General features: G+C 31.2%; 6 protein-coding genes across 6 annotated transcripts in view; 2 read left to right on the top strand and 4 right to left on the bottom strand.

Moving 5' to 3' along the window:
• Positions 1 to 17,826: 17,826 nt before the first annotated feature.
• On the bottom strand, positions 17,827 to 40,015 carry LOTGIDRAFT_58310 (hypothetical protein; the record flags this gene model as incomplete). The annotated part of the gene is made up of 2 exons (XM_009050888.1): positions 17,827 to 17,938; positions 39,963 to 40,015. Coding segments are annotated over 2 exons (165 nt in total), but the record flags the coding sequence as incomplete, so codon positions are not given.
• Positions 39,959 to 42,286, bottom strand: LOTGIDRAFT_141265 (hypothetical protein; the record flags this gene model as incomplete). Its single annotated transcript, XM_009050887.1, has 7 exons — positions 39,959 to 40,051; positions 40,199 to 40,241; positions 40,615 to 40,706; positions 41,057 to 41,129; positions 41,378 to 41,550; positions 41,776 to 41,866; positions 42,165 to 42,286. 7 exons carry the CDS (start codon positions 42,284 to 42,286, stop codon positions 39,959 to 39,961), a joined length of 687 nt encoding a protein of 228 aa, XP_009049135.1.
• A 1,185-nt stretch (positions 42,287 to 43,471) lies between these two features.
• Positions 43,472 to 47,728, top strand: LOTGIDRAFT_173406 (hypothetical protein; the record flags this gene model as incomplete). The annotated part of the gene is made up of 15 exons (XM_009050886.1): positions 43,472 to 43,582; positions 43,902 to 44,026; positions 44,227 to 44,282; positions 44,400 to 44,491; positions 44,673 to 44,674; positions 44,852 to 45,010; positions 45,343 to 45,426; positions 45,597 to 45,717; positions 45,993 to 46,117; positions 46,291 to 46,351; positions 46,479 to 46,672; positions 46,873 to 46,940; positions 47,046 to 47,112; positions 47,314 to 47,398; positions 47,603 to 47,728. The coding sequence occupies 15 exons, from the start codon at positions 43,472 to 43,474 to the stop codon at positions 47,726 to 47,728; spliced, it is 1,476 nt and encodes a 491-aa protein (XP_009049134.1).
• Positions 47,729 to 51,590: 3,862 nt separating this feature from the next.
• On the bottom strand, positions 51,591 to 53,373 carry LOTGIDRAFT_141267 (hypothetical protein; the record flags this gene model as incomplete). The annotated part of the gene is made up of 6 exons (XM_009050885.1): positions 51,591 to 51,771; positions 51,895 to 51,983; positions 52,227 to 52,288; positions 52,517 to 52,704; positions 52,919 to 53,121; positions 53,242 to 53,373. Coding segments are annotated over 6 exons (855 nt in total), but the record flags the coding sequence as incomplete, so codon positions are not given.
• A 1,533-nt stretch (positions 53,374 to 54,906) lies between these two features.
• Positions 54,907 to 60,342, bottom strand: LOTGIDRAFT_226039 (hypothetical protein). Its single transcript, XM_009050884.1, has 13 exons — positions 60,311 to 60,342; positions 59,572 to 59,695; positions 59,324 to 59,398; positions 59,016 to 59,138; positions 58,607 to 58,738; positions 58,233 to 58,374; positions 57,934 to 58,104; positions 57,072 to 57,161; positions 56,810 to 56,910; positions 56,466 to 56,604; positions 56,009 to 56,089; positions 55,648 to 55,741; positions 54,907 to 55,349 (listed from the first exon to the last, which is right to left on the bottom strand). Exons 2-13 carry the CDS (start codon positions 59,593 to 59,595, stop codon positions 55,238 to 55,240), a joined length of 1,284 nt encoding a protein of 427 aa, XP_009049132.1. The 5' UTR covers positions 59,596 to 59,695; positions 60,311 to 60,342; the 3' UTR covers positions 54,907 to 55,237.
• A 9,811-nt stretch (positions 60,343 to 70,153) lies between these two features.
• Positions 70,154 to 72,089, top strand: part of LOTGIDRAFT_55729 (hypothetical protein) — a gene marked incomplete at both ends in the record, with an annotated part of 5,502 nt that continues 3,566 nt past the window's right edge. Inside the window, 4 exons of the mRNA XM_009050883.1 lie at positions 70,154 to 70,209; positions 70,837 to 70,946; positions 71,175 to 71,381; positions 71,959 to 72,040. Of these exons, the coding sequence (XP_009049131.1) occupies positions 70,154 to 70,209; positions 70,837 to 70,946; positions 71,175 to 71,381; positions 71,959 to 72,040 (455 nt within the window). The remainder of the gene's footprint in view (positions 70,210 to 70,836; positions 70,947 to 71,174; positions 71,382 to 71,958; positions 72,041 to 72,089) is intronic.

Here is a 72,089-nt window from a genome sequence, read left to right as displayed (position 1 = left end):
GATAGACAAATTCGAATTTGTCCAAGATCTCATTATCATAAATATCAATGCCAAATTTCATTTAAATTGGATGAAAACTGTAGTCTTTATTGTGTCCACAACCCAATTTTTGACGCTTTTTCAAGGGCAAGGGCAATAACTCAGAAACCGTTTATCGAAAGTTCGTCAAATTCGAACTTTTCCAAGATATCGTGAATATAATTGATCACACCAAGTTTCATTCAAATCAGATAAAAACTGTTGTCTCTATTGCGTTCACAAGCATATTGTGGACAGACAGAACGACGGAAGGACAGGGGCGATAACAATATACGACCACATTATAATATGGGCGTATAAAAACTGTTGTCTCTATTGCATTTACAAGCAAACTATGGACAGACGGACAGGGCAACGACAATAATCATACAACCACATTATTATGTGGGCGTATAATAACTGTCTTTACATATCTTAGTACTACAAGCTACAATTTACTCTGTAGATGAAGTTAAGATATTAATATCAATCACAATACCTTTCAACATAACAGATGCCTTCTTAATGATAACAATTCAAATCTGTTTGAAGCCCAAGTACAGAGAAACCTCATCACCATTATTATTACACAGTGTCCCATAAGAAAGGAGAAGCCATACAATCTTACAAAAGTGTTGCCCTCTGGTCACCAATTATAAACTAAAGTTTGAACAGCTTAAAACAATTGTTGAACATAAGGCAGAAATCATAGCTAAAAATACAGAGAAAATCTCCAAAAGGGGAATGTATTCTCTAGTAATTGACAAATTGGTAGTGCCTCAAATGCCATTCAGACTATTTGTTTGGAGCAGAAAAGAGCATGACTTTTAGACCTAACACTCCTTTGTTATTTCTTCATAGGAATAACCTTTGCCAATGTTGATCGCATACAAACAAAAGTTAACAGCATAACCTTTCTTTGTAGGTTTCAATTCAACAACAAAAATTGTATGGATTCTGTTGGTTAATTTGGTCACCTATAGTAGACATTAATAATTCTTCTTCCAGAAGTTCTAGATCTCTGGTTTTACATCCTTCCAAAGCAAAGTGATCCAATATGTATTAATATGGCAAGAACAAGTCAAGAAAATTCTTTAAGAAACTTCTCCCTCTCAATACCTCAGTTCAGTATGTATTAGTCAATAAATATTACAATAATGGAACCAAAAGTCCACATAGTACTTTTAATCTTATCACATGTCGGTCATCTCCTGTCTATGATAGAATCAGTTGTACTCTAAATTTTCATCTTGATAATTTCTGGCCTTTCATACAATAAGTCTTATCATTTTGAAAAAATTGGAGGGCGAAGTCTACTTTTAAGTCTTAACACTATCTTTCGTAAAAGAATCAACAAGAAACTTTTCACTTTATTTCATGAATTGCTTAATACAATGGTATTATGGATCACTGTTTCTTGTAATTGGGAACCATGATGGCTCAGGATAGTTGCGGATGATCTGTGTGTATTTACACACTGACAGTTGAAACTTCGAACCAAGATGAAAATATTGTTTTGTTTATTCATTATTAGTACCGGTACTACCCCTAAATGTCACTAAAGGAATATATAGCCTGTGTGTTGAGAAAGATAATGGATATAATATCTAACAAACACCGTGTGAAATTGAGAAGAGATTGTGATTAAGGGAGGATGATAAGAGTATTATTATAGTTCAGCTATCTAGATCAACTATAGGTTGTTTTAATATATCTGTCATACGTGTCATTGACACTCTATCAAACAACTGTCATCCTCCACATTCTTACAGAATCACACCATCATTAACAAACAGTTCATTTAACCACTAGAAACTGACAGGGGACTTCCTGGACATTCTACTTTATCTTTACTCCGATTGTATATATAGTATTAATGCTTAATTTTGCAAAATCAGCTATCCTTACATTAAAATTAGACCAAATTTTTGTTCCGGTTTTTATTAGCTACAGTCTTATTCCACATTCCGAGAAGCAGAATGCAATTTGTTTGTGTCACAAAAAGTGGCTAAATTGCATTCTGCTTCTCGGAATGTGAAATAAGAGTGTAGCTCATAGAAAGTACCCACTAGGTACCTTGTGTTAGAGTCAAAAAATCCCAGCATTGGAGAAATTTGATAAACTGAAGTATAACTACAGAACGAAAGTCTGGTCTTATTTTAAATAGACTGCGTTACATGAATTTCATCCAAAATTTCTGTTCAGAGACGAAATGAACATAGACAATTAATGAAATTAGTAAGGTCAAGATATACATACAAAAAAATAAACATTTTCAAACTGTTTTCTGGCAGCTTTCATCTTTTCAAATATTATTTCCCATCCATTCAAATTTAACACTATACGATCTAGTGTGTATTTGATTCTATATATGCATTTTTCAGTAGTCTCAATTTTGAATTACCTCCCTTTATGCTAATATCATTTTGGTCTAAATTTTTGCCCCACCCCTTCATGAACTTACTTGACCTCAAGTGAGTTATCTCCCTCTTATTTTGGCATTTTCAAAATTCTTGGCCAGTACCATCGGACCAGGATGAGTTGAGGAGCTTTCTCGGATTTGTCGGTTACTACAGGAGATTCATGAAGCAATTTCCATCATTGCTAAACCTTTTAATGATTTATTAATTGGTGGACCAATTTCCAAAAGGAGGAGGAAGGGGATAAAGGTAAAGTCAACAACAGACAAGAATTGGCATTGGGGAGATGAACAGCAGGCAATTTTACCAAGTTGAAAGAGCCAAGTTTACCAAACCCATCATTATTCACACTGATGCAAGTGATTGTGGAATAGATGCGGTATTGTATTAGGAACTTGAGGTCAAAGAAAGAGTCACTGTCTATGCTAGTAGATCCATCAGCATGTCGCATCAGTCAGCCCCAGATTTCCTTGGAAGTGGATCTTCAACATGTTCAATATTTAGCTTGTAAACACCCTAGAACGGCCAATTCTTGATGGATTTTGACAAAACTTGGCATGAGTGTTTGTTATCACCCAAGGAAATAACCCATTGAAAATCAGAAAAATCATAAAACATCTAGTATGAGTTATTGCCCTTGCTCTTGAAAACCTGTTCAATTTTTAGCTCGTAATCACTCTAGAAGGCACAATTCTTGATGGATTTTGACGAAACTTGGTGTGATCACCCAAGGATGAACCCTATTGAAAATAAGAAGAATTGAAAAAGTTATTGCCCTTGTTCTTGAATCGCTTTCAAAATTAGCTCTCAAACACTAAAAGACATGATTCTTGCTGGATTTTGACAAAACATGGTTTTATGATTCATTTCCGTGCTGAAGATTGAATATTTGCCTTCTAGAGTTAACACGAGCTAAAAATTGAACACATTTTCAAGAACAAGGGTAATAACTCATACTCAATATTATTCAGTATTGCCCTAAAGAGTTCAAAAGAAGTGTATGACTGAATGTTAAATATTTCATACTGGTGATTGTTACTGTACTGCTAAATATTTTTATTCAAAATCAAAGCTGCCAGTGGGCGTATATTACCTAGCCTGGCAAGCTATCTTATTATCTAAGTTCATCAAGGATATGGAAAATGGGACAGCAAGTAACCCTTCATCACCAGAGGAGTCAGCACTTTACAGGGATAGAGATCACTTCGCTCTGGGCTCTTGGGTGCTTTACAGAAAGCTGCTGGTGAATGAAGAAGAGCAATTTAGGATAGTTTTACCATCTTCGTTTAGAGAAATTGCTTTGAAAGGAGTACACGAGCTTGGACATCAAGGTAGAGATAGGACAGTCAGCCTAGCTCATGAACGGTTTTATTGGTCAAAGATGACCCAGCATATTGACGAGTACATCAAGAACTGTCCTAGATGTTTACGAAGAAAGACAGTACCATCCACTTGTCCCTTGGTCAATATAACAACTACCACTCCCTTGGAACTAGTCTGTATGGACTATATTTGTGTAGAAAAATGTAGGCGGGTGTGATAGCATACTGGTAATAACTGACCATTTTACCAGTTACACTCAGGCTATTCCAGTATGGAACACTACAGGTAAGACTACCACCAAAGCATTCTACGACAGTTTCATTGTGCATTATGGTATACCTCAGCGTATCCACAGTGATCAGGGTCAGCAATTTGAAGGCAAACTGATCAAGGAGTTGTGTAGGCTGACAGGAATGGAGAAATCAAGGACAACACCCTACCATCTGTAAGGTAACGGGCAATGCGAAAGGTTTAACAGGACATTGCTGAATATGTTAGGCACTCTACACCCCGACCAGAAGAAAGACTGGAAATCTTATGTACCTTCTATGGTCCATAATAGGAATATGCCTACCAAACAGCGGCAGATCAGATAGCCAAGAACCACCAAGGAAAGAAAAATAAGTTCAACCTAGGCGCTAGGACCGACATTTTAGAACCTGGTGATAGAGTTCTAGTGAGGAGACTCACATTTAAAGAAGAACACCACAAAATAGCAGAAAAATGGGAAGAGGAAGTTTGTAAATTCGTTCTCCAACCCAATGTTAGTTTATGATGTCACAACTGAGAATGGAGATGGGAGAGCTCGAACTCTACACAAGAACCATCTGTTTCCCATCAGCTCCATTCCAGTTGTCGATACAGCACCATCTAGACCACAGAAACCACCACAACCTAAACCAAGAAGAACTAGGGCAAAAGTTGCTGAACCAGTTGGGGTAGAGGAATGAGGAAAGTGATGAAGACCAGGTGATAATAGTGGACTGGACGGATTACCCAACCACAGCTAGCTCCACCGGAACACTGAGTCTGTGGTTGATCTGATTGCCGGTGACATCAGAACCAGAATCAGAGTCTACAGAAGAATCGCCATCAACGCCCATGAATAAAGAGACTGCTACAGTCCTGGAAATTGAGATTTCAGCAACAGATTTGTCTCCAGAACCACCACCAAGAAGATCTAAATTGAACCCTTAGTGTGGTCTTTTCAACTTGATCACCCCCCTCGACAACATTAAGATGAAAAAGTGTCCAACTGTTTAGAAATTAAGTCAAAAAAGAATGAAACTTCATTGTTAAATTTTAACTTATTGATTGTTAATTCACTAATTTGACAACTAGTAATAAAATATAAATGGCTGTTTGAGCAGAGATTAAGACTCAGAATAAAAAACTGTAGAAAAATGACAATATTTATCATAAGACCTACCTTAGATAGAGGAATGGATGTGAGTTTTTTGGTAAATAAGCTTGATAAACTGTTTCTATAGCCTTCCTTAATGAGGTAGAATCAACCAGACGATCTGAAACAGATAAATCACCAAATTATCATCAATTCAAACTAACAATTTGATTATAAAATTTTCTATATTTGATACACCCACTCTTGTATGATGTCACTGACTGATGTCAAGTCTGTAAAATAGTCAATGATGCATACAGAATGATATTGAATGTGCTCAGTTTAGAAGCAGAAAATTCAAACACATGAACATCATATAATGTTCAAAATAGTCGTTTCAGAGAATTAAAAATATGGATTGTACGTATGAGCTTCAACCTTGTTAAACTAGCTATTCTGATAATAATAGTTAAATCTAAGTTAAATGTATTGACCTATCATTCTTTAGTACCTTCTTTGTTAAATAGGTGTATCTTCTGTTTCAATCAGAACACAAAAAATTTTACTCTACGTAATTTGATTGATAACTATAATTCTTATTTCCTAGAGGAAAAATATCTCGTAAGACACTAAAGATTTTAGGAATTAAATACGTCAATTCCTGGTATTTGACATCTGAGTATAACATGTCTAATCTCACCAGATGTAAAAAGATCAGTCTCATAATTAAATCACTTATAGTCTTCATCTTTTCTACTAAACAACAATGAACAAACACAAGAGATAATATTACTACAGGATTTGCTTCTAGGATTGTGTCTGTTACCAGTTTTAAAAGCTGTTGCAATAAGGCTTTTAGCTTATTAAAAGTACAAGAAACTTAATAAGAATATGTTTTTTTTTAATTTCGAACTCCATCGTTAACAAATTGTCCCATGATTCATTGAGTACAAGAAAAAACAATTGTTATTAACTACCCTAACAGTTTGACAGAGAAAAACTGTGAAAATTGCATCTGAAATAATGGTCTTAACGGAATCATATATCTTCATGTTTCTTAAATTATGGAGGTTGACAATGTGGTCATTGACATGTCATAGACCCTAGAGTAATTAATCTAATGATATCCTCAAAAGGAAATATTTTGTTGCTCATATTCCACCTAATCTATATACATTAAATATCTAAAGTTGAGCAAGCTTTAAGTTTCAACCTCATTTCAATTTAACATGATAACTTTATTTAACAGGTATCACAATACTTGAAGGCACATTGTTTTCATCATGTCAATTGTAACTGCTAGTAGTACTACTATTCATTATTTTTCACTGACATTCTTTTTATCAATACTGTCTGCCTTGATTAAAAAATCTATTTCTCTTTCCATCCAATAATCAAAGCAAGTTCAACTATTGAAGAGGAACAATCTCCGTGATGTAAACAATTCACATTAAGATGTAATAATAATATTGATTTCTCGTTAAGAACCTCGTTAATTATACATCCGTTGATTCTATAGATTATCTTTCGATGAGATACCAAGTTGAGATAAAGAAAAACGTACTTGAGGTCACCAAAATAATATCAACTTAATAACTGACAATGGATGGAGTTGACAAGTAGAAGCACTTACAGGGATGAACTTGATTAATATAGTTATATACAGTAATTGTAACTTATGAAGACCTGAAAGGCAATAAAATGAATAGAACACATAGTGGTATCATTAACTGTGACACTACACGCTGACAATAATGAGAACGAACTCACCAAAAGCATGATTTAATAATGATTGTTACTAAGTATTATACTGTTTTCGTATGTCTAATCATGAACACACATGGCACTGATTGTCATGAAAAACAAGATTAGCTGGATAATAACTCATTCAAATGTTACAGTGTACAACAACTCTTGATCAAAATCTACTTCAGAAAGTTCCAGAAACATAATGTAATTGTAAAGTTATTGAATTACGAGAGAATTAGATCATGAAATATGTGTAATTAGTTAAATCAGTCTAGTCCGAGTTTTCATCTCTTTCTCCTTACTCTAATCATGCTTTCAACACAAATTTTTTATTTAAGTTGCTGCAGCAGTAAAGAAGATCAACATAAAAAATTTTTTGAACAAAAGAAAAAATAAATACCTGAAGTAATAAGATTGAAAAACAATAGGAAGTCTAGCCAATCACCACTATAACATCAATTTACTAGGGCTATTTAAAACCTTCCATAATATACTGAGCAATTGGTTAAAGTATACCACATTCAAAGGTCTTATTTAATTAAACTTACCCATTGTAGTTAGTAATTACATTTCTCTCAAATTGGAAGTGAGAATGTTTCAATTGGTAGATTGCTGTATAAATTGCTATACAATTTTGTATTTGTATCAGGGATACTGATAGAAGCGTATTGCACCATTTAAACTGTAATCTGTAGTTGTTACAATTCAACTATAACTAAGCGTTTTATGTCATTATCGTAACACTACTATATAACATTAGCAGCTTTTGCAATAGTGACATCATAGTTTTAATGAAATTGCAAGAACCACAGACAACCAGATGAAATTTGGAATGGTGCAAATTGATGCCATTTATGCCCCCCAAAATGTCTCTCTACAATCTCTTTAAATATGCCAGTATAATAATGGTCTGTAGGATATGTTATTATAATGATAGATAATATTCCCATTACATAAGATGATAGTTTGTAAGTTATAATTAATAATCAGCTATTATACAAGTCAGCTAATAATGTATATTATTTGAAGTAATATTGTAGATATTACAGAGATATATAATACTTAATATTCTTTCTATCATATCCTAATCAACAATGATATCTTAATTCACAAGTTCTTTTTGCTCAGACAATTTAAGATGATCTGGAGACAATGAAGTTAAAATATTAACAAATCTTGTGATAACAAATCCACTTGGAAAGGCAGGGATTTTACAATCCAGAAATTCATTCATTTTGATATGAGTTATTGAGTTATTATATTAAATTCATTTAAATATAAACTTTATAACTTATTAAAACAAATATTTATTATGACCACCTTTATGGTAACAAACACACATCTACATGAATACTTCAATGACCAAACTTACAACAATGTGATTTGGCCTTGAAATTGCCTTTCAAGTTTAGAAGAGAATGAACTGAGAAGATATAAGCACTGGTCAATAAGCAATAGAGATGTAATTAAGGAAAGATATATTAGTTATTAATGAGAACAATGTGTATCAGATTTAGTATTATAGTAACAATAGATGTAACAATATCATATTAATCATTTAACTTTCACAGGGTATAAATTCTGAATACAATAATTCTGTCTTAACACCTAATAACCTAGTTTTATAGGAAATTGTACTGTTAATAATTATTAAGAAATGAAAATGAAATGAAATGAATGGAGTTTTACGGCTAATGAAGACGGAATAAGGAACAGGATGGAGAAGATATTTATATCAATGAGGCAGAAAATTTGTAACTTTATGGGCCTTTACGAACACTTCTCACTTACAATATATGACAGGTGTGAAATTATTTTTTTGTCCTTGAGGTATTCTTGGTTTAACTGTGTAATTGCTTGATCTTGACCTAATCTACAAATGATCGGGTCCTAGATTTTAATTTGAACACAGACTGGAGCCTGAATTTTTTATGTATGTATATATGTCATACAGTGTTGAAACGGTTAATCAGTTAACTGATTTCGGGTAGTATTTCACGGGTAACCGGGTCAGATTTGAGATAATCAGTTCACCGTCAATTTTATAAGAAGTAAAAAGAGAGCAATTTTGACAGAATTCAACACTGTATGAGTCTTTAAGCTGTTTTCTTTAGTAAATAAACATCTTTTTATTGATTGAATAATTGAGATTAATAAATCAAGATGGGGTATCAATTATCAAAACACTAACGAGTTGCAAGAATTGTGGTCAAGATTATCAAGCCTCTTTTTTGATATAAGTTCAACTAATTACTCGTTCTGGATAATCGCGTCAAGATGGTCTAAGTTTGTCGACAGTTGCTGTGTGCACCGTTATGTTAATTAGGTTAATCAAATAAGCACTGTAATCATTATCAGACGTTCGGCACGTGTTTTTTAAGCATGTTCTCGTAATCTTACATTGAAGCATCTATGGGTTGTTTGGTATCTGTAGATTTGTACCGACAATTCGCGGGGACTAGCCAAAATTTTCCTGGGTACTCATTTCCACTTACTCTAGTTTAGTTAACGGTGAGTTTTACCGCAAATGCAGATTTTGACTCCTATTATAATCATTAGTAATTAACCGGGATTAACTGGGTAACAAACGGTTATTGCCGATGATTACCCAGTTCGTAAAATTCACTAACCGTTTCAACACTAATGTCATACCCAGTCTATTACAAGCCTGGAAGCAGTAGCACATTGAAAATATGAGTCATCTATAGTTTCATTGTAATTAAATATCAAAAACTAAGATAGCTTGCTAGGCAAGGTAAAATACGCCCACTGGCAGCTTTGTTTGAAAATGAACATTGAAGAACAAGGGCAATAACTCATATCAAATAATTTTCGATATTTTTGATTTTCAATAGGGTGCATCCTTGGGTGATATTACACAATTTCACAAAGTTTCATCAAAATCCATCAAGAATTGTGCCCTGCAGAGTGATTACTAAAAATTGAACGTGTTTTGAAGAACAAGGGCAATAACTCATATTAAATATTTTTCGATATTTTTTATTTTCAATAGGGTTTTCTTGGGTAATAATAGACAACTTCACCAAGTTTCTTCAAAATCTAGCGAGAATTGTAGCATGTAGAATGTTTACAAGTTAAAAATTTAACGTGGTTTGAAGAACAAGGGCAATAACTCTTATTAAATATTTTTCGATCTTTTTGATTTTCAATAGGGTTTATTCTTGGGTAATAATAAACAACTTCACAAAGTTTGGTCAAAATCCAGCAAGAATTGTGGCATGTAGAGTGTTTACAAGCTAAAAATTGAACACGCTTTGAAGAACAAGGGCAATAACTCGTATCAAATATTTTTCGATTTTTCTGATTTTCAATAGGGTTCATCCTTGGGTGATAATAAACAATTTCAGTAAGTTTCGTAAAAATCTGTCAAGAATTGTGCCTTCTAGAGTGTTTACAAGCAAATTGTGGACGGATGGACGGACATGGGTGACGACAATATACGCTCCACATTTTATGTGGTGTATAAAAATTGAGTTGAATCAATAGTATCAATAGTTTTGGTATTTTTTTGCTTTTTACTGAGTCTTAGTCATCTTTAAGATATAGAGGAGATACAGTAAGTGGTCATTCAATGCAATGGATGTCAATAACACAAAATAATTTACAGAGCTTCAGGTACTGACAGCCAAACACATTACAAAAGCAATAATTATCAAAGAATCCAGTAGAATTTTCAGTTTTATTCATGCATCTTACAAGTTAAACAGTGCTGTGTCTGATGCTGTGAGCAAGCGTCTTTGTTTGGAGTTCTGTTTCCATTTATTTTCCTAACTTTGAACATTTTATTTTATATTTAGCACAAATATGCCATATGTCCACAAAAAGCAAGCTTAGTGCCTATCCAGGCTATAAACCTGATTAAACTGAAATCAATCTAGTACAAGGAATCGAATATCACCAATACAATGGAAAAAATATATAACTTAGAACATGAAATATTACATCAGTGCAAAAAAAGAATGAGTGATATATTGATTTACATTTAAATACTTAAAACACTGCTTGCTAATCTCTTTAAAGGAAATCATAATATCAGAATATCTGCCTTCAGGGTCCCTTTATTTTAATAATATATGATCCAAGAGAAATAGGTATTAAAAAGAAATCATTATTAAAACAACAGAAAGATTAAGTAACCATATTATTTCAATATAAGCGTTCTGCTTCATCGTACATTGTTAAATAAATAAAATCTTCGTTTAAAAGAAAAGGTCTGTAATCAGAAATGTCGATAGATGATCAATTATTAATCATCATATTAATATATTTCATCATATAATCATTTCAATTAAAGATGAAAGTAGTTTTCACTGATGAAACTTGACACACATTTTCAACATGAAAATATCTTCCCTATGAGATTCAGGGACCTAAGGATAAACGAGAGACTCTGCTGTATTCCATTTGTGAGAAGTATAAAAAAAAATAAACGTATTTTTATGCAACAACATTATATAAAGTCTGTAAGTATACTTAAAATAAACTCAATATTCAGTAATAGTGTGTGATAATGTACCTAATAAGAGAAAGCTTATTAGTTCAATGTTCTAGATGTAACCTCTGATTTGTCTAGAGAAGTCTGTTATTGAGAGCAAAGACCTGTGATCTCAAGAGCAGTTGTGTGGTCAGTCAGTGTGAGTTTAATATGCATGCTTAACCTTCAGGTTTAGTTCAGACATAGTTCAAAAGAATTTATTCTGGTATCTGAATTAATTTTCAGGTAGTAATCATAATATAAAATATACCAATATCATTATCAAAAAGACTTCAGGCAAGTTAATAGTTAACAGTTCATAATGAATAAATATACAGCTTTGTAAGAAATATAGAAACTAGAGTTGAATGAATGTACCTGCAGAAAATACCACCCTAAGGATACTTAAAGAGCATCATTTTGATTCTTGAAAGGCAAATAAATCAGATGATAATTGACTATTGATACAGTATAATAATTAATGGAAAGTAACTTGGGAAATATTCATTATGATTAGATTATGTATACCATAATAAACTAGGGGGTCAATTCTTTGATATCTTGCCTCTTCAAAGGTTTGGTCTTGTCTTATTGACAAACACACCCAAATGAAGATTAAAAAATGTTATTATTTTAAGAATATTAATAAATGGATGTGTCTCTTATTTATAATTAATGATAGCTATCCTGCATTCCTTACTTATTGACACCTAACTCATATCCTGTGGGACTCTTATTGGAGACATTATTATAAATCAATTAGTATTTATTACAATACTAAGAGTGTGAACTTCTTGGATGAGCGTCTTTACCTTCACACTAGGTTGTTAGTAACATTGTTCCTGTTCATCACTTCTTTCCTTGATTAATATTCTGTGTGTCATTACAAAATTTATCCAAAACAAATGAAGAAAATAACATTATTTGATGATTTTACTGTGTATAATAGAGGGAAAATGAATTAACCCACAGAAAAAACATAAAAGAATTATCTAGACGTATTGTAATCAATTCCACACAATAGCCTAGACATTATTCACTCCTTGTTTTTGAGACACTGAAAGCAAGGTTATAACGCATATTACGTCATCCATTGAAAAGATGAAGGCATGGAGGAATTGCCACTGAAAATCTGATCAACAGTGAGAAAATGGGCTTAAACTGGTCTTTCTTAGAAATCTTCATCTGAAGAAATCATTTATACGATATGAAATTTGATAAAGTTTGAGCTAATGAGAATGGAGAAGGAGAACCTAATGAGAATGGAGAAGGAGAACCTAATGAGAATGGGGAAGGAGAACCTAATGAGAATGGAGAAGGAGAACCTAATGAGAATGGAGAAGGAGAAGTTACAACTAGGTGGCTATTTATGCAGTGACAAAACGTTACCTTTTTATGAGCCTCGTTCTGGATTCAATATGGTTGATGTGTGAATAAAGTCTATGGGTATATCAAAAGTTACAATATTTAGATCTGAAATGGACTTTAATTATTAAATTATGAATTACTTTTGACAGCTTTCTTTAATAGGTAATAAGATTTAAATCAATTCACTATCACGATTCAGATACTGACAGACAAATTGGCTGGTTATAAGAACAACTCATCTTTAAAAGGGTTAATCAAAAATCAATGGTCTGTCTGTTATTATAAATTACATCAAAGGAAGTTTCTAGAGTTTGAATCTGTAACAGTTGCTCTCTAATTAGATTTATCATGTTCTTATCAGATATTAGTAAAAAATAGTATTGAATAAAAGTGAAACATAATCTTTGATCAAGAATAGCAATCCATTATTGAGTTATTATCATTTTGCCTTTCCACTTAAAAAGGCATCTTGTTTCTCTGGTGTACACAATCTAATTGAGACATCAGAATATACTATGAACAGTTTATGACAATTACCAGATAATGCATCAATATTTGATCTGGTCTATTGAAGAAAAATTACTTGAAATCTCTACAGACAGATATCTAAGTGTATATTTATTTGATATCAATTATCCAGTGAAACACATTGTATATATTACATTATCTTAGTGCCATTCTCTCCAGACAATAGCACATTGACGGCATGTAATATCAAAGACTTGTATTAAAGTGAAATGCCAAGACAATGTTAATACCATTTAAAGTTAGAAATTATATTAAAGTGAAAAGCCAAGACAATGTTAAAACCATTTAAAGTTAAAAAAAATTATATTAAAGTGAAAAGCCAAGACAATGTTAAAACCATTTAAAGTTAGAAATTATATTAAAGTGAAAAGCCAAGACAATGTTAAAACCATTTAAAGTTAGAAATTATATTAAAGTGAAAAGCCAAGACAATGTTAATAACATTTAAAGTTAGAAATTATATTAAAGTGAAAAGCCAAGACAATGTTAAAACCATTTAAAGTTAGAAATTATATTAAAGTGAAAAGCCAAGACAATGTTAAAAACATTTAAAGTTAGAAATTATATTAAACTGAAAAGCCAAGACAATGTTAATACCATTTAAAGTTAGAAATTATATTAAAGTGAAAAGCCAAGACAATGTTAAAACCATTTAAAGTTAAAAAAAATTATATTAAAGTGAAAAGCCATGGCAACATTAATACCTTATTAATAAAAATAAGAAACTCATATTAAATAGGAATATCAAAGCAACTGAATATCATTTAAAAAATGTCAAGAACACTATTTAAAGACAGAAATTCCAATCAAAGAACTACAGCATAAAGAAACATTGTCAACCTTTAATATACTATAACTAATTTAATATGTAAAATGAGCACTTATATCATTATCTAGGGATAGATTCAACAAATTTTACAACCAGACAAAATAATCATTTATGAATGAACTGGGTTGACAAGTAGACTTATTTTAAGACAGAAAAGCTTTTAAAACTACCATTAATCATACCCACATATTGGTGTGTTTCTAACACACACCAGATTGTTTCAATTGATTCAAATAAATAAAATAACCATTATTATATCTTTCTATTGTGTTTCACTGTGATAGGCCATAGACACCTTTCCATTCAGTTTGTTTAAAATAAGAGTATTTTAATTAGTTTTTATTTAGTAAATTTTAACTTCTATCTATTGACAAAGGGGGCTAGTTTTTGAGAATTTAAACATCTGGAAGTAATTAACATGCTAGGTCATGTTTGGTTATGAATTTTTCTATCAAAGAGATATGGTCAACTGTGAACCAAATTTTTTGAGTAAAGCATCCCTTTAAAGTGACCAATTAGTGTATTAATGTCTGATGTTTAGTAATGACAGACACATACAATAGTTGGTGTAAAGTTCAGTAATGTTATCAAGATTCTACACTGGCTATCTTAAACCATCAGACTTTACTTCCGTTACTATACAATCATAAAACACACTGACATAGTTTTATCTTTTCACTTCTGTTTAAAGAAAGTAAAGAAATCTAATCCCCCTCTTTCATAGGAAATAAATTTAGAAATATGAACAAAAGATATGTAAATAATGGGGATGGAATGTCAAATAAAGCAACTGAAAGATCACATCCTTATAGTATTCATTCACAGATTCTAAAGCATATTAGATCTTGTGTAATACAAAAATGTCACCCCAGAAATACCTCTCTTGAAGTTTTCAAACTGAAAAAAAAAAGCAAAATTGTTATTTTGTCTTCAACTAAATAAAGATCTATTTTGACAGGTTTTTCAAAGTCCAGACAAGCAAGATGAAACTATTGAATTATTGAGAACAAGAAAGACATGGAAAGACTGGAATGTTTAATCATGGTTTAGAATGTAAATGATCTTTTTATGCATTAAATGTATCTGGGATGGCTAAATCAAACCATGTTTCACATTTAAAGTTTACACAAAAAAACTATATCACGTTTAGACTCTCAACATTTTAAACTCAACATGTTAATACTTTAAAAGATTTATAGAACAAATATCTTCAAATACATAAAGCATATTAAATGATCTTTTTTCAATATTTTGATTAAAATCTAATCAAGTGAGATGTATTTTTGTAATGAACATCAATATCGTATAGCAAGGTCTTTACGTGACAGGAAAATGTTGAATGAATGTCTTCTATATATGGATACAGAAAATATTGAATTTATAAGGATTAAAAATGGGGTTAAAAGCAAGCAGTCTGTAACAATTTTTAATATGAAAGGAAATGACATGTCTTAAGGAACATTATAACCAAATAACTAGCAGACTGTGACACCACAGCATTAGGCCATTGTTTTTTGTTGTTTCAAAATATCTTATGATATGTATTCATTCAAATATGACATATGTGTTGAAATATAGATCTTGAACCAGTGATGCTCTTACTCAATATTTACTCAATATATTCTGAAAGAAAAATCTTTACAATTTCTAGGGAGATAACCAAAAAATGATTGTCTACTTTCTTTTTCTCACAAAATTAGTCTGCTTCAACTTATTTGCCATCAACCAAGGAATTAATGATGATAGTGGTCTGTGGTGAGAATGATAGTGTTATGTGGCCAGAATGATAGTGTTCTGTGGTCAGAATAATAGTGTTATGTGGCCAGAATGATAGTGTTCTGTGGTCAGAATGATGGTGTCATGTGGTCAGAATGACAGTGTTCTGTGGGCAGAAGGATAGTGTTCTGTGGGCAGAATGATAGTGTTCTGTGGTCAGAATGATGGTGTTATGTGGTCAGAATGACAGTGTTCTGTGGTCAGAATGATAGTGTTCTGTGGTCAGAATGATGGTGTCATGTGGTCAGAATGACAGTGTTCTGTGGGCAGAAGGATAGTGTTCTGTGGGCAGAATGATAGTGTTCTGTGGTCAGAATGATGGTGTTATGTGGTCAGAATGATAGTGTTGAGTGGATGATTAAATGGTTGTGGTCTGTGGTCAGAATAATGAAATCAAAGTTTCTATGTTTTCATGTTATAGCCAGTATAACTTGTTTCAAGCTTTTCCAAAATGTCATCAAATAAATTGCAACAAACATATTGAAACGCTTGATGGTACTTCTATTTGAAGGAGGTCACTACTATATATACTACCTTTACTTTTAATTTTGCTATTCTTTGGACAAGATTTTTGATTGACGGAATTAATTGTTTGCTTGTACAGATTTCTCTTGTAAAAAGTGCTAAGAATTAGAGGTTATTTCATTTTACAAATGTTGTTTGTAAAACAAAGATTTCTTTAAACATTCATTCCAATATAAAACTGTAAAAGATCAGCAGCAGGTCACAGTACAGTATTATTTGAGCAGTGAAGTAAATAGTCTCTTAGGATTTGGCCTATCACTTGTAAATGTTCCTGACAAGTCCTTATAACATAAATTTACAATAATGGTAGGATATGGATATCTCAGATAGACTAGGTTGTCATAAATCACAAGATCTTTGTCAGTTTCATTATCCATGTCTGTAGTAATATTCTGTCAAAAAAGTGACTATCCTCTAATTATCCTCATCATCTCCCATAGCTCTAATTGCAAAAATGCATATTTATATGGTATCTTTGTCACATGGCATAGGTAATTAAATTTGATCTCAGTTTTCCCATGTGCTTACCATAGAAAAACTTTCATGTCAAACCTGACTTTGTCACTCATTTCTATCATAGATGGTCCAGGATGGTTATTGGACTGTTTACCTTGGACTAATATTTAATTCAATTGACCGTTGGATCCTCTTTATTTGAACTACTAAATGTGCAAGCACACAGACAGTCTTGGTCGGAGATTTTTGTCACCAACTAGAGTCACGTCAAGAGTTTCATCGACTGGCATGGGCACATGAGGATACAAAATCTCTGGTCGGTCGTATTCCACCTGGTGTGAAGCATGCAATTGAAAGGAAAATTAATCTGATAATGACGATCTGTCTTGCAGACGATAAAAACTATCAGAGACAAATATCAAACTTGTTTGATATTATAAATCCTGTAGGGGATGTGATAATCTTGTCATTGAAGCACGGACACACTTCAAATTTTACTTAAGACAAAAATCTACAAACCAAGACAGCTAGTGTGCCTCCACCTTAACAGATAATATTGAACGGAAATTAACTTTAAATAATTCAACATATTTCAACACTACCGGTGCTTTTCTGAAGACTGTATTCAAAGTAATTATTGTAATTTAAAGCTAATTTTGAACCATAGACAAAAGACTATAGGATATTGAAAACATTACATCTAGTCAGGAAATCAGACTTTTTATAATGATTCAAAAGGGATTGGAACTAAAAAATAATGTGATTATTTTCCAGTGCGATAAGAGACTACTAGACTAAACTTAAATTTCAAAAGACGGTAGTCTCATCAACTGATAAAGTCACACCAAGTTATCATTTCAATCTCATCTGTTTTTATTTAATTAATATTTAAAGGATATGACACAACTAACAATTTATAACAGAATAAATCGAAAGCAAAAAGAATTGAAGTAAAGTTAAATAACACTGACCAAAAAAAATATTGAAAACACTTACGATTAATAAAGAGTAAAAATACAGATTTCTTCATAGAATAGTTAGCATTGGTCACATGTCCCTGAACCTTATAACTTAATTTCTTATCTTCATGCTCGATTTCTAATAGTTCTCTACAAAATATACATAAATATTGTCAATAATTTATATCAAGAACTATTCATTATTTTATAAAGAAAGAGAATATCAAGATCCTGATGTTTTAAATCATTTTTGGTAATTTTAAATCATTTTTGGTAATTTTAAATCATTTTTGGTAATTTTAAATCATTTTTGGTAATTTTAAATCAGCTGAAATAAAAATAGATGTTTATGACAAACAAGTTTAAAAGCTTTTAATCATTCAAACTTTTCAAAATTCTAAAAAGTTTATAATGATTGAATATAAAAAGATTTAATACACCAGAATATTTTGTGAGTACAGTCAACATTGTATTACAGATTCACCATTTTCATGGGTCTTGAATATATCCAAATAATCTTTCACTTACTATTCCATATATATGATTTTTTTTCTATATACGAAAGAAACTAACTGAAAGATGTGTCTTCTTTTTGACTTTCAAACGTGAATGATTCTGGACACACATGGATCAGCTTAGCTAAAAATTCATGTTTCTGTACAATTGGTAAAAAAATGGTGCATCTGTCCCTTTAAACACACAGAATGCTTTAAATAGGCAGCTTACTGATGGTGGTTGTTTTTTGCAATTCTCCCCTCCCTCCACAAAAGTAAATATACAATATATGATGATTTTAAAAGATCTTAACAAGTAGAATGTTTGGTTTAATAAATAATAAGATAGCTTGCCAGGCAAAGTAACATTCGCCCACTATCAGCTGTCAGAAAAGATAAAGTCTGTAGTGGCTTCATAATGAATTTTCAAATAATCTTAAAAATATTTACAAGTCAAAGCAAAACCTGAAAAACAGTTTATTACATTATCATCAAATTAAAACATGAACAATGTCTCATCGAAGTACACACAACAGCACTGAAATGAAGCGATATGCTTTTACTAAATCAAGGGCAATAACTCTAAAACCATTCATCCGATTATCACCAATTTCAAACCTGACCAAGATCTCATCAATATGTACATGCATACTAATTTTCATCAAGATAGGATAAATAAACATTGTAGCTTTTATCGTGCATATAAGCCAAATTTAATGCATTTTTACTAAATAAACTCTGAAACCATTCATCCAATTATTACCAATTTTGAACTTGACCGAGATCTAATCAATATATACACGCATACTAAGTTTCAAAATTGTAGCCTTTATCATGCATACAAGCAAACAACGGCAATATACGTTCACATTTCAACGTCTTTAATTCAACTAAACATCAATTCAAAACAACATAGTGGACTAGGATTTGTTGTAAAAGAGGAAAAGAGAAATCTTATTGTGAGAACCACGCAATAATGTTCAAAAAATATTGTTGATTTTTTACTTTTTAAGATAAGCACTTACTGGTAATATAAGCAACTATGTCATTGTGTTTGCATTCCACTGACATTTACAACCTAAATATTTCTTATTTTCAAATTAAAACATGTCATAATAAAAACTAGCAACGATTACAAAATAACAGAGCAAAATATATTCCTTATCTTGAATTTATTTCAATTGCCTTTGGGATCAGTCTGTATTTTTTAATTTCAAACATATCAGATAAGATTTGTCCCTTGCTAGTTATATGTTGATAACTACGGTCAACAGCTTGTGCTGCTTTATTCAGGGTTGGTGCCAGATCATATAGACTAATATTGGAACAATGATACTGACAATATTATAAGAAACTATTGCAACCAACTGACTGCAGTGATCCTAAAATGTAGTAATGCCTAAATTCTCTTGAATAACACACTGAAAAAGATTTATTCTATCAATAACAAAAACTATCTAACTTCAATCAAATATATGTTGTATGTGATTAATCATAAGAATATAAATTCTTGGAAAACTTATCATACAATTCTCAAGTTGATTTTAAACTAAAACAACTGATGATATCACATTTTATTTACTGACTATATAGCTGAATATCAATAAATAATAAAGTGGTAGGGAAAAGCTAGGCAACTGCCACTTCATATCAAATTTTCACAACAGCAAACAGCAGTCAACTAAGGTATAGCCCCTACATCCAGCCAAACATTGGTATTCCAAATCTAGCCAAGATATCTTGACCCTTACATTGAGGATTTAGCTTTACATTGGGTGCCTGTTAGGCCAATTTTGGCACCTGCTTAAACCTTCTAGACTCAGACCAGAGTGGACTTGATTTGGTATTTTCACTTATATAAAGGTTTTGAAGTGGTAATAACACACATAAGAATCCAATAATTTGCTATATAAATTAACTCATAGACCTGTTAACACTATACATAAAAAGATAGTGGACCACAGCCATATAAGCCCACTGCGGCATGCGGATGGTAAATATTCAAGATTTTGGGGCAGGGGCAATAACTCTGCTTCTAACGGTCGAAAATAGCTCAAATTCGAACATGATCTTCGTTTTATGAATATGTCTACACATACCGAATTTCATTTGATTCCATCAAAAAATCTAGTTTTTAGAGCGTTTACAAGCAATGTTGACGGACGGACCGATAGTCCGATGGACCTTCGTTTCATGAATATGTATGCACATAACGAATTTCATTTGATTCCTTCAAAGACTCTAGTTTTTAGAGTGTTTACGAGCAATTGATGTTGATAGAAGCACTTACAGTATAGAGGTTAAAGGGCGATAACTCCTCAAAACTGACCTAAGAGGCCTAAATCTTGAAAAAGCCTTAAATTTAATCAGAAGTAAACTAAACTTTCTCAAAACTTTTGATTTAGGTCCAATAAAGCCCAATGCAGACAAGGAACATTTTAAGCAAACAATCGTAAAAATTTTGTTTTGATAAATTTTTTTCACCGTCTGCGGATTACAGAAACACGAACAAAAATGTTCGTGAGAATTATTTGTGAAATCAAACATGTTTGATTTTTTCAAATTGTTCGCCTCCCGAACAATTCTTTGTTCGCCGTCTGCGTTAACGATGAACATTAGCGCCGAACATTCATCGACGAAAGACCAATCAGCGATCGAAGCCAGACCACATGACACTCAAAATGGCAACGTACAGTGAATCCACCTACACAAAATGTTGGTCTGTGAATAAGGAGCGGATTTTAGTAGATATGTGGTCGCAATCTGCCTGTTTGTTTATGATTTCTTCGTCTGACTATTCAGATAGGAACAAGAAGTACGCTGCGATGCAAGAAATAGCACAAGCCCTGGAAACAACCGGTAAATTTACAAAATTGCCGAACACACCCTGCTCTTTACGACGTTGAATCCAGGTACGGACCCAAATGCTCCTATTGCCCCGTCTATGTTGGCGTCTTTTTTAAATTAATAAAATAGCTAACGCAATTTTACATTTTCTTCTGGATATCGCCATTTTGAGGTCATGTGATTTTCCGTGGCACTGGCGTATTGTTCGAGCTAAATGTTTGTCGTCTGCGGAATTATGTTTGTCGTCTGCGGATTACAGAAAACAAATATATTTGTTCGATGTTTTTGTTTGTCCTCAGAAATGTTCCTCGTCTGCGTGGGGCTCAACATCCATTTTAAGTTTCATCAAAATTGGTTGAAAACTAAGAGAGTAATAGCATATTCAAGATTTTGGGGCAAGGGCAATAACTCTGCTTCTAACGGTCGAAAATAGCTTAAATACGAACTTGATCTTTGTTTTATGAATATGTATACATATACTGAATTTCATTAGATTCCATCAAAAAATCTAGTTTTTAGAGCGTTTACAAGCAAATGTTGACGGATTACGGACCGACGGACGGAGTGTTTACGAACAATTGATGTTGATAGTTCTAAGCACTTACTGTATAGAGGTCAAAGGGCGATAACTCCTTAAAACTGACGTAAGAGGCCTAAATCTTGAAAAAGCCTTAAATTTATTCAGAAGTAAACTAAACTTTCTCAAACCTTTCCATTTAGGTCCAATAACATCCATTTTAAGTTTCATCAAAATCGGTTGAAAACTAAGAGAGCAATAGCATATTCAAGATTTTGGGGCAAGGGCAATAACTCTGCTCCTACTCTGATCTTCGTTTTATGAATATGTATACACATACCGAATTTCATTTGATTCCATCAAAAACTTTTTAGAGCGTTTACAAGCAAATGTTGTCAGACCAACGGACTGCTGGACGGACAGGGGTGCCGACAATATACGTCCACATAGAGAGATGTGGGCGTATAAAAATTATAATTTTCTGTAGTCAGAATAAGAAAAATTTCCAGTTTGAAACCAAAATATATCATCAGACTAAAAGGAAGTTTGCTGTGAGCTAACAGAAATTGATTTAATGTCAAAGCAAAATAAAGTTGCAAAATGACAATTTAATCAACCTAAGAAAGATGAAATCTGTATTAAAAAGTATTCACATTTCATATTTCTATATCTAACTCATATGTCTGACCAAAACTTGCTAGTTTATTTTATCATTTCATAAATGCAATAAAGTAATAATCTACATTGTAAGTGGTTTTAATGTATCCCGGTATAGGTGAATACAGTGAAAGATAATCAAAAATATATCAACTACACACAGGAAGCTTAATTTATTATTGAGATAATAATATGATTTACAAATATGACCTGCAGTGTTACAGGTATCTCAGAAAAGTAAATATAAATGCTTGCCCAAAACGGGTTTTAAAAGCTAATAAATATCAAGGCTTGAAAACAAACTTTATATGTTAGCTTTACGATCATATTGGAAATACTATTTCTTGTTCACCAACAGCTCAGTGCTTCAACAGATTATCACATAGAGCTGTATTCTTTCTAGTGCAATATATAACCTAAAAATACACTTAATTAACCCAGCTCAAAAGTGCCTTTTGGTTCCTTTCATATCTTTTAAAACATTCAAAGATTACATTCCTCATATCTTAATAGGCTTTAAATTTATGACAGAAATTCATATTAAACCATTTTTTTTAAATATCAAAAATTTAGAAAAATATCCAACAGGTGTAAGAAATGATCATATGATATGTATCAAAGATAGATTAAACAGAAACTGTGAACCAATGGTTAGCTATAGATAGTTATATCTAGACTATTGATTGAGAATCTCTACTAGACAAGAAAACCAGAAAGTTGAGAGACACAGCAGTCATTACAAAATCATTAAGTTAGCGATACAGAACATTTTATTACTAACTTGGATTAGGTGAGAAGGCTATCGGTAAGTAACAAACACTTTATATTCAATTAATAGATCACTGCCATAACATCTGGTATATTAATTACAATCTAACAAATTGAAAACTAAATACTGTCAAGTTACAGATAGGTAGAAAAATAAATAATAAATAAATTATTCAAGATTATATTAAATCGAAAATAGTAAATAATCAACAATATAAGATTCATAACTTGTTTATTCAAAGAAAATAATTCCAATCTTTATTCTAATAGAATTTCATGGTTTGTCTTAACTTTTTCTAATAGAATTTCATGGTTTGTCTTAACTTTATTCTAATAGAATTTCATGGTTTGTCTTAACTTTATTCAAACAGAATTTCATGGTTTGTCTTAACTTTATTCTAATATGAGAGCACAGCTCTCTATAATAGTAACACATACATATACATCAATTCATTTCATTATTGCATTACATACAGTTTTGCATTACATACAGATCCAGTTGAATTTCTTTTTATTGTTATTTTATCAATAACCTGCGCTCTCATTCAAGGTCATGCCTTCATTCATATTAGAATTTCATGGTTTGTGGCCTAATTCAAAGCAAAATTTTAAAAACAGTTCATCAAGTTATCATCAAATTCAAACATGGACAAGGTCTCATAACACAACAGCAATAACTCATCCGATTGTAAGCTGTAAAAACCATAGACTCTATCACCCTTACAAGCTGAATTTGACAAGATTTTAATGAGTCAACGTCAAAAACTCATCAAGATTTAATAAAAACTGTAGTCTCTATGGAGCCTACCAGCCAAATTAGACACATTTTTTACTAAGTCAAGGGATATAACTCTAAAACCATTCATCTGATCATTACCAGATTCGAACTTGACCCAGATCTCATCAATATATACATACATACCAAGTTTCATCAAGATCAGATAAACACTGCAGTCTATAATGTGTCTTCAAGAAGTGTGGACAGACAGACAGACAGACAGACCTTCAGACAGAGGCAACAGCACTTTATCAGAGTGGTGATCTATCTGTGTCAAATCTTACCAAAAATCTAACTTGTCCAAGATATTGTTGATTTAAACCAACACACAAAATTTCATAAAATTCTGACACAAGCAGTCACCCCCTTTGTGTTCACAATTAAGATAATTTGAGTGTATTAAATCAGACAAAAACTCAATTTTGACTATTACCACGTCAAGGGCAATAACTCAACTTGAAAAAGGTCTCATCATTATAAATGATAAAACCAAATTTAATCAAAATTGGATGAAAAAAGTCTATATTGTGTTCACAAACAAATTTGGATGCATTTTAACTAAGTCAAGGGCAATAGTTCATTGGAAGATAGCTTGCCAGGCAAGGTAATATACGCCCACTGGCAGCTTTGATTTTGAACATAAATATTTAGCAGTACAGTAACAATCACCAGTATGAAATATTAAACCATATTCAGTCATACACTTCTTTTGAACTCTTTAGGGTGATACTGAATAATATTGAGTATGAGTTATTGCCCTTGTTCTTGAAAACGTGTTCAATCTTTAGCTCGTGAAAGCTCTAGAAGACAAATATTCAATCTTCAGCCCGGTAATCATGCCTACTAGAGTTTTTATGAGCTACAAATTGAACGAGTTTTCAAGATCAAGGGCAACTCATACTAAACATTTTTTCTTCAATAGGCTTTATCCATGGGTGATAACAGACACTCAAGCCAAATTTCGTTAAAATCTGTCAAGAATTGTGCCTTCTAAAGTGTTTACAAGCTAAAAATTGAATGCGTTTTCAAGAATAAGGGCAATAACTCATACTCAATATTTTTAGATTCTTCTGATTTTCAATATGGTTCATCCTTGGGTGATAACCAACACTCAAGGCAAATTTCGTCAAAATCCGTCAAGAATTGTGCCTTCTAGAGTGTTTACCAACTAAAAATTTAACACATTTTCAAGAACAAGGGCAATAACTCATACTAAATATTTTTCAATTTTTCTGATTTTCGATAGGGTTTATCCTTGGGTGATTACAAATACTCACACCAAGTTACGTCAAAATCCATCAGGAATTGTGCCTTCAAGAGTGTTTACAAGCTAAAATTGAATGTGTTTTCAAGAGCAAGGGCAATAACTCATACTAATTATTTTTCAATTTTTATGATTTTCGATAGGGTTTATCCTTGGACGATAACGAACCCTAATACCAAGTTTCATCAAAATCCGTCATGAATTGCACCTTCTAGAGAGTGTTTCATGAACAAGGGCAATAACTCATAGTAAATATTTTTTGATTCGTCTGATTTTCAATAGGGTTTATCCTTGGGTGATTACAAACAACCATACCAAGTTTCGTTGAAATCAGTCAAGAATTGTGCCTTGTAGAGTGTTTACGAGCAATTGTAACGGACGGACCGACGTAAGGAGGTGACGGCAATATACGCCCCCCATTTCATGTGGGCGCATAAAAATCATCAAATATGAACATGAACAAATGTTAACACATCTTTTCTAAATAAAAGGCAATAAATCAAAAACTGGCGTAGCCTGTTCCCCAATCCTTTTCATAATGTATCTGTATCTGTATATATATATTTATGAATATAATATTGTTTAAAAAAAAATAATCAAAAACTGTTTATCAAAAGATCATCAAATTCGATCTTGACCAAGACATCTTGGTTGTGAACAGACCGACGGACGGACGGACAGGTGTGACGGCAATACCCGACCAGAAGTCAAATAATCGCAGTAACAGTATTTTAAAGTACAAACTATTTGATTAATTGGTGTTTATAATGAATAATCATGTATTCTTAATCATATCATTGTTCTTATTGCATATCATTAAGAGTATTAACCAATCATAAATGTCCATGTATATACAGTCTGAATAAACAAAAAAAAAGACTTTTTGACCTTTCTTAATTGGTCACACATTGGAATTCTGCTTGTAATTCTCTTCTAATTTAGCTAATTATGAATTTTTTATGGACATGTGAGACAAACTGGTCATTAGAACTTATTTCATGACCACCTCATTTATGTTATTGGGATGTATTTCACAAATGGATCACACCAAAACAATTTCATCATTCCAAGAAATCGGAAATGACATAAAAGTACAATTCTTTCAATTTACAGCTTTAAGTTTAAGAATATTAATTCAGTGAAGTCTAACTAAATATACAGTGATAAAAGTTAAAACTTAAATTGTAAATTTTCTGCATCAGGTCATAATCTAATTTCTCTTGGTTTTAGAGTACTTCTAAAAATCTTTGACAAAAAAATATTGATATAACTATTTTCACTTATCTATAATAGTGTCAATTATAATTAGGCCTCTTTAATTCCTTATGGACATGGAATGCTTTTAATCTTTAAAAATTCCACAAAAAAACATGAAACTTTTTCCTTTTTGTGATAATATAAAATCTCAAAGCCAGGAAGTTTAAAAAGTAAAAAAAAAAAACCGAAACATTCAATAAGCTTAAAATAAAAGTTAGCAAGACAAATGAATTATTTTATTGATATGAAAAATATTTCACAAAACCAAGTAAATACTATCATTAAGTATTGATCATACAAAACACAATTAACCATTTTCTTTGTTGTTTTGATTTTGACTTGTTTCAATTTCTGTAAGATTTCTTAGAAAAAGAGCAGATTTTCAGGAAATTAAAAAAAAAAAGATATAGAAAATGAGTGACAAAAATCTAGACAAATTTCAGGTTATCTACAATAGTGAATCAATGCCAAATAATGCCACTTAACAAGGCAGTACCGGTATGCCAATTTTTTATCATAAAAATTTAATATTTCTAAAATCTGCTATTTACCACTAAGTATCTACTTTATGAAACTGAGTATGATTTAATAATTAAAAACCTTTCATAATACAGTTTAGGGGCAAGAAACTCTCACTTTCAAATTTCTTATTTTTGTACATCAAAATTTAGATTGAAAAGATTTATTAGTAATTTATTGATCAAATTTCTATTTTGGTTTATCAAGATAAATTATAAATCATGTTTTATGGTTTTTTGGAATTTGGGTAGCAATTGAATATGTTCTAGTTGTAGACTTCAGATCCATTTTGCCAATGCCATTGGCTTCTTAAGTTTATGTTGACTGCCAAAAGTTGCCATATAGTCTTACATTTGGCAGAAAATGTACAATTGAATTTGATTCACAGATGAATGTTGATTCTGGCTATATTATCGGAAATAACATATTTTAACAGAAATCAATTTGACTTGATGTAATACCCCTTGAATTAACACAGTCTAAAGCAGAACAGGAAGACTTAAAACTCTTATTTTATTTTGAATTTGTGAAAGTTTCATGGTTTATATATATATATAATTTTATGGATGAGATTTCAGAGTAAATATCATCTCAAAAAGATGTTTCTACAGCTGTCTATTGTTACCTATTATCTTATTATAATAGAATCATCAACTTCAGTCCTTTTGACCTAGTTCATATTAAATTGGGTAATTATATCTAAGTAAAGTACATCAAGTAGATCAGTAATCTGTCATTTTATGTCATTACTGTTTGTGGCGACCAGAACTCCTGAAGCTGAAGTGGAAGGAAGGGAAGTGGTGGAGTAGGCTACAGTAATTTAGCTAACTGAATTTACATCAGGAATCTGACTCAACTTGAGAGAATGTTAATTTTACCATAGGTGTATATATATGCATGTTGCATTTTACAGTTTTACCTATGGAAGGTTTTTTTCCAACTCAGATTGTTATGTTCTAAGGGCCACTTAAGGAAATATTTACATGACAATGGCCCGTATGCACCAAATTAAATTAAGCCTAATTCAATTCTATTCTGCCCGAATAACATTAACTTTTAATTTAATTCTATATTTTGTATGCACCACATATAAATACCGTAAATGTATTTAAAAATTGGCTAATTTAATGCTAAATGTTGGACGAAACCAGTTTTAACTTTTAATTCTATTTGTAAATCAGTAGGAATTCCTTTTGTGGCTCTTCGATGCTTCAAAATGGACAATTATTTCGACAATTTAGATGAACTTAGATGAATTTAGATGAATTTAAAGCAAGGTTTAGATTGAATAAGCAATCAGTGTTGAATATCACTAATAGTTTGAAAAAATGAAACATGACATGGATTCCATATCAAATTTATTATGACATTCATTTGCTCCTTCGAAGAATTAAAAATATCGTCTGATCTTACTCTTGTCATAAAAGCTGTGAGACACCAGATGATAGTCTATAGAGTTTCGGACTACAAGACATCCACACTACATACAGCAGTGATTAAAATGTTATATAAGAAATATGTCTTAGTGACCAATCTTTAGACTCTTTTGTCATATATAGATTGTGTATAGTGTGTGGTTCAAACGGAAAATAGAATTTCAATTACAGCACAAATAAATATAATTAGTTAATTGTTAATTGGTGCATACAAAAAATAGAGTTAACTATAAATTTATTTAAGGTTTAAATAATTCTATTCTTCTTAATTTGATTTTATATGGTGCATACAGGCCAATATTTATTTTTTAGGTTAATGATTTGTTAATGATATAATCAGGATCAACATCTTGCTTTTTTTCAGAAGTTTGCCTACATATTTAGCTAAATGTCTGACAAACATAAAATTTGACATTGATATTTTCTCTATTCCTCTTGTAGAAACAGCATTTGTATGGTTGAAAGCTGAAATGTTGCATATTTACAGCTTAATATTTTTTCTAGCACATCATCTACTTTTTATGATATGATGATTTTTAATTTACCTTTTAAATCAATATACCATGACCCAGATTGCAAAATTCTATTATTTTTCAATTAGTTTTAAAAATAACATTAAGGACAAAATCAAATTTGTTTATTGTATATATTCAGTTTTCATCATAAACATGTTCAACATCTGTGACTGATTTCGAGATTCAACAGAATTTTATCTCTTGTGGTAAATGAGAAACTTTTAAACAAAGTTTTAGAAAAACTTTTCATTGAAATTTTTTTAGAAAGCTGATGTAAGCATTTGTATTTCAAGCCTGTCTGAAAATTGTTATTTGATATGAAAGTAATGAATATTGCCAGATTAAAGCCCAGTGTGTGACAAGTTTGATGTATATCCTGTTTGTCTGCTGGAACAATTGTCTGGAATCATTCTCATGGTCTATGAGCAATTTTTGAATGTGTCTGACTAACAATATCTACTAATTGTATCTAATGTAGTAATGTAGTATAACTAATCAAACAGAAGATTGACTTATGATGCCTATAATATAAAATAATAATAAACAGATATTTAGATTTTCATAAATGTACGTTAATGTAAAATATATTTAGTTAGTGGATTGTGACAGTGTTTATTTGCACATTGGTTGTTGATGTAATTGACTTTTTATATGCCCACATTAAAATGCCTGTCTGTGTGTCTGTTCATCCATCTGTCTGTCTACAATTGGCTTGTGAACACAATAGAGGCTACAGTTTTCAACTGATTTTAATGAAATTTGGTGTGGTCATTTATATTGATGAGATCTGAGTGAAATTCCAATTTGAAGATTTTTCGAAGTTATTGCCCTTGACTTATGAAATAGTTTTGTGAATACGATAGAGACTTCAGTTTTTAATTTGATTCAATGAAATTTGTTGTGTTTATTTTTATTGATGAGATCTTGAACAAGTTCCAATTTGACATTCTTTCAATGAACGCAATTGGAGTTATAGAGATGAGAGTTTATGTCAGAAGATTATGAAATTTTGCAAAATGGATCTGAAGTCTACAACTAGAACATATTCAATTGCTACCCAAATTCCAAAAAACCATAAAACATGATTTATAATTTATCTTGATAAACCAAAATAGAAATTTGATCAATAAATTACTAATAAATCTTTTCAATCTAAATTTTGATGTACAAAAATAAGAAATTTGAAAGTGAGAGTTTCTTGCCCCTAAACTCGATTGAAGGAACCACAAATTAGAATTAACAATCATAATTGGAATTGATAGAGAAATGATGAGTACTATTACCAATAACAGTAGATATGAGACCACAATAATAACATTTACTAACCATCATTACCCACAATGTATGAAGTAACTCCACAATATTTTTTCACTTAAAAAGATTCATTATTAAAGGATTACAAAACAGTAAGCTTCTTGTTTTATAATTTCTTATATAAGAAGAAATTTTAACAAAGTTGTGAATTAACACCCAATTTGTCAGCTACCAGAATGCTATTTTCTCAGAAATTTAAATGGGTCAAGCACAAATTTAAAAAAAAATTTAAAAAGAGGTTTTGAATTAAACTAGCTTTCCTTATACTAATTTGTCTAAGTGGGACATATAATGATATTGACAGTAAGAGGTGATAAGGATTTAATTGCTGGCTGAAAGGTTAGATCTGAACTGACTGGTGAGTATATCAGAATATACATGATAAATAACCATGGTTCTTTCACTTCCATCCTTAACAAAACAAAACATATTAAAATGTTTCCAAAAAAAAAACTATGCAGTGATGAAAAAAATACACATCACAAGAGAATAACAAAAAACAAAATATTGACATTCAAGATAAGCTTAAAATTATATTTCTTTATAAGAATAGCTTTCATGCTTAGTTTTTGTTGCATTGCAGAAAGACTTAAAAACTGATATTAATAGTTGAGATTGAGAAAATTTTTAGACAATTATTTAACATTATATCATATTATTGAGTTATGTTGGCAGCTATAGCTTCTTTTTGAATAAATTGACTTTCATGTCTTAAAGTTACATTGTATATTGTACCATAATTGTGATCACAAAAGTAAGGGAATTCAGACAAATATTGAGTTTTGGTTATTGAAGTGTTGACTAAAGGTAACCTTTCATAAAATTAACTAATCATAATAGAAATGTGACAAGTAAAATGAGGTAAACTGATTATTACTCTAAAAATAGTGAGAGAAATACTGTATTTTGTTCTTGAAACCTAGTTATTTCTTATCTTTCATCTGTTTTTAAAATACAGTAGAATTGAAATGATTTATTAATACAGAACTTGTGTCAGATCAAACACTTTTCCAATAATAATAATTAGGATTGATAATATATCAAAGATATAATCTGAGACAATTGAAACTATCTTCTAAAAATAATAGTGATTTGTACTGAAATGTAATATACCACAAACCATTATTTTAATGATTTATTACAGTTTTAATTAACTTTCTTTCTAAACATTAAACTCTTGTCTTTCATTTTATAGTTATTTTGTATCTTTAACTGTCAATTATAGAATAAAAAGTGAAATTCCGTGATCAACAATAAATACATTATCAATTGTCAAATAGAAATGATTATAGTTCCTTCTCTAGATAAGATATAGTGATTGTAAATAGGTGACCAGAAGAAATGGTCAATTGGTTACTGCTTTTTAAAAGGTCTGTTTTGAGACTTTCAGAGAATGAACATGAGATTGCTTCAGTTCAAAGAAAACTTTCGGTTGGATTTAATTGTTCTCAAGACAAGGACATTTCTGAGGCCATTATTTTTAAGATTTGTCCACAATCAACAACCATTCTTGTTACTTGTCTTTCTTGGGCAATATCTGATAAATGAAACATCAATAAGAAGATCTGTGGTGTATACTGCTATTACATCTATGATCATACATTAGATGTTGATTGTCTGCTGAGAGATTTAGATAGAGAGAGGACATTAAGTGCACATGATACAATATGGTGCCATTTTAAGTTTCATTAAGTTTCTTTTAGAACTAATTTTCACATGAGAAATTTTGGCATTAATCAAATAAGTTCAGGAAGTCAGTCCATTAAAATTCTTCATCTGCATCTAATTAGAAAAGGTAATTTTAATTTCATATTATTGTGTAATTCTGTCAATAATTTGTGCAACCGTGGAAATAATTAACTATTTAACCAAGGTGAAGGTTAATAGTCTATAATTTTACTATTTGGCATTTATACAGTTTGTGGATTAAAGAGACATGTTTCTTTGTGAATGTAGCAAGTATTGTTTAATAAAGTACCCTTTTCAACTGTCGGTAAAGAATACAGTTGCCATCTGATCAGTTGTAAAAACCTTTGGTACCAACCAGTCTGACTTTTAAATAACAGTCTAAAGCCAAAATGGTATTTCTATTTCTATATAGCAGCACTGTTCTTAAACAATGTCATCACTGAAAATACATACACTTTTTTGAATTGTCTTTATTCAATGGTTTAACAGAGAAAAACAAATTCCAATTGATAAGTAAACATTGTTTTAGTTCTGTTCTCTTTAAACATATAATTTGAATTGCCCTATGATTATATTTTCTGTGGCATTCCCAATTCATCAAATCAAACTAAAGTAAAAATAATAACATTGATATTTACCCAGCAATTTTAAAAAATATAGGCCACATCATAATTAATGTAAAATATGAAAATTAGCCTTTAGATAAAAGTAGGAAATAAAAGGGTTATTCATGACAAATTGAACAGTTTATACAAGTTTTTTGTTGTGGAACCACATATCTGTTGACAATCAACTTCAATTCATAAAGTACAATATTTTGAAAAGGGATCATTTGATTAAAATAAACTAATTTAAGGTAAATATGTACATGTACTATCAATCTTCATATGAAATTTAGAGTAAGCCAAACAAGATATTTAGTGAGACAATTGCATAGTAAACTACTGTTGTATTTTTATGTACATAACATCTCAGCTGATGAATTGTCCATTGCGTTATCTGATTCAATAATCAATACACATTATAATTCATATGGACCCTCCAAAAGGATGCCTAGCTGACAAATTGAAGATCAAGACATACAAATCTATATCATAGCTTTGAGTAGAGTTTTCCTGAAATAATCCTTAACCAATGAAGCAGTATATGACTAAAAACATGGGATAAGTTATATAAATCAATAAAGATTAGGACTTGATTAAGACAGTTAATGTCATTAGTAACACAACTTTAGAGTCACTGCCATATGAAATTGAGAAAAACTTTACATGTAATACAGATGAAACAAAAATTGGAAACCAATTGAAAGCAACCCATTAGAGAATTTCTGAAATTACAGACAACTAAAAACTATCAATTGAAAAGACATCATAGATCAACTGTAAATATTTTAATTATCATTAGTTATAGCATCAAATAAAACAATTAATACACTGGTACATAATGAGGCATCAAGTTTTAATACATATTGCTTTTGTTCAATTGCTTTGGTATTAACCATTTTCTGCATTCATAGATTATGACAATATCCCATTAGACAACACATGATAAAGGTAATATTTTATACAATAATTTATAGTTATCAGATAATTCAAAGACGTACTAAAACACCGTCAAAAGAATTGAATTGACAAAAAAACTTGTGATTGCCATGATTGAAAAAAGAAGTTCAAGTGAATGTAAAACCTTCTTCAAAAAACTTGACAGATCTGTCATGTAGAACTTTATAATCAAAGAAATTCCAATTTTCTTCAATTGGTCACAGAAAATTGATTCATTTGTAGGAAGTAAATGGAAAGATGTGATTTATCTCAGTTGGAATAAACCATAATTATTGGAAACTAGGAACAATAAAAAGATATTGGCATTTGAATATTATAAGTGGTCCTCAATGTATGTATGTCAATATAAATATTGAAATCAGTTTTAGTCTGTGGTATGAATGTTACCTACTTGTCTATCAACTGTCATATCAACTCATATAATACAGTAATCATTATCTGAAACAAATCACTTCAAATCAGCTTCATCTTTTTATAACTATAAATGTGACCTTTTGTTATATTTATTGACCATCACAACATGTATATCTCTTTATATCAATTGCAAAGTCACAGATGCTTGCTTGCTAGCCTGGAGGTCCTATGTTTGATCTTTGCAATATCAAGATATCTTTTGTTTTTACAGTGCTACAAGTTGAAAGATCTAGCTTGCATGGGACAATAAAATCTAGGGTCAAAATAGTAAACTAATGCCCCTGACCCACTAAAATTTTCCTTATTGAACACAACAACCCTCCTGTTGAACAAATTGGAGGAGAAACTTGAAAAATTATTTTATTTTGTCCACATACAGATCTAGTTGACTGTTCTCTAGAGAAATATTCAAATCATATATAATCTGTATCTGCTGTTCTTGAAGTGTTTATACATGTTAATTAATAACTAGCCTGAATAAAACTTACACTTCCCTGGACACTATGGAATGAGAGAAATCCACTCGAATCAGCTGAATTTTTTTACAACTATTATGATAATGTGTATTCCTTTCAGAGAGGTAACTTTGCTAATGTTCATTTGGTAAATGTTGATTGTAAGTGAATGCAACTGTCCGCTCTAATGAGAAATGATGCTATTCCCAGCACCAAATTTAAGAAACTAATTTGTGATTTATTTGTAATCAAACCCTTAAAAGTCTTGCAAAATTTCATTCACTTGTGTATATTTTGTTTAAGAATCTAAAATCCCCTGATGGTAAATTGTGAAAACAGACTTGTCTAAGATCACATCAATATGATCAGCCTACACCCGACAAATCGCTTTATAAACAACAATTGTTACATTATAAAGCATTCTATCCAGCACAAAATGAAATTTAAAATCAAACTTGTTATTGGCCACTAGTGTGAAAATATCAAATTCTTATCACTTGATTGTGTGTGTTCTTCTCTTTTACATTGTTTCAAATAATTGAAGGAATTTAAAGAAATTGGCATTTTGTACACAAATTAGAATTTATATTGTGCACAAGTTTTTTTTAAATGGTTTGTAAAATGAAACAATTGAAAGTTAATGTAATAGGAATATAATTCACGGCTATATTGTGGGATACTAATTGATGAAGTAGATAAAAGTAGATACAAAAACATTTACACAACTTTATTTTAATTTAATTATTATCCGTTTTAACAGTAAACCTATTCCATACTTTAACAAGATAACAATCAGATTGATTTACCACCCACTAGTTTCATTTTTGTACAGACACACATAGCATATTGATTGAAGATAATTCATGCCTGGATACTCCCAATAAATACAGCTTCCACTGATAACTATCATATATATATTAAGAACAGAGGCTATAGTAAGAGTCACAGGCCTTGAGATAATTTTGAATTTTGAGACTATAATGCTTACTAAAAGTAATGCAGCAGATTTACACACAGATTTTCACCCCTGGTATTACACAATTTCTTGGACCAGTACTCAGTAGTGTCTAAATAATATATTTTATATTATCACATAAAAAAATCTGCTACCAGTAAAATGTTTTTAAATTTTTGAAACTTTATTGTTGAACACGGAGTAACAGAGGGCTTATGTTGGTATTACTTATCAAATGACTATAGATTCCACCAGTTAGCTTTGGTTGGAGTTCGATTTGTAAATTTATGGACCAAGGATTACTGAATCAGATCTCAAGCTTGAATTTTACTAGAATAGAAAAAAAACAATTCAACTCATGTTTGGAATTTAAATTAAAGTAGAATCCATCTAAATCTGTTATTTTTCTTAATTTCAGGAACCATAAGGCTACAAAAAGGTCAACTGCCATCAGCAATCTATTTCAATTACAGTTACCAGTATAAACTTTCTTATTTGCTAATAAAGCTATTTTTCAATCTATTTTCAGGAATCAATGAAGCCAATACCTTGTTATTGAAGCAGAATTGACTAACTTGACAGAATAGAAGAGGAATATTCAATTTGTGACAATAATGGTTGAACACTTGTATATTACTTTACATCATCTTCTTTCATTCCAACGATAACTCTCTATAACACAATTTTCTTATAATAATGGAGAACTGATTAAAAAGTCATGTCAAGTTTAAAGAAGATTGACAAAAGTGTCATTTAATTGTTTCTATTTCCCATTTTTTCTATTCACGAGTATTATGTTTGCTGGTTGTGTTTTTGTTGCAAAATTAAAAGAATCTACATAGATAAAAATCTAGTAAGAATTTTTGACAATGGAGGCTAATGAATATTTGAACATGACAAAAGATAACATTATAGTGAATGGGATACATAATAATAGTCAAGTTAATGAGTTTATGTTTATATCGGAACTGACTCTACAGGAAAGAGCTTATATTATCTTATCTCAACCAACCTCCATCATATCATTGGTCTTGTGTTTTCTAACAATCATCGCTAATTGTTTGTCTATATGTGCAACAGTGTTTGGACCACCAAACATGATCAATACCCATATGAAGCTTGTGATAAGTTTAGGTTTGTCAGATATACTGGTCAGTTTTAGCGTTCTCATCCACATTCTTAATAAAGTTTTCACCAACGTTCCCAGTTTTACAGACGGTCCAAGTGAACGTCTGACATTTTCTTGTATGACCCTATTTACATTCGCCTTACACACAGCAGCTACCATGATTTCGTTATTAAACTTATTGGCAGTAGCTATAGACCATTATGTAGCTATTACCAACCCTCTACACTATGGAGATTACCTTAATGAAGTTCGTGGAAACATGCTTATAGTGATTATATGGATCATTGCCCTTGCTGGAGGGTTTTCTGTGTTTTTGGGTGACATTGAAGACTATAATAAATATTCAGATAAAGTGAACTACTGTGAATATGTTCAACAGAATGATTTTCATGGAGAGTATTTAGTATTTTTCATTGCATTTGTGTGTTTTTTCGTCATAATATACACTTATCTGAGAATATATGTTGAAGTGAGGCGTGTTTATAGTCAAGGTGCACGATCTGATCTGGACTACTCACGTAACAGAAAGGCTTTATTAACCAGTCTCTTAATCATTGGAACATTTGTACTATGTTGGCTACCAACTTGCATCTTTCAAGTTGCCTTGGTTATACAAGTCCGCATTAATTCTGCTGTTGTGAAAAAAATGTATTCGTCTCTATTGAAAGCCAATCGATATTTAAACTTACTCTTATTAGTCAATGCGTTATGTGATCCAATTGTTTATGCAGTACGTCTTAAAAACGTCCAATTAGGCTACAGAAGAATATTTCAACGAGTTTGTCATTTTTATAAACATAAACCATCTCACAGCTTTATTAGCAAACATGAACGCTGCAATACCAGAATTTCACGTCTACAAACTGTGGACAATTTTAATCCAGTTGCCAATGGTGACATACTTACAACAGAAGATGAAGGCAGATATGAACTCATTCCAAGTTTTAATTCAATAAAAGATGAAAACTGCATCAATAACAACATGAATGTTACAAATGTGTAACTTTTTATTTTAATTTTCTTTTTTCGTTATTGTTCATCATTTTATTGAAAACAACAATTGATGTTAGCCACAGAACAAAATCATTGTCATTTTTAACATTTTGTTTCATAATAAAATTAAAGTAGATTTACTGTTACAATTAATTTTTATGCATTATTCTATGACATAAACAAAATATACAATAGTACCAAACATGTTGTTACTATAAGGTTAAAGGTCATTACTACTAAAATAAGATGAAAACATAGGCTTGCGGCAATTCTCGCAAGCGAATACGCCCACCAAGAGCTTGATAAATGTGAACTGTAAAACAAACTCTATATCGTAGCCTGTAGGGTGAGCACGAGCTAAACAAGTGGTTGCCTAGCAAGATACGCCCACTTTCCTGATAAATTTTCAGTATATCAAGGGCAGTCATCTACCTGTGTCAAATCATACCAAGAATCTAATTTGTGCAAGATATAGTTGATTTAAACAAACACACGCTATTTAATAAATTTCTAAATTTTTTTAAAGATCAAAAGAATCAATAGAGAATTGTATGTAGTCTGTAGAGTGAGCACGAGCCAAAAAAGTGAAAAAACACGATATCAGAGTATTATGCGATATCTCTCAAGAAAATCATCGGATCCTCACCAAATTCAATAGTGCACATCTTCATAATGATATTAACACACATACAACAGATCAAAAGAATCAATATAGAACTGTAGTCTGTAGAGTGAGCACGAGCCAAAAAGTGAAGAAAAAAAAACGAATGCGATATCAGAGTTTTATGCGATATCTCTCAAGAAAATCATCGGATCATCACCAAATTCAATAGTGCACATCTTCATAATGATATTGACACACATACAAAAGATCAAAAGAATCAATAGAGAATTGTAGCCTGTAGAGTGTGCACGAGGTAAATGTGAACGGACCGACGAAAACAGGGGCAACCACAATATACGCCCATACTTACATGTGGGCGTATAAAAATGTCAGGGGTTACTACATGAAAACTTTGCATTGCAAAGACTTATGAAGTTACTAAAAAGGTATAACCAAGGCCATATATATAATATCTGATATAACAGTAGGTAAAGTTTGTATAATCATTATTGAAACAGCAGACAAATCATAAAAACTTTCTGCCGCATCAGAGTTTTATCAATATTTTTGTTTTGATTATAGATTAGAATTCAATGAGATTCTCTATAAATAGAAAACAATTAAGTCTGCACTGCACCATAAAAACCAATGATTTTATTTTGTTAATGGCTATTGAAGCGATTAGCATCTTCTAGAATGAAACAAGCTTTATTTAGCACCTGGGATTATGTAGGCGAAGGTTAAGTAAGCAGAGTGCAATGATGATAATTTTTCCAAAAGAGGTCTTAACTTTCTCATTCAAATTAACATAAGGGACATTATATCAATAATAAGCCTTCTAAATAGCACACACTATCTCTCTCCCTTGTTTTACCTGCCACAAACATATTTTCATTTAAAGTTTTACTAGTATTAATCTGTCAATCATGCTATGATCCAACAAAAGCTCCCATTTTGTTCAAATACAACCAACTTATGTCCTAAATGATGTCATCTCTAAGTAAAATGTCACACTTGCAGCAAAATTTCTATGAAAAGATTTTTTGAGGAATAGAGGCCAGGTTTGTGAGCAGCTTAATAAAAACTAGTCACTACCTATGTCCACCTAAGGCCAGACACCCTGAAAAACATTATTTATAAATTTTTATCGATTTTTTGTTTAGGTCAGATTTGACCTCCTCGATGAGTGTACTAACTAATGTAGAAGCAGATAACCACAATAAAACATTCGAAAAATAAAATAAATGCTGAAATAAACAATATACCTAGCGCTTTTGTTTTTAATGTTTCATAAAAAGTCATAAAAATATGCATTTTGCACCACGGTTCTCTTAAGAAATACTTCAAAACCCACTTAAAGACAAAAAGTCTTCAATCATCTGCTCTTACTGACGTCTGGTTGAAAATTGGAATGGTGCAAATTGATGCTATTAGTGTCCCCGGAATGCATACAATTTTTTTTAGAAAAACTCTTTACTTTCCCTTTATAAACATTTCAACAACTAAAGTCAAGTGACCACATGACAATTTGAATATATAGTAAATGAAATGAATACAGTATTACGGCCTACTGGTAAAAATAGTTAGCACTAAATACATTGATACAAAGTGAAAGTAGAATTTCACTTGGATCTTTTCAATTGGAAATGCAAATTCCATGCTTTACCCATTATGAAAACATGCAAATGACAGTAACAGGGTCAGATATAACATGACATCATATCATGATTAAAGGGAAGTAACAAGTATATTAAAGGAGATTGAGTAGAGAAATTCAACACAAATTTGCAACAAATGATTATTGTATAAAACATCTATTACATCAGCTTATCAGAATATAACATTACTATTTGCAAATTTAACAAATTCTAAAGTAAAGAATTTAAAATATCGAACTGAAAATAAGTGCTTTAATTAGTGTAAGTGATTAAGAAGTTTTACATACAAAAAAGTTTTCAACAATTGATCTGTGAAGTGGAATGCATAGAAAATAAATTTGAAACTCACCTGGCAATAGAAGCACCAAATATTGTTCTTATATTGTCAACACATGTAGAATTACTGGGTGTTCTAACATCAGCCATATTGTCTCCATGCTATGAAATACAAAACCTAATTTCAAATTAAACTTAAATACTTCAGTTTCTTAATTAACAACTTTTATATCACATGTCCTTTATTTTGTAACATTTTGTGTAAAAAAAAAAAAAAATTATACCAAGTAACAAATTAAATCAACAAACCTTTTTCAATGTAAATCCACATTTAGAATTATGAACAGCATATCTAAAGCAAAACAAACAAGAATAATTATCAAGTTTTTAAAGAAATGTTAAAGATCTATGACTGATGCCGTTGTACAACTAGATTTTCAGTTTTTAAAGAAAGTATGTTTTTTTATAAGGCAATATATTATCTACATCATCTACTCTTTTCATAATCAGACTGTACAGAGCAGTTGAGTTTAAGTCTGTTTCTCCTCTGAGGTTGACTACTTGTAGCACAGTAGACTTCTTTTTACCAAGACAAAAGATTAGGCCCATTTTCCTTATGCCAGATATCGCGATATGTCAAGGCTTGCATCACTATGAAAGGGCAATTAAGATGGTGAAAATGGTAAAACATTCTTCACCAACAACAAACAAAATTTCACCCTCACCTACTAACAACTTCTGCTACTTTAGCATGTTCTTCTGCTGGACTACGAAGAGCTTTTCTTCTGGTAGCAATATTATAGAATAAATCTTCTACCTGCAACAACCAAACCTATATTATGATTTCAAGTCAACTCTATCAGATAAATTAGTCGTATAATACTACATGTAATATCATATAGCTGCTCATATGCAAAATACCACTGACTTTCATTCAATACACTTCTATCTTTAGTAGAAAATTATTAAAGTACTTCAAGAAAAGAAAAAGTAAACCCTAAAATTCACCTTCAAATAAAAGTGAGATTTATGTTTTTTGTGCCTTTTTGAATCTCTTAAATGTCACTTATTCCTGTATTTATAACAGAACACAATAATAATGTTAAAAATAATTCCTGTAATTGATTCTGTCTTGTAAATTAATATTTAAGCTGAAAAAAAACTTACTGTGATTTGAGTACCAACATTACCAGCACATGGTTTTACTGTATCTTTTAATTCACTATCTACATAGCAACCTCTAAAAAAACAATTCAAATACAGAATTTTATTACAACATGTTACTTTTATCAAATAGTTAATAATTTAAAGGAGCCAAAGTGTTATTAGAACACTTGTTTTCTTACAATAACATCCTATAAAGAGATTATCAGTGAAAAACATTTCCAAAAAAAAATCTTGAAATAGAAATTCTAAGGGAAATGGCTTCAATGCTGTAAAATTTTTGCCTGATAAAATGATAAAAATATATATATTTTCTTTGTATACCTGTAAGCACATTTAGAATCTGCTGTTCTTGTTGTTATGGTAACATGAGCTACATGACTAATACTAGCTAAAGCTTCACCACGGAAACCATATGTAGCAATACTCTGTAAATCTTCAAATTTCTGTAATTTACTGGTAGTAAATCTTTCACAAACTATTTTCATATCATCTTTCTGTAATAAAATCATATCTATAACAATAAAGTGTATTTTTTAACATTGCTGAATTTGTGACCCTCATAATCATCACAAAAATGTTAAAACAAGAAAAATTAATTCTACTACTACTACATATTGATATGAGGCAAATTAATGTCATTAAACTTATGACAGACATGAACTATTGAGCTACAGCCTCACTCATACTACACTTTTATTGATTAATAAAAGATAACATACCCTAATACCACTACCATTATCTTGTATCTGTAATAATTTCAAACCACCCTGTTTTACTGTCACCTGTATATTAGTGGAACCAGCATCCAGGCTGAAATCACAAAATATTTATATTCAATATTTGTCATAAACAAACATGATGGAATTAATTTCATACTCCAACCAATTCTTTACCATTTTAGTATGACATTTGTCTTCTCTATAAAAAAAATTTCATCATTCACTCGGAATAACAAAAACAATGCTAAATTCAGTGCCATTGCGGCTTATATTTTTATAGGTAGTCCAGATTATTGGAGTGAGTTTAGTGCTCAGAAGAAGAAGATATTTCTATGAGACAGATATATTTGTTTCCCAGATTTGACTCTTGTGTCTGAGATATCTATTACCTATTTTCTATCATTTCTTTCAAAGCATTTGCTGGTCTTTGAATAACTTCCCCTGCAGCTATTCTGTTAACAACAACTTCATCTAACTTTTTAATGGTACAAGCTTGAGGTTTAACAGCCATATTGATCACCTGTGAAACCAATTTGATAATTAGACTAAGAACCTATATGATAATTCAACATTTTCAACATTTTACATTAAAGACATGTAAGTTAAAATAGAAATGAACTAAAAGAGTAATGCTCCTCATGATTGCAGAATCATTTTGAGATATTCACTATATCCTATTAAAATTTTAGGTCATGAATGCATGCAAATAGCTATCTTGGGCAGAACGTAAGCTTCAAAGTCAAATTGTAAGTGTGTAGTGAGTACATCTTACTTAGTCCTCTAAACAACATTGGTGGCACTGACAATGCCACTTTGTTACGCTATGTAGATCAGAAACTTTAATCCAGTTATAATCAACCCCAAATTTCATGTTTACCTCTTTTTTTCGGCAGGAAACTGTTTAACCGGATATTCTACTTTCGAGTTCACATTTTAATCAAAATTATCCAGTACGATTTTCCATTTGCTTTCTGTCTGGAAATTCAAGTCTGAAAGAGACTTTGATGACGTAAAATGGAATCTTATTGGTTCTTGAGGATATCCTCATTTCAATAGTGACACCTAGCGGAATTGCGCGAGATTTGATAACAAATTGTACTATTTTTTAGGGGTTTAGGGAAAGTTGATCATAGTGTCTTTGTAAGATTATTACTACATTGCAAATAGCATTCACCTTTTGAAAGCTTATCACTGCCTTGTATTCTATCAGATATTTCAGACATTGTGTTGATCTACTACAGACTACTCTCACTACTGTCCTGACCATATTCCATATTGTCGTATTGATCTTTGAATTGAATATGTTCATCAATATTCAAAATAATTTTTTTACTATATTAGTGTTTGTCTTAAAATGTCTTCGAGTCCATAGAAATATAAGGTTCATTGACTTTACTTTTGAAAATAGACACATTTGCCTCCCGTAAAATTCATGTGAAAAAGATTTACTTTTCTACTTGAATTTTTACCTTTTTACTTTTACTTTTTTTTATCCAGTGGTTATTATTTTCATCAACCCAAAGACAATCTAAGACTCTCAGTAGTATTTTGTAATTGAATGGTCCAAAGTGACAATGAAGATGCTTTGATAACAAATGAATGAGTTTATTAGATATATTAAGGCCCTTTATGAAACTTCATGAAGGATTGAAATTTTTTAGCTGGTATTTGAATCTACATTTGGAAATTTATAACAATGAAGAATTTTCCTCCACCACCAAAAAAAGGGGAGGTAACAGTCACAGAAACAAATGGAGAATTAACAACAGTGGGATCAGAATATCTTAAAGAGAGCCTGCAAATCTTGGTAAGCAATTATTACCGGTACCGGTAGTTGAAATAACAGAGTTATGGTATACTTTTGTTTTACCTCTATACATGTTGTTTATTGATTATGTGTTGGTGAGGATGTTTTGTTTATTTAACGAAACAAAACTCTAACAAATATGGAAGCCTATTTGATTGTTTTTACTGTTCTTTAAATAAATAAATTTATACAAAATTTCAGTCTTTCACCTTGAACATCATAGGGCCTACAGATTTCTTAACTTTTAGGAAATTTAACAAAATGAAAGCTTTAGATATTTACCCAATGATTAATTGGTGAATAAATAATTGTCTTTTAGTGTCCTGGTTATCCAGAAGTTACAGTTCAACCTGATTCTATGAGAAATACCACACCTAGAGAGAGTGCCAAGTCAGCCTTTCTACCACACGATGAAACTGTGTGGAAAAGAGCATTAAGCGCTTGGTAGGTATATTCAGTTAGTGTAGTTTGTGGACATTTTTGATGGGTCAGTTGTTTGATTTTAGCAGATTTCTCAGTGACACAACATCCCTATATTGCTCAATGCTCAGTGGATTTATAGTTATGAATAATGTAAAAAAAGCAATTTTGGCATTGTTATAGCTAGAACATTGTATTTTATTGTATTCTGTTTAAATTTGTAGGTATGAACATGGATTTACTGGTACTTTTGAAGAATTGGTAAATAGCCGAGATGAAGGTACTGTATATATTTTAACATATAATATATAATATTGGTATTCTATTAAACTAATGTGTAACTGTTAATGGAAAGTACTTGGTATATGGTATTTAGAATAAATCTTGTTTATTTCAGTGCCTGGTACAATAGCTACCATGTCAACAACATGTTTAACATTATTACGCTGGGCTACGTCTTTAAATGGTAGTCTCTTTCCACATTTATCAGTAAGTTTATATAACTTATTATGTAGTCATAGCACAACACATCTATTACATCCTAAGAATTAAAATATCATTCAAGAAAAATGTTTGAATATTTTATGTTGTCTGAAATCAGTGCAGTGTTTTGTATAGTAATATGATAGAGACTTACATTAACTATAAATAACTATTATTTATTTCACAGCTGTCTAATGAAGACATGTTAACTAAGTTTACTCTCATCTCAAACTGGTAAATATAATTGTTTAATCTTAAAACACTGACAACTCTTAAGAGCAACATGAGTTTCTGTATTACATTTAATCACAGATTGAAGAATGGTTCCTTTGTATTTTTATTTTTTCATTCATTAATTAATTACAGGTCGGAGAGTCCAGTAAGAGCCTTTGCCTGGCATCCGCACGTGACAAAGTTTGCCTATGCCTTACATGATGATTCTATTAAAGTTCATACACAAGGCAATACATTGACACCTATATTAAAACATAAATTACAGAAGTATGTAGCAGATCTCAGCTGGCAGTAAGTTTGATCCTCTTTATAACTCTACATTACAATAAGCACAATATGTTCACACAATGGGACAATGATGTGCTACAGAAAAGGCTTGATTATAACAATTACACCAATACAATCGAATTCTCCTCAAGGTAAGGACAATTCTGATATCTGTGCCTGTGCTTCTGAAAGTCAGCCCAGTGTCTGCTTTCACCCTATAATACAAATACAATAGTATTAAGTCCGAGAACAAAACATGAATTTGAACAGTTTCTGATACAACAAATTAGTTCAAATATGAAATTTAATCTGTCATCTTCTCCTGTTCAATCCAGATCTTTTTATGTTGATTTCAGACCATTATCATCATCAGTTTTAGCTGTGGCCTGTCAAACTTGTATATTGGTATGGCATGTTGATCCAAATTCATTAGCTGCTAGGTAAGTCTATATACTTAATAAATGAAATTGGATAACTTATTTTTGAAATATATCTTATACATGTATATGATTGCATAGCTTTAAAATTCAATTTAGATGGATTTTATCCTGTTTGAAGTTGTTTTCTAACTGAAGATTATTCTTCAAATACTTGTGATTGTGTATTGTAGACCCTCATCTAGCTGTGTACAAGTATTAAGTCAGACTGGTCATAGTCCTATATCTAGTTTAGCTTGGCATCCTCAGGCTTCCTTACTATTATCTTCTTCTCCAACCGATACTGCTATTATGGTAGGTGTAATAATCTATTATAAAAACTCATGAAACTTTCCACCACCAGAATGCTTTAAGACGTTTGTTACTGAAGACACCTCAACACAAACACTTTCTAATGTAGATTGTTTCTTAAAAGTGATATTTGTATTATCATCTCTTGAGCTGAATACTATCAGTTCATATGAATTCAGCTGATATGAATTCATGTTTTGAATATATTATTTAGTTTCTGAATTTATAGTTTATCAAACCTGATTGACCATCCTTAAATGAATCTCAAAATATTTTAGGTATGGAGTGTTGCCATGGAAAACTGTGTCTCATTAAGAAGAGCTGGTGGTGGTGGTGTTTCTCTTTTAAAATTTTCACCTGATGGCACCAGAGTTTTAGCCGCTACACCAATGCCAATCTTCAGGTAATTACTCGGTATTTTAAATTCATGCCAAAATACAGATATGAAACCAGATATGTGTATTTTGCTTGTAGTTTATGTTTTTCTGTCTGTATTATTTGTTTTTGTTTCAGTATATTGTTGGTATGCAGGTATTTTGAGAATTCATGCAGTTATTTTTTATTTTTTTTTAACAGAGTATGGGATGCTGTAACATGGAATTGTGAAGTTTGGTCCAAATTGACAGGCAGATGTAATGTAAGGTTTAATTCATTATATTGAAAAATGCAAGTATTGAATTTTCAGATAAAGATGTTGAGTTATATTGACAGTAATTTGTGATTTTATTTCATGGATAATTTCATTTTTGTTCTTTATATTTCAGTCAGCTTGTTGGAGTCCAGATGATCAGATATTACTTTTTACCATGGAGAATGATCCTATTATATATTCTATTACTTTTGGCAGAAGTCACCTGAACACTGTCTCACAAGATGTGTCTGCTAAATCCAATATGGCTGTCCCTGTAGCAGATATGTCAGAAACTGAAATCATGATGGATGATGGGTCGATTGTCAAGTACGTGACTTTTCAAACTTGAGTTTTGGTCTGACGAAAACAATTTGGAAGAAGCATGTGTCAGTTTGTGAATTGCAAGAGCTTCCATCTGGGTTTACAAAGTCCAAGAGCAAGGTTGATTGTGTTAGATTTGTGGGACTCAGACCTTATGTCATGGCTTTTTTATTTAATCACTTTGCATGGCCTTTATATTGTTTCAGGATTGGAGGTTGTGTACAAAATATAGAGTGGGATAAAACTGGTAAAAGATTGGCTGTGTTATTTCAAGGTAAGTATATTGTGATTAAGTAAAGAAGAAGTAGTTCATTGTCATTGTCTAGTATTTGACTTATCGTATTTTCCAAAAGACTAAACTTGTTACTTGATGTTTCAGAAGGAAGTAATGAATATGTAGCAGTGTTTAAAACAAGTCTCCAACCGGTTTTGGAACTTCTACCCTGGTAAGTTTATTACATATTATATTATCTTCTACAGCATGCACTAGTAATATATTGTGTCATCATTGTCTCAATCTGTAGAGATGACTTTTGAACCCAATTTAAATACCATACTTGCTCAGATTTGGTCAAAATTATGGGAGTAGCTGATGATGTTATGCTCTTTTAGCTAATCTGATAATGTGAATTTTTGGATATTTTCAGTGGTTTGATAAAGGGAGAAGATGGTGAAAAGGCTCATCATATATCATTTCAACCAAGTTTTCAACAAGGTGCTCTTCTTACTATAGTAAGTATATCACTATTACTGTACCATGATGTTTTGGAAAATACACTGTTGACAGTGACAGTGTATTCGATTAACCAGCTGACACACTTGACCACAGATTTATGTTCCATAGCAAGGACTATGGAAACTTTTTTCTGATTTATGACAAGTAAACAAGAACCCCCACTTGAATTAATAAAACTAAATTTTGTTAAAATTTTGTAGGTATGGTCTAGTGGTAGAGTAGGGTATATTCCCCTGGTTTTTGCTAATATAGAAGAAATTCTGCCACAACCAACAACTATAGGACATTCAGCCTATCAACCATATTCCAATATATTTGCTGACTAATTCAGAGTGTGGGGAAAATTATACTATGGTAACAAATCACTTTCCAAATGGATTAGGACATTCAAACAGTCAACTGAGATTGTTAAAGGTCTACTATCTCTTAGAATGACCAAAAAATTGAAATTTTAAAGCTTGGTTAGAATGAGTCTTTGATAATCAGTGAACTTAACTGGTGTCAAAACTATACAAAGGAATCCGTCTATAATACAATAAACCCAAAAAAACTAAGTAATAATCCATTAAACTAAGTAATTTTGAAACATGCTTATAAGGGTGTTTCAATAATTATTTAGTTGGATGGATATATCTTCTTACACAGAGATTCTATTCTTTAGCTATGGCAATTTTATGTCCATTCTAAGAGGTATGATCCTTTGAAGTCTGACTTTAAAATGATACAAATAATATAAATATCAAACTATGGGTTGATATTATTCATTCAGTGCTATCAAATTGTAAATAAATATTTTTTCATAAGAAAGTAGTTATCTATTCTTTAAAGACTCCTGAAAAATTATATTGAAATTTGTGGTGTGGTGCCATATTTCGATGATGCTTCTGACAAATAAAAGTTGTACCACTTTTTCACTACCAACTCACAGACCAATACATTTTTTTTTTACATCAAAATTTTATTCATCACTATAAATAGTTGTGCATAGCTTCATATGGAAGTATAAATAAAATGCTTGAAAATTTGAACAATCAATTGTTTTAAAATAACAAATTAAACATAACAATATCACAGTTTAGAATTAATAAAAAATAACAAAACAAAAAATATTTTATGAATAAACAGAGAAATTTGAATACTGAAGAAGATTCTGGACAGTTTAGTCGAAATACTCGCTCTAAATCATCTCATTACAGCATATCTAGTTAGTCCCTGTTAGTATTATATTTTTTTATACAAATTTTTTTTTCATCTCAACACAAATGACCATTTTATGATAGATTCCAGCAGTTTTGATTATTTGGCACAATGTACATTATAACAATAATAGCAGGCTGTATTGTATAGTGTGTACAGCTGAGATTCACTCAAACGTATTTTGAGTTCTACCACTTCACCATTCATTCACCAGAGTTAAATGATCTGTAAGATATTAATGAAAATGTGATGAAGTGAATGGGAGAAAAATTATCGTATTGGTTCATTATCAAATTATCAAAACATTTGTTCAGTGATGCAACTGAAATCTGAAGTTTAAGATTGAACTGCAAGCAGTCTCGTTTTCTGCATGTGAATACCTTATGCACTTTTACAAATTCACCATTGTAAATTAGTATGTCTTTAATCATGTATTATCTATAATCGCAAAACACCAAGATCTCTCTCTCACCAATCAGAATCTCAAGTTGTAAACAACTCACCTTATCGATACATCACATCTAGATTTAATAACCAGTGAATATTTTCTGCTGTCTGTTGGCTGATCCATGTGTATTATAGCTACATATTGACCTGCTGGTAATACATACTTTACATCTAGATCATACGTGATGACAAATTTACATTGTGAACCCTCTAAATGTTGTGGACAGCTATCATAGTTATTATAGATATAGTTTATATCTAATGGGAGAGAAGATGAACCATCATACTGAAGGAAAGAGTATGACAGATTTAGTTTTTTTGAATAGTTTTTTTTTTGATATGTAATTAATAAAATACTGAAGCGAACTTATCTTAATCTATTTTTTGCCAAAAATAGACAACAGACTAAATAATATTCTGCAATAACATTAATTCAAGTAAGTAAACAATTAAAAGCAACTTACAGGAAACACTCTCAATCCAACAGCTAATTTATCATTTAAACTTTCTTGCATTAAATGAAAAACTACAGGTTCATAATCTCCTGAAGGTACAGAAAATATGACATCAATAGAGTCATTTTCAAAAAATATGAATCAGTTGAGCATGAAAAATAGATTTTGAATATAGTTTTATAAACCAATTACATTTCACTTCAGTACTTCTTTAATCTAGATTTTCCCTCAGTTTAAGTTTTTAAAAAAGGCCAAAGAATTGTTGTTTTGATAATGTGAGTGAATCAATGGAAGGAGGTATACAAGAGTTAAGAACTGTTGTAAAAGTAATCCAACTAAATGATTTATCTTTTATTTATGTAAGTAAGAGTATACCTCTGTTAGGAATGTTGAAAAGGAATTGTGGATTACTACTAAATGTTTCTTGATGAGATATTTGACCTCCAGCATTGACCCCATATATCCATTCCCCAAATATTGTTCTACATATACCTACAAGATAAAATGAGAATCAGATAAAACAAAGCTCTTACTTTCATGTCAGCACAAAATATATCATACTTTCATGATCTTCCAAAGTTCTTTTCAATTAATCAGATTTATCATTTTCCCAAAATCAACACCATCCTCATACATGACTGTTCAGAAAATAACTTGAACAAAGATATACATATATACATACTCTTGGACACAGAAGACAGTCCTTTTTGACAGTTTTTGCAATAAAAATGTGATTTGGTAAAAAAGTTTCCAAAAACAATTTATGCCATCCAGAACAAAATAGGCTGTTCCTGCAAATTTGACATGTGCATAAACTGTATAACTATCTAACCTAATTGATATTGTTGTCCCTGATATTCAACTGCCTTCTCTTCATCACAGGCCATTATTACAGACTGTCTTGATACTTGTCTACAAATATAATTTCATAAATAATTCCATTTTTTACATTACATTTTCATGCACTACGTATTAACAATTGTGATTTATAAAGTTCAAAGGCTGTAGATGGTCCTTGATGTAAATTCTGTTTTCGGTGAAACGTCTCAAATATTGGTCTATATCTTTATAAATGAAAAAAGTTTAACATCCACTCATTGATAGTACTGTTGTTGATGTTGTTTTGTGGAGCTTTTTTTTTTCGGTAAATTGCCATTTTTGTACATTAATGCTTTTAAACTAGCTCAGTAAAAGTGTAGAAAAAATTAACTTTTAACTAACCTAACATCGGATAAAGGTGCAGCAGAGAAAATTCTAATCAAATATTCTTTTTCTTGTCCAGCCTCTATAGTGGATGGTATAACCACATATTTTCCTGGTTTAATATGGTGACGATGTGTAGACTGAACTTCTGGTGAATAAACATTGGTTTCCTCACCACCCACCATCTCAAATACATAAAGAGGGCTGGACGACATCTTCTCTCCTAATACCTACATACAAAACACACATCTCAAATATTTGCATGCTAAACATATTAGCAGGAAAGTGCCCATACTTTTTCCCTACTGAAGGTAGCCACATTAGAAAAATATCTTATATGTCACAATGAAAAGAATAGTTAGCAATAGGTCATCGTGACTTTTTTTTTGTTTAACATTGAATTGTATGAAGTTTTATTACGATATTGCTATTTACAAGAAATAAAATATTAACTTGGTATATGTATTTTACGAAAGCCATAATATTATTTCTTAGGCTCTTATGTTTACATATCTTACCTGATAGACATCACAACGTATTGAAAAACGATCACTTTTACGATGTATTGTTCTCTGGATAATCTGGACTACAAAGGGGACTGTACCATCATCTGCCATTCCGTCATCAGGTACAGTAAATAAGTAGCGTGGATTAGCTGTACGGTTCTGAAAGCCTGCTGCCGTTTCCCCAACCCAATCACCATAAATACACAACACATGACCTATAATGAACATGATTCAAACTATAACTACAAGAAAGTGACTTCTGTTTTAGTTCATGTTTATATCATTAAATTAAATTTGGGATTTTTTACTTGAATGTCTAAAACATGATGATGGTACATCTTCATTTTCTAACATCATAATAGCAATAAGGAACTCTTAATTTAAACCACAGACTTACTAAGGCAATCACTACTGCCATCACAATCTACATCTGGTGTTAATGAACAAACTGTCAACTGAGAGAAATATTGCAGGAAGTCATCTAATGATACCCAGAATTCCCCATCATCTTTAACAGGGTTATCTACCATACCGGGTGGTAACTGTTGCCACTCAGCACTCCTGAAAAAGGCAATATGTTTCTTTAAAGCAAGCAGAAAATTAATAAAAGAGGCAATATTATGTTAATAATGACATCTTTATCACAGACTTTAAGATACAAATTGAGTACAAAGTGAGACTAACCCATCACTCCAAGCTCCATTCCATTCAGTATGACCCCAGGGATTTCGAACCCTCAATAAACGAACTTTTTGACCAGATTTTGTTTCAGCCTGAAAGAAATCAAGATAGGTAAACAATTCAATGTTATTATAGAAATAGAAAAACTGAAAGCTGTGAGTATCAATATTTCATGGATTCTAAAAAAAAAAAACCCTGGATTGAGCTACTCATATTGAACACAAGTTTCCAGAAAATCATGGAATTGAATTCCAAAGAAGTAGAAAATATGACAGGAAGCCACTGGGTATCCAATTAATACTACATGTATTGATGACTAGTGGAATGAAACTTACAATTGCTGTACCATTCAGAGAATATGCATGTCCTCCAACTAAACCCATTACTTCGTCATATTCTTCCTAAAATAAAAGAAATATTCATTATAGTAATCTATATTCTCCTCAGTAGATATTCAATAAAAATGATCCAGACACTTGTTCTAAAATTTAAAATCCACCATTGAAGATATTGATTGGAGAACTCAATATAGGCCTACCTTTCACCAGTTCGAATTTAATCAAATTGACACCAAAACATGCATTTAATCAATTTCTGTTTTGAAGCAACAGTAAAATTATATTACTAATACTTACAGGAACAACACAAGATACCAAAGAACCACCTTTTAAAGCATTTTTAACACGTTTAAATAGTTTGATAGGTGATACTTTATTTTCATCAAAATCTATCCTCTCTACAACACCACCAGTTAAAGACAGATAGGCATCACCTGGTTGTCCCCCATAGATGGAATTATAGGACCCATATAATCTTAATAAAACATAATAATATTTATCAATTCCAGTGTGTAAAAATATCATTCTGTAAAGTATAATACATACTGACAATTCAGTCTTTTGTTTTTCAATATTAGCTACAGAAACAAAATTACAATAAACCTTTCTTTCTTCACAGTGATTTCTCTGTATCCACCTGAACATTTCTTAAAAATAGTAAATTATATCAAATACAGACTAATACCTACTTTCCAAATGATTTTTCTAACAGTGACACCCACATCTCATTTTTATCTGTTGCTGATTTAGCACCCCACAACTGAGTGTCATAAACTACTGGTAAATAATCATCTATATATACATGATCCCACTGTCCAAACCTCCAGAATTTACTATGAAAGATACCATCATATTGCTGTGTGTTGATTCTATAGGAGTCTTCTGGTATCACCTGAAAATAAAAGATAAAAATCTGATTTAAGTTTTTCTTCTGTAAATCTGTCCCCAAGGTAATGAATAATCAAATAATAATTTTTAGGTCTCATTTACACATAATAAAACCAATATTTACCCTGTTTAAAAGAGCTGTTTTTTCAGAAATATTAGCCACCATAGACAGAAACCAGCAGGTTCCAGCTGATCCTTGTCCAATGTCAAATCTAGTAGTACCATCAGCATATAATACTGGATTCTCACAGAATTCCTGCAAATAGAATAAATATATTCAGCATGGTATCCGTAATTGACTCAACTAAAGTCATTTTTTCTGCTTAATGGAATGATTTTTTACCATTGTGATTGCACATTGACAAGTTTGTTTATGTATTAACTTCAATTTGAAAAAAAGATTGTCATCAATATTCAAACTTACAAAAGGCCGTTTCCATTCAATACTTCCATTTGTGGATTCCTTAATAGCAACATGAAGGGGGAATTCTTCATCAATCCACAATTCACCTGGTGCCATCAATGGTCTTGTCTCATCGTCAAATGGCTCTTTATTAATTCGGAAATCAAAGTAAGCTTCGTAAGTGCCAACAGATGTAGATTTGTATTTAATTGCATTAGATGTGTCAATGAGCTTGTCAGATTCTTTTTCTGGTGTAGGTTCAAGAACTGGTATTTCTGTCTCTTCGCCTCCTCTTCTATCGGTAGGATAGAAACTGTCTATTTCTGTATTTCTGTTGTTGTTGTCCCCACTTCCATCATAATATGGTTGTGTTTCACCTCCTGTATTATCATAGTAATTGTTGTCTGTTTGGTTATCCCTGTTGTCTACTGTAGATTTTTCTGTAACAGTAGGTGATGATGACCCACACCCCATAGTTAACAGGCTATATGACCTTACTTGAAAATCAGTTTAACCTAGAATGAGATCTATGGTGTTGTAGCCTGTACAGGTATGTGTTGTTTAAATGTTATGGATAAGTTTTAATCCTATAAGTTATATTGATCTGGGATTATCTAATTGGCTCTGCTCCATGAGGTTATGAATAATGTAGTAAATCTACAATTAAGAAGATAAAATGTCTTGGACATGCTAGTTAATTCAAAATGTTGTCGATAGGGCACTTTAAAAAATATAACTCGATATTTTTATTGTTGTTAATGTTTAATCTGACCTTACATGTGTAATCTACTCTCTGCCATAGTCAGTAACTCACAAATTTCAATGAAGATTTCAGTATCACAGTGATAGAACACACATATATTTACTATACTCTTTCTACAAACAGCTGACTTTGTCATCCTCATGAACTGTGTTATTTGTATGAGAGCAGGCCAAAGGATAAAAATGGGTTTTTTTAATGTAAATGTGGAAAAATGGGTTTTGAATGATAAAATGTACTTTTGATATAGTAGCCTTTAGAATTTTCTTTTTGCATTTCCCCCCTTTCCTTTGGCTTTATAAAATATGACATGTAAAAATGTAATTAATTGCAACCAGGGGAAAAACAGACGCCACTCTGCACTGACTCCCTCCGTCCAGGCTATTAATGTTATGAAAATTTTTACTAGATATCATATTACCTAATCTAAAGGTCATTCATTCCTACCAAAGTACTTTTAATTATTCATAACAATAAAGCACGTGAAACTTGGCAACATGTAAACAACACATGACTAAAGCTGGTTTCAGTAAAAGAGAGTTTTGTAAATAGTACAGTTGTCTCCCTTGTTTTAAAGGCCTACAATTAATTGAGTACTTGGGACAGTGGGAAATAACACACAAAATAAAAGGCATTTTTATTATTATAAGAAAATATTTACATGGCTTTTTGATGTTGGCCTACATCTTTGATAACTGAGTCTTATTTTGATATCAATATTTAAATGGTGTTTCTGCTTTGTCACTTCTCAACAAAGTTCTCAAAGATTATTATCGATAGCCCATAATGTTATTGGTACGGAATAGATACGCCCTGTCAAAAAAAGACAAACATAATAGGCTTTTGTTGACAGATGTAACTGAACAAGAGTCATAAAAATTTATTTCAACCCATTAAAAGTTCTCTTCTCCAAAAATAAATTCGGACACTGAATAAAATCCTTGATGAGCACATTGACTATTTTATGTCCATGAACTGTAAGTCCATCATTAATAAGATATTTTTAGGTAATGGACGAGGTGATGGGGCTAACACTGTAAAACATTGTTTCTCCATATCAATTGCAGTACTGAAAAGACAAATTAATATTCAATTAATAAACAGAGCTAATCCAGCATCTAAAAAAAATTGTCGATTAATCTTAAGGTTTTGATATCACACTCTTAGCAGAAATTTAACAGATTTTAAGAGAGAAAGGTTCCAGTAAGCTTGAACCTTGGCATGACAGAACTATTTATTATTTCACTTTGAAAAGTCTGTGAACTGTTCAATAAGAGAATAATATAGATTTTATGCTCACTTGCATTGATTACTATAGATTTATTTGTTTGTATAATTAATATTTCTTTTCAAAGCATATAACTTACATGACAACATATCCTAAAACATTGGTTTCTACAACATTATCTTCTGGTGAATTGGCAGCGCTAACACTAAATACATGGTGTAATAATGACATAGCTACAAAATATATACATGTATTAGGCAAATTACATAATTCCTTCATTGCATAGTGGATACCTCCAATATTACACTTTTACCTGCTAAACAATGTCATATCCAAAGATTCATTAAAAATGAAAATAAACCTATTGTAATATGGCAATTTTTAAAGTTTTTTGTGAACATAATAGATTAATTGGTTTTAAGGTAGTTAAAATGTTGAATATTCAAACTGTAACTAAAGATTCACCATTTTGTGACATATGTAGTCAAACAATAACTTACAAGGCATAACAGGAACCTGTTTAGTTTTATTATCTTCTGCTTTCATACCTAATGGTAAACATGATTCTGGTAAAACTGGTGCTGAAATTAAGAAAAGCCAAGTTCTTAATTCACTAGAACTCCAGAATCTATATTCTGATACTGACAAAACATGTCTGAAGCTTTCTGTCTAAGTTTTTCAATTAGGTAAGTTCAGATGGATTGATCTTGGAAGAGTTATCAAACACTAGAAAATTGTAAGAGTAACCATTTCAGATTTGTTGAAAGTCTTTAAACGGTCTAAGATTCGTCACTAAAAGGCAAAGCTTTCCTCTCTAACAGTATGGGTGTTATCAGACTATACTTCACAAAGTGTCAGATCTTCAGCTCCATGTTCTTATATCATGTACCTTCACCAGGCCTATAAACCTTTCACCTTGCCTTTTGATGTTTGTTATTTTCTATAATATTCATTTACCTCCAATTTTGAAGATCTTAACGTCTGTAAATTTAACTTCGAAATTGTGTGGATATAAACTATTATCAATACCATAGAAATATTCTCTTATTTTAGCATCCCTAGCTTCACCTCGAGAACTCTGGGATCTTTCCACAACCTACATAATAAGATTAAACAGATTCTGAATCATGTCTACAATCCTCAGACAATTGGTCTAGTCTATTAACAAAAAACTCAAGCATAAGTCTGCTTTTCATCAGATCTTCCTGTCCTTCAATGACAAATTTTGGAACTCCAGAGTGATTCAATCTAAATAATTCATTTCACCACATTCACTTTGAAAAGTATTAAAGAGTACTTACCCCTCCAGATTTAGGTAATAAAACAACATGGACAAAATGGGGTAAATCTCTTTTTAATTCATTAAATAATCTTTCTTGATCTATCACCATCACTAAATCAACTAGAATACAAAAAACTTCTTAGGGTAGGTTGGCAGCACTACTGATAACATTAAAAGTTCTTTGACAACCAAATGCCTTAGTATCAGTACTGTTAAATATAATTCACATTTAAAATGAAAATAACCAGTTATACCAGATATATATAAACAAACCTCTTTACCTTCAAATGCACCAGCAGTATTTTTGATAAGTTCATAACCTGCTCCTCTTATCCAACCACATGTATTTATAATAACACCACTTACATTAGCTGTGATATAAAACAAATGATAATATTCTAATTAAAATATGATGCTTTCACATTTACAGCATGTCTTATAAATGACATATCATCTACTGTCAATCTGTTATAGAAATGAACACAACCTAACAACTTAAGGCACTAAATTGGCGCATAAATACATAACATTTTAACAACACTAATAAACTGTTACTAACAATACAGACGTTCTAGAGATCAGCAATAAGTAGGTCACTTATTTATAGTCTACTGTCTACTGCATGAAAGTTGACAGGGGGACCACGTCGAAAGTTCAATGAAGACAAATTCTAAATAAGTCAAGAATTCATGATATTGTTGGAATTTGGAGCGTGCACATTTGAGGGAATTTAGAAGATACCTTTATCATTCAGTGATGTGTCGATTTCTACTCTGTTGATGTTCGAAAGATTGACATCGACACCGTGTAGTGGCCACGTCAATCAAACTCAATGATAAATGTAGTCTGTTAAGAGGCAGAGCTTATATTTACATTCCGTTTACACAGATACAAACTGAATGCATGTGACCAATTTTATCCAATAAAATTGCAGGATACCGTCTTAACGGAATCGTGATTGAATTATTCAAAATTAGCAATTAAATACATTCCAACCAATGGTAGAGGGGTAGAGGCAGATCATAAAAGTTGACAGCCTAGACCTGGAGTCACCCTAAAGCAACAGTAATACAAATAGTAATCAGAAATATTCTAGATCATATTGAAAGACAACCTCATTATAGTTAAAACTAAACTTCTTACTTCTTTTACTCTTTTCACTTCTCATATTGATGACTTCTGCTAGACGTTGTATCAATAATTCATACAAGGCAGTATTTGTTTGTGGTGTTTTGTGACCAAAATGAAATGATAAGGGAGATAACTGGGAATAATCTTCTTCAACATCAGATGGACGTTCAACAGATAATGCTCCTAAGAAAAAACAAGGCTATAGTAAGAAAGTAGCTTTTCTGCAATGTATATCAATTTTTCATTTGAAATTATTTGCTCGTGATATTAAGTATCAAAGTTTTGACAAGGAAAGTCAATTCAAAACTTACCTATTGTTCCTGGAATATCTGTTTGTCCTTGACCTACATCAATATCAGCAAATATTGGTGCTCTTCCTAGTCTGGCAGCATAGTTACACAGTATTCTACATAATGTACTTTTACCTACATCAGTAGGACCAACAATTATAGCCTGAAAATAGGTTACAAGAAATTACACTATAATATCAAATAAGACAGAATAAAGTATTAACCTACACTGTATGTTCAAATTGTTCAGCTGAAAATGAACAATACATTAGCAGTCCTTAGTTGTGTTTACCAGAGTTTAGAGCTTAAGACACCCATCCTTCCCCTAAGTACACATAAATACTTATATATCTTAACTTTAAAGTAACTTCAACAAAAAATCCATTGAAACTTACTCTGGGTCCTCTCATATTTTCTTCATCAGCCTTGAGTCTCATCTGTTCAAGAGCAGCATGTGTATTCAAATACATTAACATTGGTGTTTCTTTAGATATATATGCTACTTCTGTTGTTCCTACCAGGTTAGGCTAGTTAAAGATTATAATTGCCAAATAAAAAGCCTTCATATCTCATTTCTCAAAACTAACAAATTCAAAGACAATGGATTTGTTGTGAGGACTTAAGATCTTACGAAAATCAAAATATGTAAAAATATTGCTAATGTGAGGTCATTTCACGGAAAATATCCATTACAAAAGTTCGGCACAATTCAGTCAACATAACCAATATATATATATGTTATTGTCTATTATACTTTTTTTCTATTCTTTATCATTTAATTACAAAATCACCTGTCCATTAAACAAAGGATATTTTAATTTGACAGCCATGCCATGTATAGACAGCTACTTTTGCACCAGAATTGAATTTGTATTTCTTATTTTTAGCTAATTCAGCCCCAAAAACCTCACCCTTTCCATGAGTCATCTACAATAGAAATGAAATGACATTATCTATTTAACAATCTGATCACATTTGAGCAGCATATTAGACATTAAAGTAATGAGAAAGCAAGTATTGCAGGAGATATTTTCAATGGTCTAGTCATCGGTCTGTTGTTGAGTTATTCTTCATCAATTTTGATGAGTATGAAAACAACATAAATAACAAACCTCCATTACAACTGTTTGTTTAGTTTCTACTTCAAATCTTAATTCATCATTTGGCTTCAGATCAAACTTTGTACCCTACAAAATAACATCATATATCAATATATTTTATAGATACTCTTAAATGAGAAACCTTTTTAAAACCTACATGATAAATAATAGCTATTTTAGAACTGATGAGCAAGGACTTTTCAGTTATTATTTCATAAAAACTATTGCTATTTATTATATTAAGACTCAGCTTTTCATACCTCTCCTGTAACTTCCTCTGCCATGACTGTATTTTGTATTGGCTATGTAGAATGGCAGATGAGTTTCTGTTTTTATTTGACACCGTGGTAGATATATACTACAGGGTTTAAACTGAAACAGGAACTGATATATAATTAGCCCTGATGGGTCACAGGAATAAGGTATTGAAATGAATCTACCCTCTTACCCTTCAGGTAATATATCAATATTTCAATCACTAGTTTTCATGTGTCAACCAATTAAATACTTTGTTAAAAATATCACTTAATAATATTTTGTGGTTTTTAGTGGATTGAGCCACATTAAACTATACTTATGTTATAGTATAATCCTGATGCAAGTGAAAGATTGCTTTGCTTACTAATATAACTAAGAAATGCTTCTTAGTTTAGACTGCTTATAAAAATGACATTTTCAATTAGGAAGCAGATTTAATGTAGGACAATGTTAAACTACTGGATAGGTCTATCCCACATGCAATTATCTCGATAGCTAAATAATGATCTAGATGACAAGTAAATGAAATCCTGACTGACACTGAAAGAAAAGCCGAAAAGGATTTCATTCATTCATTTCATATCAAGGCCTTCGACCCTTTCAGAGATAGAGTCGTGATAAAAAAAATTGACATTGTCAAAAATATAACATTAAAATAATGCGGAAAATGACACTGTATTGAAACAATAGCCGTAGGCCTAATGAGAAAGTTACAATTTATATTTTTTTATTTGTATTTACATTTGTTTTGATATTGTGGGCGCAGACATCTTGGAAATCGCAAAATCTCGTTTGTTTGAGATGTTTCATTGTTTTACAAAGACGCACATAGTTTATGTTTGAATGAAATAGAAAGTATAAATATTTAAAAAGGACTGAGAATTAATTTCATATTACTTAAAGAGTAATTGTTTATTAAAAAATTCTACGCAAAATCCATTTCTTTTAGAGATTATAGAGCTGGATTATTTACGTTCAGGAAATCGTTCTGAATCTGAGAAAAACTGAGCCTAGAAATTTCTTAATTTGACAACAGGTTGGTGTGCTATTTTATGTTTATTTCAAAGTTTTAGAATCATTTTCTTGACTAAGGCAAATGATGATGAGTATGGAGGCAGTGAAAATGAAACGAACATACGTTTTTTAATCACAATTCGTTCATTGTTGCACAGACACTGATACTGAGATAGTCTACTCTTCACTCGTACACAAACAATCAAAAAGCACAAAGTTGGTTGATAGATGACAAGTTAAAATTCGCTTTCAGCGGATGCTGCTATCACAAACTAGGTAGACTAGATGTTGATAGTTGTCATAATTGGTAGTTATATGTCTGAATTACTGAACTATGGACTACCAGTACTACTACAGTCAAATAACCTAATTTCTTGGAAACCTATTATTCGTGGATTTCCAGAAAGGATTAATAATTTACACGAGCGACCTTGCGCGACCTCCGCATTAGTTTGTTTTGATAAACATGGGTTTTCTCTACAATGTCAGCTTGTAGAATGAATCCAGTAGTTTCAAGCAAGGTAAAATGTATTAATCTATACTTTGACAGATTCAAAATGGCAGATTTCAGTTATTACCAAACGTCACCATTTTTTATCGGCCGAATACTAGTTTCAATACCTCTAATAGGCCTCGTTGTTGAGGCCACTATGCTTTTCACATAAGCTGATACGTTCTCAGACAAAATATGCAAGTCTGCATCTATTAACGGCCAGCCAGTGCGCATGTGCGAAAATGACGTCAAATAGGGAATTGTCGAGGTTTTTGTCGAGTAATGATTGAAAAGTAAAAAGTAAGTAGTCTTTTATTCAGAAACACAAAAAGAGTAAAGTTTTCACAAACAGATAAACAGCTTTGTTTACATTTGTGCCTGTTATGCCATTGGAAGCCTTCTCTTTATTTTATTATATGTTGAAACTATATTGACAGAACTTTGAGCTTACTAAATTGCATTTGGCAATTTGAATGAGAGTCTTTGTCTTTGGGTTGATGAAAATGTTAAAATAATTTTACAGAGGGGAATTTTCAGTCCTAAAAGTAGTCTCGGAGGGAAACTAAGTACGATTTCAAATGTAAAATAACTGAACCCTATTTCTTTGCACCTGAAGATCTTCTGAGACAAATGGTATACTGTTGAAATTTTATCTCAAATATTAATGAAAATTTAATTCAAAGCTCAATGTAGAATGCAAATGAAGTTTTGTGTGACACATAGCCTATATAACAACTAAAAAGAATGTATCTGAAAGCTGCAGTCTAACGATATGTAGACTCCAACGTGGGAATTTTTTGACACGAACCAAAGGTTCATTCAGTGTCTAATGCTTCTTGAATAAGCTTACATCTTTTGTTTCGCATCACAAAATCCCAGAGTGTGATTGGGAAGAAATTTCATAGGCTGGTGGTATCTTTAAATGGATGAAGGTTCAAGAGCTGCACCTTTAGACCATAACTGAAGTGGCTAAATTAAAAAAGAACAAATTTTGATAAGTCTGCTGAAAGTTGCTTATTTGTATGAAAATAGCATCATGAAGGTAGTTAAGTTTAAGTTCTGGCAAATACAACTCAACATGTTGTTACAGTGTGAGACATGTATGTTTATCATACCAGCATAATAAAATAAACATCATTTATCAATTTTGAGAAGATAATTTTTGCAGATGTTCAGATAACCAAGCTTCATGTAATTTTTATATGAGGGCAAAGAGAGGTTTGGGATATTTCAGAGTTCAATGTTCTGGCATTGTATGGCAATGTATTGTGTCAATTGTTAAATATATATGTCTATCACTCTGGAAAGATAAATTATTACAAAATATATTGATAGGATGACCATTTTTTTTTTAATTCCATTTTTAAGCCAGTTATGCAAAAGCTAAATGAACATGATCGACTGCATTAAGATGTGAATGTGCGGGATTATCGATACAGTAGAAAATAGAAGAAAAGAATTGTTGAAAAATTGCAATTTCGACTTGTTGTAAAAAATGTGACTGATTTTTTCAACTGCTATGTGCTGTATTTATAATTTGATGTAAATTACATTATGCAGAACATACTTTGAATGTATTCAGCTAACTCTTCAATAAAGATGTTTTTAATTTATGATTCAAAATAGCACTAATAGTCTAATATTCAATTCATTATAAAAGCTTGATTGTTGATTCAAAATCAGTTTATATACTAATAATTTTAGAAAAAATTTGAAATCCCTCTTAAAAAAGGGAGTTTGAAAATTTAAATTTTGTGGCAAGCACAATGATGCTCCAATAACTTGTGTTTAGTGATGCATGCATGCACATACATTTCATGTTACCTGTCAGTTGCCTAGCCTATATAGTTATACCACTTGAGTAAGATGAGTCAGTGAAGTAGATATTTATAGATCTAACATTCTATCTTGGCTAAACTGGAATGTTTTTCTCTACCTTGTAGTTCATATTGACCTGAAACTAGTGGAAATACCAGGGATCAGTGTCTGTATCCCTTTCAGTCTCTCTCTGTGATTTAATGATTTATGGGGTCTCTCATGGTTAATATCAGTGAGTTATAAGGTAAATATTTTAATATTGTTTATGGTACCGGTACTGTAGATAAATAGGTTTTTATTGACTAATTGACATTGAAACCATCTGTATGTCTTACAGAGTCTATTTTTAAACATTTCTCAGGAAGGAAAGATTATTCTGTAAGAAATTGGAGAGAGAAGAAAACAGAAGTGGGTTTCTTTGCTTATTATTTTTTCTTGATTGATCAGCTTTATTGATAAGAGTTAAACAGAAAAAAAACTATAGTTGTCGGAATTCAGTAGATGTGTATTCTGATTTGAGATCAGATCTGTTGGATGAGATAGGGATAAAGGAAACCCCTTTTGTGAGTTATTAGGTCTGGAAATGCGTTGATATGCATGATGATCTGGAAAGACAAAAAAAAAGGAAGCTAACTTGGTATGTCTGAAAAGTGTGAATAAGTTGATTACACACATACTTGCAAGCTGGTTATAGGATTGCCCCATTTCCATACCAGTTCAGACTGAAATTTTGGCTCCAACATAGAAGCTATTTTTATCATACTGTTTAACTATTTTACTTGATAAGATTTGAATTTATCACTGTACTGTATTCAAATCTGTTTATTTTGAATTAAAATAGCACTGTAAATAAAGGGGTGTTAAATTCTTGTGTTAAATGCAGTGGTTTGGTATATTAATTTAGAATTTCTGATCTGATGTTTTCATTCTTCTCTTGATTTTAAGGGTTATTTTGATTTAATTTCAAGGTTTAAACTGGGATTATTTTGCGTGATACTCTATGTATGTCCTATATACGGTTTCTATACGTTGATCTGGCAACAAAGAAACTATTTTAAACACAATTTTTAGGATTGCTGAGTTAAAAAATACATCATGATGTGATTTTTGAGTGGACAGAGTATATTGAACTACGGACCTAAAACTCTTCACGTTTTGAGATACATTTGTAAAATCGCTGCTGATTGGTTAACAATTTGTGGTCCAATCAGAATTCATTTCTCATAATCAAATATCGTATAGTACAGCAAAAATAGAGCCTAGGGAATTCAAAGTAGTTACGTAACTTGTCAAGACTTTTGTAGCTGTTTGTGACATAAAGCTTTGATATTTTAAGATAAACCTTTCACAAAAGGTAAGGGGCATCTTCCTCTTTGCAGTTTGATGTATTTCACCTTCCAAAAACCGGATGAAAAAAGCGGAATGCCCTTTTAAACAAAATTTATGAATGCACATGAAACAAACATATCAATTACAAAATTTATAGAATTCAGAAAGAAGAACAAAGCTTATGTAAATCTGTCTTATAAAATACATTTGGAGGATCAATACCATTTGATGCAAACATCTTTGATCTTTTTCTGATTAAAGGTCTACTGTGCTGTTATTAAAAAAATAAAAACAGTCACTTAAATGTGGTAAATTATAGTCACAGATATTTTTGCTATTAGAGGGTACAAACTAAGTATGTTGAATGTTGACATAAATTAGAAAGTGAGTGCAGAAAGGTACATCTAGTACTACAAAACACCTCATGATCTAGTTTTCAAGGTAAGGTTATATATTTGTAGTGCAGAGTTAATGGAATTGATTATTATTGACGATCTGTAATATACTCATGCAATACACATTACACATAATTACTCATAACAGCATAATAATAACATTATTCATGTATTAACTAGATGGTATGCTGTGATATTGACATTGTAGTATATAATTCACTACTAGGTATTGGTAGGTGTGAAACTCTTCTGTTCAGCTGTTATCAATTGACTCAGGATTATTTCTTAGTTTATTAGGAACTACTTAACTGATTCAGTTTAAATTAAAATCAGAAATCACCCTTTAATCTAGGATTTCACACAATAAACAGGTAAAAATGATTTTAAACTCATGCTTGCAATGTCAAATACATATTTATTGGAATGTTGTATATTATTTGTCAAGATTAGGACTGAGTATCGATTATTGATAGCAGACTACCGATCAATAACCGATTAATAATCAAAATAATTCAATTGAGAAATCCTGTGAATACTTCATGAAAAACACACCAAAAGTTATTTCATGGGTTATTTTTGCGTCAAAGAAGTATATTCTTGGTTATTATAGTTTATTTTGGGTATGTTATGTGCGGAAGGGAACCATTGTGGAAGAGATTACTTCTTGTTAATGGATACAGTGTAGAAAATGTAATCTTGACATATAATTGATTAAGAAATTTGAAATTATGAATTTCGATCAAGAAATAAGTTGATACCATTTTTTATATTATATGAAAAAAAATTAAAATCATGTTTGTATCCTAGAACTTGAAAGATATAAAATTAATAGACCTTGATAAACCAATAAAATCTACAGTTTGTCAATTCTTGAAATGTTATATTGTTTTTTTGACAATTTTGCCTGAATAATTTTGTAAAGGTATCACATGACAAAAAAGTTATAGTGTTATCACGCTTTTATCTATGAGTCTTTGATCCTTGTAGATTATTCTAGCACAATTAAAAACCCCTGTATGTTTCTACAAGGTTAAGGCTTTGCCTGAACGATTTGAGTTTTATTGTGTGGTGGTCAATGTGTTGTTTTGTCAACTTCTATTTTATCTCATGAGTCTTATAATGTACTTATAGCTTTAGTTATTGATTTCTTGTTGGTCAAGATACAGATGATGGCTCAAATTGTCAATGTCATAAAACATGTCAAATATTATTCATAAAGTTATTAAATCTAAAAATATGAAATATGTGACAATATAGAGGAGATATTACATCTTCCTGTATTATACAGCAGGTTCTTCTTGTTTATATTGACACCTGTTGAATATAAATATCTCATAAAGTACAGGACATTCACAACTACTGACTGCTAGAATATTGCTCATTCCCTTTTTATTTTATGCATTTCACATTAATGACTTTAAAAAGATTTTACACAAATTTTTGTGGTAGTTGTAAAGATTTTATATCAGAGATGGAGTAGTAGAAACTTTATGTACAGATTTCGGATAATCAGCTCATGATATTATTTAAGTTGTATACATGTGATATTGCTACAAATAAAGAAAGAATTAAATCAGTTTATCTAAGTTAAAAAGAGAGTTATATCAGCAACAACTGAAAATCTGAATACCATCCTGCTGTGTCCAGTGTAGAACTAACTCACTAGATAAATCAAGTTGTGGTTTACTATACAGTAAGATCATTGTTGACAATAGATTCTTTACTCACAAATAAACAAACAAACAATAACCATGTGTTATGCCTGGCAATGTTATGTTTGAAGTCTATTGGTCCCATTATTTGTTCTGTATTTATCGATTCCCAAAATCGGACAGAAACTTTTATTTGATATTGTCAGTGTAGGTTACATGTACACATCAGTTCATACCAAAGAGTTTTATAAGTTTTATATAACTCATATAAGCTTACACTTGCAGTATTCATTAAGGATGTTCAGTTTGCATGTTAAATTTTCAGGGTTTGGGTTCACTGATGTGAACATGCAGTATCTTGTCAAGAATAATCATTCTTAGACAAGGTGAACAAATTCTTAGAGGTTTGTCTGAAGAAAAACTTCTGGATGGAAAATTCACTGGATTACCATTACTAATGCAAGCATTCTCAAAGTGAACAGGAAGAAAGGATTTTAGAGCCAGTCTCATTGCACAGCTAGTTTCATCATTTCATTGTTAATTTCAGTGTTTAAATTGTGTTCAGTATAAGCTTATGTAAGCTTATATTATAAAGTGAATTTATTATAGGGTGTGTTTTCACTAAGATTTAACATTGTTTTATCTGATTGTGTCAATAACATAATGGTCATTTTATGAGGTCAAGTAGTCTCATAGGACAACATCTATCAATAATTTGATTTTTGATCAGATATGAAGTAAGGTCTTATATGATTGAGTTATTGTCAGGTATGGTGTACTGTTAGTGAGTACCGGTATGTATTTGTGTTGACAAGTATATTGAATGTGTAAGTATGTTCATGAGTTCATTTTTGCCCACTTGTTGATCAGATACCCCTTATTTGATGAAGAATTCCTCCCTGCAAAGGTTCTGAGGATCCTGTCTACCAGTAATCTAGACTTCCAGGTTTATCTGCACTTTTCACAGCTTGATTGACTGAAATGAGTGTTTAGTCTCATTTCAAATAATTACAAGTACATTACAGTAAGCATTTTAATATAAAAAAATGACATTGTTGACTTTGTGTGAATTTTTGAATGGAATTATTTTATACCTTTAGATCACTTTGAATGCTTACTGGTAAATATAGTTCAGATATATGGTTATTAGTTCATAGAAGCTGTTTCTTGTGTAGTTTACTCTATATAACCCTGAACAATTTATATATTGTAATACTGGTAATATCTTTGTACTATAGAAAAGAAATTAGTGTCAACTCATTAATCCTGTCTGAATGGTTGTTAAACTTTTAGTGAAACATTGAAAAACCATTTTTATATGCCCACATCTCTCTATGTGGACGTATATTGTTGGCACCCATGTCGGTCTATCCGTCCGTCCGTCAACATTTGCTTGTAAACGCTCTAAAAAGTTTTTTTGATGGAATCAAATGAAATTAGGTATGTGTATACATATTCATAAAACGAAGATCAAGTTCGAATTTGAGGTATTTTCGACCGTTAGAAGCAGAGTTATTGCCCTTGACCCAAAATCTTGAATATGCAATTACTCTCTTAGTTTTCAACTGATTTTGATGAAACTTAAAATGGATATTTCGTTTTTACCATCCGCATGCCTTGACGGGCGTATATGGCTGTGGTCCACTATCTTTAAGGCTTTGTTTTCGTGTGTTTTTCATGTAATAAGAGTTTTCATTCAGATCTATTGGAACAGATCATGATTTTAACTGTTGATCAACTAAAATTACTTTTTTGAGACTTCAGTGTTATATCTGACTATGTTAGACTTTAGGCTGGTAACAATATTCATCCTTATGCATCATAAAACAGTTATCATAATATACTTGGTATTGCTTTTGTAAAAGGCTTAGAATTGATTCTGTTTACATCCTGACCAGATCATTCGTTTTAAAAAATTAAATTTTGATTTTGAAGTCTGTAGAGTGAAAATTTACTGGATTAAGTGAGCTTTCTATCGAATGTCCTAAAAGTTGTCACTATGTATATATATAAGACTAAGGTTGTTTTCGAGTTATGAATTTGACTAGTTTATGCCTCAAGTCAACAACTTCAGAGTAAATGTATCAGACATATTCCTTATCTTGGTATTTTGCTAGAAAATATTTCTTCTGTTCTGAACAAGGGGAACTTTTCAGTCTAAACTTTGGAATATTTCCACTTAAGATAAGAAAAGCATCTGTAAAGAGATGTAATATGTGGTAAATAACAAGTATTTTAAGATGCAATTTTGGTTACACCATTCTATTTGGAGTAAATCCTCTTTGCAATCCTCATTATTTCTTCAAGGCTATAATGGAGACTAATGATTTGATTCAAACTACAGAAATCAATGAAATAACACTTGGTTGAATGTAAGGAGTAAAATAGAGACTGTGTTATTGCTATTAGCTAAATAGAATGGCAGGATTGAATTAAACACGTAAAAGATATTTTTACACTTGATCTGATTGATAGTGTTGTTGCGTCAAACTGTTATAGATCTATTACTCTAATATCATTCTTAGTATTCTTTATATATGATATAGCTACAATTTATAATACCTACAATAGGTAACTATATACTCTCTTTCTTGTCATGTCATATTCTATGACAGTTGACAATATCCCTTTAATTCTACCAGTGGCAGATAATTCTTGCTTAAAATATGTCTTAAATGGAAAGAGAATGAAATGCACATTTTGAACAGAGATTGCTTTAATGAATATGTGCCTAAACTGACATTGTTCCAAATATTAATGTTCCTAAAAAGTGTGTGCCTTACTGACCTGCGCTGTAGTGACTGTGTGTTTAGAGTACACATTCTGACTCACTTGTGTTTAAAATGTTTGTGCCTTAATGACGGTGAACCTGCATGGAACCTGCATGGAAATCAATTTGTGGCATGAAATTTGAAATTTAGTGCCAGATAGTTATAAAATGTGCCTAAGCATTCTTCTATAAAAGTTTGAGACAATAGAAGGACTAATTTGAAGCTTTCATGTTTGATGATGTATGTTAGGGGACAATAATTAAAAGAATCATTAGAAAAGAAAAGTTTATTATATTAACATGTGTAATCAGACAAATAAATTCTGGTCATAGAATGGTTTCTGTTATATTTATATCTACACCTGACTTCAGAGTTCTAACAAACAATATACAACAACTCTTACTGTTGATTCCTTGCCAAACATTGATTATTTATTTACAATACCCACTTTCATTTAAAGATAGATTTTTTTTTTACAGAAAAATTTAAAAACAGTATTTAAGTTGTTCCATATAAGTCTGAGCCATATCGAATTTGAATTTTGAATTGTAAGCTTATAAGATATGTGAGCGAAACTGCTATATTATATATGCTGTGGATTCATCTTAATACTATAAATTTTCCTTGCTTCATCTGTGATTCCAGTAATGCCAGATAAAGTTTGATGTTTAATGACATCATGGCTATCAGGTATCATTAGGCTTGATTGGTAAATTTGTAAATTGTGATGGAGAAATCATTAACTTGCCAAGTTTCACAGGAATTTCAAGAACCACTGACAAGGTTTAGAGGCTATTAAGAGTTGCCAATACATGCTAGCAGATCTCTTTTGAATATCTGATGATATAGGATTGTAGTATTGTGAAATGGTACAATCTTTAAATAGATTATTATTATCATGAGAGTTAAAATCTGTTTATTATTGTTATAAATGATGTCAATGGACATATGATTGTCTAGATTAATTTGGCAGATTGTCATGTGCACAATCATATGTTTTCTTTCTTTGTTTGCTTGTATATTATTTTCATCCATGTCTATTTTCAGAATCTAGTGGTTACAGGCTTAATTAGTATCAACTGAAAATGCCAGCCACCAAAAAAGATGTCTGTTACTATGAAATATTAGGAATAGAAAAAGCAGCAACTGCACAAGATATAAAAAAAGCGTAAGTTCAAGAGTTTGTGTTAAAGGGAAATGTTTGTCAATCGTTGACTAAATCGTACCTTAGTCCTGGAAACAGAATTTTTTTTATAGCTACTTTTATCAGTAATATTGTTCACAGCTCACCATCGAAAATCAAGCTTTCAAATCCATATGTGTGTCCAGAATTAATTATCTGCATGCCGACACGTCTTTTGTGGAGACTCAGTAATATAGAAAGGTCACCCATAGAAATAGAAATTCCTAGTTTGGGGTATTTTTGAAGGAATTATTCGATTTTCATACATTTCTAGTACTCAGAAGACTATTTACGTATATTCAAGACCTAAATCAACCCCTGAAAATGACAAACATGTCCCTTTCAAAGACCTCATAAAATTAGGTTTTGCAAAGTTACATTTTCATCATCAATTTTTTGGCTGAAATTGCCATTGAAACTAGAATTTCAAGAAGGAAGAAATAATGTGTCAGCTTCTTTCCATTACCAAGTCTATCGTACAATAAATAATTTCTACTTCTATATGGTGCTGTGTAATATCTACAGATGTTGTACAATCATCATATATTTGTTTTATTGTATTTAATATCAAGTTCTTATGTACAACTCATAAAATGTGTTCTGGTTTTTTAGATATCGGCGCTTAGCTTTACAATGGCATCCCGACAAAAATCCAGATAAAAAGAAAGAAGCAGAGAAAAAGTTTAAATTAATAGCAGAAGCTTATGAAGTTTTATCAGATAGTGAGTTTTATTTCTTATCGAAATGAAAACTATACAGATCTAAGCTTACTGTTAATTCAAAAATTTCAGGGGGTTGTAAAAAAAGAGAGTGCCTCTTGATTGTTGGATTAATGTAAGTGAACCTTCATGTTCTATCCAAGTCACCATGATTTCATATTTTAGCCCTACTTTTCATATAATTGCAGTTAATATTTCATGTTAGTTAACGCCTATCTTTGATTATTACAGCCAAGAAACGAGGTGTCTATGATAGATATGGTAAATCAGGAGTACTAAATGAACCTAGTTTTGAAGATGATTTCAACCAAGGTTACAGCCGACCAGGGCATTTCCACTTTCACTTCAGAAGTGCCGAAGATATATTTAAAGACTTTTTTGGAACAGATAATCCCTTTGAGGATTTCATTATGGGTAAAATATTTGTTGTGTTTGGATGTGTTTTGTATTGCACTAGGGAAGATTGAAACTGTTAACAAGCCTCATGAGAGTGAAATTGATTTTTGCAGAAAGGGCAATAGTGGCTAAAACTGTGTAGTAGTAATCACAATCCAAGAACAGCTTGATCGTGGATGTATGAATCTCTTTGTAAATTTTAGCAAATACATTTTGTCAGATAGAACTTTCCATCCAATATCCAATATACTTTACCAGCATAATTCTGAGATGAGTTGTGTTCACATTAATATGACTGTTAACAGCTAGTCATTTTGTCATATTTTATCTTATGGTAGAAAACTTTACTATTTGCTTGATTTCTGTTCCACTTTTCCTCTTGTATACTTATATACTTGCTCATTCTTGATCAGCTTTTTGGAAACTTTTTCACTGAACCTTTTCGATCTCTGATTAGTGTTTATTTCTTTTGGTATATTTTCTAAAACCAATCAAATCTTCTTTTTTTTTTAGTAACAACTTCAATTCTTAATTTCTACCTTGATTTATAAAATATTTTCTTTTCTTTTACTTTATTTCTGTGCCAATTTCTGTAGTTGATATTTTGAACTAACACTAGATTTTATTGTAGGTCCAAGTCGTGAAATGAATGGTTCGATGTTTGAAAATTCTTTTGTAGGCTTTCCTAGACATAGTAATATGTCATCACATTTTTTCGGAATGGATCCAATCGGCAGTAGTTCAGGGTAA

This window comes from Lottia gigantea, assembly GCF_000327385.1.
Source record: "Lottia gigantea unplaced genomic scaffold LOTGIsca_158, whole genome shotgun sequence".
Taxonomy (NCBI): domain Eukaryota; kingdom Metazoa; phylum Mollusca; class Gastropoda; family Lottiidae; genus Lottia; species Lottia gigantea.
The sequence above is the reverse complement of the archived record's forward strand: the minus strand, read 5'-3'. Positions and strand labels throughout refer to the sequence as shown.

Excerpts from the sequence above, each read along its gene's own strand:
- LOTGIDRAFT_226039 (XM_009050884.1), bottom strand. The coding sequence starts at position 59,595 with ATGGCAGAGGAAGTTACAGGAGAG. Across the intron at positions 58,375-58,606 it reads AAAATATGAGAGGACCCAGA|GCTATAATTGTTGGTCCTAC; the intron begins GTAAGTTTCAAT and ends ACCTATTTTCAG. Across the intron at positions 56,090-56,465 it reads TAAGATCTTCAAAATTGGAG|CACCAGTTTTACCAGAATCA; the intron begins GTAAATGAATAT and ends TCTTAATTTCAG.